This window comes from Bos mutus, chromosome 24, assembly GCF_027580195.1.
Source record: "Bos mutus isolate GX-2022 chromosome 24, NWIPB_WYAK_1.1, whole genome shotgun sequence".
NCBI classification, from domain to species: Eukaryota; Metazoa; Chordata; class Mammalia; order Artiodactyla; family Bovidae; genus Bos; species Bos mutus.
The window spans coordinates 4,499,971-4,572,059 of record NC_091640.1 but is presented as its reverse complement, the minus strand read 5'-3'; the positions used below and the strand labels follow the sequence as shown (position 1 = coordinate 4,572,059).

The 72,089-nt window shown below is 44.8% G+C and overlaps 1 long non-coding RNA gene across 1 annotated transcript; it reads right to left on the bottom strand.

Moving 5' to 3' along the window:
- Nucleotides 1-35,647: 35,647 nt before the first annotated feature.
- LOC138985414 (uncharacterized) lies at nucleotides 35,648-41,866 on the bottom strand. Its single transcript, XR_011462473.1, has 3 exons — nucleotides 41,679-41,866; nucleotides 40,470-40,581; nucleotides 35,648-39,603 (listed from the first exon to the last, which is right to left on the bottom strand). It is a non-coding gene; the product is annotated as an uncharacterized lncRNA (long non-coding RNA).
- Between the last annotated feature and the right edge of the window lie 30,223 nt (nucleotides 41,867-72,089).

Here is a 72,089-nt window from a genome sequence, read left to right as displayed (position 1 = left end):
TTTCTTGAATGATTCAGGAGAGAACTTATATCTGTGATGTCTCTTAAAGGCCTCCTAACCACCTGCAGCAATGTCTAAGTTCTGTAGTTCATCTTCATAGCTTTAATGGTTTTCAGAACTTTATAGTTCTAAATATTTATCTACATCTTTGTAAGTTCTGCAATTTCTAGTCCTTACCCAAAATTGGCAATCCTCTAGATAAAACTTAAAGTGTGGGGGGTGGGAGAATCCTCACTTTGAAAATTAAAACTTGGCTAAAAAATCCTAATCAAGTGTGCTTCTGATTCTTTGTAGTTCAGATAATAGCAGTTGAAAGTCTCACCTTTGTATTCCAATTGTGGCAAATTGGGCATCAATTTAGTTTAAGGTACAAATAATAGTCTGGAAATAAAGCTAAACATTCCACTGTTGCTCACACACCCAGGGGTGCAGAAGAGGAAATTCAGACTCGTGTATAAACCAAAATAAGCAAGAGAAGCCTAAAGAGACAAGAGAGACAAGTCTGCTACTATACAATGCAGTTACTGCAATAGGTGGAAATAAAAACAACTGTAAAAAACATAAATAGAAAAATAGAAGGTTCAGCCTGACTTCATCTTTGGAAATGCTTCCCATAGGAAACAGTTCCTATCTTTCTAGACTTGTTATGTCAAAGAGGAGCTGATATTGTAAGAGAAATCTTCTGTTTTCATTCCAAGAAAAAAAAAAATCAGAATGCTATCAGGGTAATCCTTAACTTCTTAACTGGTGCCTGTCAAGGCAATTTCATTCATTCACTCACTCATTCATTCATTCATAGCATCCTGTAAATTGTCTGCAAAGAAAGGATAAACTACAGAGTAAAGCAGGGCATTTACTTTCATGCAGGGCTAATCCCAAGAAAAATAATCAAATACCAGAGGTTATCTTTGGCTCTGTCCCCCACCCCCACCTTGTTTTTCAAAATCAAGTTGTCCCTCACTCCACAGCCCACCCTGTGCTATTCACCTCTCTCTTATTAAAATGTGTTTTAGATGATCTGATAGGTTAATTCACCTTAAAGTCTTGCACATTAAGACTAGGTAAGGAGTAAAGTATTAGCATAGTCAGGGTATTTGCATTCTAAACAGAGGAAGAGCCTCAAGCAAAGTGACATTTCAAGAAGCAGGGAGAACAGCAGAGATTTGATTTCAAGAGGGAGACTCTCAGAAAACCTGAGTACACCGTTTATAGACACGTACTCAATCCTGATGACACAAAGAATATTTATTAATGAAGCCTTTGTCTGTTTAAACTGTACAGCATAATGTTGTTCAGCTGCAAAGTCATGTCCGACTCTTCGAGACCCCATGGACAGCAGTGTGCTGGGCTACCCTGTCGTTCACCATCTCCCGGAGTTTGCTCAAACTCACGTCCACTGATTCAGTAAAAAGGCTAAAGATCAAAAAAGAACTCTGGATCCAAAGGAACCAAAAGGTGCTGCTGTTCTCCATTAAGGACCTTTCTTGGGGAAACAGCACAACAAAACAATTTTCTGCCTAGTAGCCGCTGTAATTTATTCCTGGATAAGAAGAACATCTGCTGTAGATTACGTGCAGACATTTTTGTGATTTTAGTTTGATCAGAAATAACCAAATGCATATAAGAAGTTGAAGACTTGTTATTTCCATTTCAAACAGGGATATAATTCTATAAGAACCTCTAAACAACAACAAAAAGACTTGTACTTATGTGGACTCATTATAGAATCATTTGTAAAAATTGGGAAATGAAAAAGAGAATCCAGCAGATGAATTTGGATCCACAATTATAAAACCATTGGGGGGAATGACAGGGGAAGCAATTGGTATCAACTTTAAAATAACTATCTCCTCTCCCCTTTAAAGCTTTAAACCCAATGACATAACAGCCTCTTGAAACGCTGCCTCTCCATGCCAGTTTTTGAGTAATGTCCCTTTTAACCTTCGCAGGATTGATGGCTCACATGCTGATCTATGGGGATAAATGTTAGGAAGTCTTGAGAAATCGCTTCACCTTGCACACGATGGCAATCCCAAAAGATCCACTTGGGTGCCAGGCAGTCAATCATGGCATCCTTTCCCACCTGGCTGGATTTATAATGGCAGTTCTTGCACTCTCCCACCACCACCTGTTTTATTATTAATATTTGGGAGAATTGTATCAGAAGGATGTCAAGATTCACATTTTTCAGGTGATTTAAGAGTTTATGGAATAAGTCACTAGAAAGGAAAAGATGATTGAGGTCTAATGCAATATTTTTGATAAGTTGCTGCTCTAAAATCACACCCCAACCCAAACAACATTAAGGCAATGGAGTAGGAAGAGGAGTAGGATTTAAAATTCAATCCACTTCAGATTCTTTGAGACACCAGGTTTCCCAGACTCTCTTTCCATTCTGTAATGACAAGAATCAACAGATGTAAAAATTGCCTTTATTACTAGAGAACATTTAACTCAACCCATTAAATCATTTATATTATCTGTTTCAATTACTTGACTATTCCAGATTGGAGGAAAAAATCATCTCTCTGTTGATATGCTGGCCCCCTTTCCTTTCAGTTCAATAAATAAGAATCTCTGTGTCTTAAAAGTAACTATGAAAGTGAAAGTGTTAGTTTCTTAGTCATGTCTGACTCTTTGGGACTCCATGGACTGAAGCCCATCAGGCTCTTCTGTCCATGACATTTTCCAGGCAAGAATACTGGAGTGGATTGCCATTCCCTTCTCCTGGGGCTCTTTCTGACCCAGGGATTGAACCTAGGTCTCCTGCATTGCAAACAGATTCTTTAAAGTCTGAACCACCAGGGAAATCACCTCGTTTATATTGCATCAGATCAGTTCAGTTCAGTTCAGTCGCTCAGTCGTGTCCGACTCTTTGTGACCCCATGAATCGCAGCACGCCAGGCCTCCCTGTCCATCACCAACTCCCGGAGTTCACTCAGACTCATGTCCATTGAGTCAGTGATGCCATCCAGCCATCTCATCCTCTGTCGTCCCCTTCTCCTCCTGCCCCCAATCCCTCCCAGCATCAGAGTCTTTTCCAATGAGTCAACTCTTCGCATGAGGTGGCCAAAGTACTGGAGTTTCAGCTTTAGCATCATTCCTTCCAAAGAAATCCCAGGGCTGATCTCCTTTAGAATGGACTGGTTGGATCTCCTTGCAGTCCAAGGGACTCTCAAGAGTCTCCTCCAACACCACAGTTCAAAAGTATCAGTTCTTCAGTGCTCAGCTTTCTTCATAGTCCAACTCTCACATCCATACATGACCACAGGAAAAACCATAGCATTGACTAGATGGACCTTTGTTGGCAAAGTAATGTCTCTGCTTTTCAATATGCTGTCTAGGTTGGTCATAACTTTCCTTCCAAGGAGTAAGCGTCTTTTAATTTCATGGCTGCAGTCACCATCTGCAGTGATTTTGGAGCCCCAAAAATAAAGTCTGACACTGTTTCCACTGTTTCCCCATCTATTTGTCATGAAGTGATGTGACCAGATGCCATGATCTTAGTTTTCTGAATGTTGAGCTTTAAGCCAACATTTTCACTCTCCTCTTTCACTTTCCTCAAGAGGCTTTTTACTTCCTCTTCACTTTCTGCCATAAGGGTGGTGTCATCTGCATATCTGAGGTTATTGATATTTCTCCCAGCAATCTTGATTCCAGCTTGTGCTTCTTCCAGCATAAAGGTCATTAATTAATAAAGGTCATTCCAAGACTCCCTCTGAGCAAAAGGCTTGGGTACCCACACAGCATTCTATGCATAACACTCAATTTCAACAAGTTTTAATGTCAAATACCCATCAGTGAATTCTCTTCTTCTCATATGTTACTCCCTGCCCTTTGGAATGCATCCATGACCTGTCTTTCTGTAAATGGTCCTTCCTCTCATTCTAGGGTCCACCTCAGACACTGATCCTGGATGGGCCTTCGGTTTCTTCTGATGCACTCGATTTACCCGACATGGCAACATACACTTCATCATATGCACATTAGTTTCCAGTGCTGCAGTCATAAACTAGCACAAATTTACCAACAGATACTGAGTCTCTTGGCTTAGCAAAAAAGCGAATTTCACCTATATTTGTCCTATACATTGAAATCTGTCCATTTTTCAATCGACAGCCTTAGCTGCCAATTCTTTCAACTCCTTCCTGGATTCAGAGGTGACATGTCCATCATTTAAAATAATATGTTCCAAAATGACACATATGCTTCCTGCATCCAATAAAGTTCAACTCCTTATAAGCTTAGACTATGCCCTGTATTTTCTTAATTGCTGACATGGAAGAATGGTGATGACAAAGGCACAAATCTGGAGGAATATCTATATCTCACTGGCCGTGGTGGGGATTTGCCAGCTACAATGCAGACCTGAGAATCTGGGACAAACACTTAAAAGAAATTGCCTCAAGGTCTTGGCTCCTAGACAAGGTAGAAAAAATGAAAATGACCTCTTGGCCAATTACTTCTTCTGTATCTCCACCTGAAATGCTGATGACACAAGAGCTGAAACTGAATAGATATAGTTATCATCTAATTAAACAAGGAAAATGTACTGATTGTGAGCATCATTATGCTGTGCTCATGAGACTCAGTCTTAAACCTTGCCAAGTGTTTCTCCTTCCCACACACACTATTCAGGACAGGCACTGGGTAAAAAGAAGACTTCAGTTTTCATCTAGGAAACGCTACAAAATCCAGGAAATTCTTATCTCAGCCGCACCCACTGCTTTGTTGTTGTTCTTGTTGTTGTTCTTGTTGTTCGGTGGCTAAGTTGTGTCCGACTCTTTGTGACCCATGGACTGCAGCACGCCTGGCTTCCCTGTCCTTCACTATCTCCCAGGGTTTGTTCAAACTCATGGCCATTGACTCGGTGATGCTATCTAACCATCTTTTCCTCATCCTCCTGCCCTCAATCTTTCCCAGCATAAGGGTCTGTTCTGGTGAGTCAGCCCTTTGCATCAGATTGTGAAGTGGAATATCCCCTGCCATATCAGTTAACAAAGATGAAACAGCCTTCAGCAATTTCCAGCCTCCAAACGTGAATGAAGGCTCTGAAAAAAATAAACAATACAGATGCTGGCCACCCCCACATGGTGCTTGCTGAGGAGCTGGGTGGGGAGAGGGGGATGAGAGAGATAAAAAAAAAAAAAAAATAGGATTCTGGCCCCAGATAGCTGAGATGCATATGAAAGGAATGATGTCAATATTCCCAGACTCCTGCATCTTCCCATACATAGAAGAACACTAAATTCTTTAACTTGATGTCTGGTTTTCCTTATTAACAGTAATCTTTGATGTTCATACTGCCTGCCCTCTTTGTTGCAAACTTGTGTATAGCCTGACTCCCTCTCCCGCCTCCTCGCAGCAGTCTCTCAGGGCTCCCTGAGATGTTGTCTCCCAGGCTTTAAGTCCTAAGATTTTCTCACTGAATAAAACCCTCTCTGCTTTCAGCCTGTGACTAATTTTTAAGTCGACAAGGTGGCCAAAGGATTTGGAGCTTCAGTATCAGTCTTTCAATGAATATTCAGGGTTGATTTCCTTTAGGATGGACTGGTTTCATTCCTTGCTGTCCAAGGGACTCTCAAGAGTCTTCTCCAGCACCACAATTCGAAAGCTCCCACTGCTGCACTGATCATCTAAGGACCACAGTCTCAGGTCTCAATGCCCTTGCCCAACCATCACAGCTAAGCCAGTGGCATCCCAACTAAGATCCTTAAAGCTACACTTGGTCATTTTTGTGAGGCTTCAGGCCACAGAAGAGACAACATTCTGAGGCCAAACTTACCTTCCTGGAGTGGATCCAGTCCACTCACGTTACAGCCTGGTCCCCAGAGCACTATTAAGCAAGCCCAGCACAATCCTACTCAGGTGACCTTTGAAACCTGTCAAAAATCACCTCATCATTTCCATCGACAGAGCAAAAAGGCTCAGAACCCTGTCCCCTAGCATGGACTTCTGTTCCAAGAAGATATTAGATGTGCAGGGAAAATACAGTGGCCATAGTAAAGAGTGAAAGAAACTCACAAGAGGAAATGATGTGAGATCTGGTCATAGACTTCCAGCAAGCCAGCCCTACGCTATCCAAAACCAGCAGGATTTATGGATCCTAAGCTAAAAAAAACACATTAGAGCTATAAAAAGAAAGTAGCTCAGTTCTTGACATGACCAAAGACTGGAAGGTATGTGATTACGCCTTGCTTGTTTCTTAACCACAGAGTTGCTTTAACACCTTTCTAGCATCCACGGTCACCCGTCATGAACGATACTTCCAGTAAATAAAGATAAACATCTTATCTGAAAAGCATAGTAACACGGCTGATCGTTAAGGAGGAGCCACTCTGCACGCCGCCTCAGTGAACACATTTAACCCTCACAACAATTGTCATTCCCATTTTTCAGACTAAGCACTGGCATCACGGAGGGGTCAGAACGCTCTCAGAAGCACCCACTTGAGCAGGGCTTTGAACCCAAGCAGCCTGGCTCCAGACTAGATACACATGAGATGAGTTATTGATATTGCTGCTTATTTTCACCTGGGACCCAGTCACAGCCAGAAAGTCTGAAACCAGAGAAAGAGCTGTGGCTTAGAAGGGGATCTGGACGATGCAGAAGGGGCGGGGGCGGCCTCACAGACAGCTTCTCCCAGCTATGGGAGCCGTAGGAAGTGGTGTTCCCTACCCCAAAAAGCTGACAGTAAGAAACCTCTTCCATTTCCTTTCTTCTCACAAAGCAGCACCTGCTCTGCTACGTTAAAAGATTTATTGGAGGGATAACTTTTATTCTGAAACTGTTAGCACCAAACATGTCTAACCTGTTTCTCTCCCTCATTTGCATATGTAAAACAGCACTCACATTCACATAATTGTTCAATAATTCACATAATCGTTCAATACTACCTTTTAACAATCTGAACCTGATTGCTATTCAGCCAATTTTTTTTTAAACTAACTCTGAGAAATGGAGGCAATAAATACGTCCTGGTTTTTTTGTTTGTTTTTTTTTTAAACATTCCAAAGTGTATCTATCATGGTTTACCCAATACCTAGAGTCTCACAATGCTGTGAGACTGGACAAAATTCTGATCACAGGAAACCTGGTGTTAATAGTAAATTGTTTATTTACACACTAGGTATTTTATGAAACTTTTTTACACTATTATTGCTTCCCACCAAATTTTCTCTGTAATTTAACACTTCTGTGTATGAGTGTTAGTCACTCAGTCGGGTCCATCTCTTTGAGGCCCCATGGATTATAGCCCACCAGGCTCTTCTGATCATGGAATTCTCCAGGCAAGAATACTAGAATGGATAGTCATTCCCTTCTCCAGGGGATCTTCCTGACCCAGGTCGCCTGCATTGCAGGCAGATTCTTTATGATCTGAGCCACCAGGGAAGCCCTTAACATTTCTACTATGGGCAAATATTAACGGTACATTCAAATCAACCTCTCTCTTTCTCCACATACACACACTTCCAAGTTATGAGCTCTGCAGAACTAACATGATTATTTTTGTTTGTTGTACAAATAAAGGTAAAATACCTTCACCTCCCCTACAAATATTGACAGTGTTCTAAACTTTGATTCAGCTACATTCTCAACTTCACCTTATTTAAAATATCACTTTAGAAAATATTGCTTTAGACAGAATTTGTCTTAAATATTTACATTTTAAATTTATGTCATGTGTGGCTTTGAAAATACAAAGTTTTTGCAAACAGCACCTAGCCTGCTGCATCTTTCATATATATTTGTTTAACAAGGACAAACATGTGGGTTTTTAAACGTATTTCATTTGAGCATTTAGGCAAATTATTCATCCTCTAGTTTGTCAAAGCTCTTACCTCTCCCTATGACCCAATATTAGGTCACTACAGTATTGGAAAGACAGATGCCAAAGCGAAAGCTCCAATACTTTGGCCACCTGATGTGAAGGGCCGACTCATTGGAAGAGACCCCGATGCTAGGAAAGACTGATAGCAGACGGAGAAGGGGGTGACAGGATGGTTAGATAGCATGACCGAGTCAATGGACACGAGTGTGAGCAAACCCAGGAGATGGTGAAGGACGGGGAAACTGGTGTGCTGCAGTCCATGGGCTGTGGAGACTTGGACAGGACTTAATGCCTGAACAACAGCAATGATCCCATATTGGGTCACTCCAGCCAAGTATTTAGGTTCCAGTTTATGCTCTTGCCAAACCCCTGGAGACACATGAATCTGTGGCCTCCTTCTAGTTACAAGAGCATCTCTTTGACAAAACATAGACTCTGAGGAATGTTTCAGCTTATATCAAGTCATTTTTAAAGCAATATTCAAGCATATATGTCTTAATTATCAAAAATTGTAGTTCAATTCCAGAAATGATATTGAAAAATTGGTAAAAGTACATTATTACTTAGAAACATATATAATGAAGCTTAATGTCTGTATTAAAATCTTCAAATAGAAACCAGGCATTAGGTATTAGGTACTTTCTTTTAAGAACTATAATAAAAATATATTAGCTAATTTTAATTGTCTTCATTGTTTTGCCCATTTTAGATTTTCAGATTTATAGCCTTGTATCTTCTTTGTCTATATTTAAAGTCATCAACTCCACCAATTTCATGTACAGAGAATGTGTGAATTATAGAAGAATATGAAACATTTATTAACAGGATCTTAACGCTTTGGAAATGATATGTCTTTATATTCTAATTATTTAAAGTAGGCAGACTTCTTTTTCATTTTCACCTGACAGTGAAAAAGGCCTGGCAACCATCTGTATCTTCATCTCCAAAAAGGAAAACTGGATCCTCATCAGGAAGACTGAACTTCCAGCTGGAACCTGGATCCGCATTCTGGAAGAGCTCCCCGTTTCATTGTGAGCTTTAGGGACAAGGTGGCAGCAGGGTGTGACTGCAGCAGCCAGAGCTGCAGAAGTGAGACAGGATGGGGCAGAGGGGAGGAGAAACACCCACAGCGGAGCCCTGGCCAGAGGTGGGTAACAAGGCAGAGCCTGGAGTGGGGGACAGCTGAGCCACAGGAAGTGTAAGTGGGGAAAGAAAAAGCAGACAGCAACGAGTCTTGAAAAACACTGTGTGCCTTGGAGGTGCTGGGGGAACAATGCACCCTCTCCCACCTGGAGCCCAGCAGGTTGATATGAAGGAGGAACGCCTGAGCAAGGACTGGGCTGTGTAAGGCGGGAGAGGCGGGAATCACAGAAGCTAAGAGACAAGCATCCGGGACTTCCCTGGTGGTCCAGGGGCTGGGGCTCCACGCTCCCAACGCAGGGGGCCGGGCTTCAGTCCCTGGTCTGGGGAGCAGACCCAGCGTGCTGCAATTAAGACAAACAGCACAAACCAAATACACAAAGAAGTAAATATTTTTAAAAAGAGAAAGGAAAGCACCCCAGCATCCAAACTCCCACCCAACAGATACAATGTAGGTTCTAAGCAAGAGCCTGGACATGGAACAACAGCCTGGTTCCAAATCAGGAAAGGTATACATCAAGGCTGTGTATTGTCACCCTGCTTATTTAACTTGTATGCAGAGTACATCATGTGAAATGCTGGGCTGGAGGAAGCACAAGATTGGAATCAAGATTGGAATCAAGATTGCTAGGAAAAATATCAATAACCTCAGATATGCAGATGACACCACCCTTATGGCAGAAAGTGAAGAAGAATCAAAGAGACTCCTGATGAAAGTGAAAGAGGAAAGTGAAAAAGTTGGCTTAAAACTCAACATTCAGAAGGTTGACTTCAACTGAATGTTGAGAGCATGGCATCGGGTCCCATCACTCCGTGGCAAATAGATGGCAAAACAATGGAAACAGTGAGAGACTTTATTTTGGGGGGCTTCAAAATCACTGCAGATGGTGACTGCAGCCATGAAATTAAAAGATGCTCCTTAGAAGACAAGCTATGACCAACCTAGACAGCATACTCAAAAGCAGAGACATTACTTTGCTGACAAAGGTACATCTAGTCAAAGCTATGGTTTTTCCAGTCATCATGTGTGGATGTCAGAGTTGGACTATAAAGAAAGCAGAATGCTGAAGAATGGATGCTTTTGAACAATGGTGTTGGAGAAGACTCTTGAGAGTCCCTCGGACTGCAAGGAGATCAAACCAGTCAATCCTAAAAGAAATCAGTCCTGAATATTGACTGGAAAGACTGATGCTGAAGCTAAAACTCCAATACTTTGGCCACCTGATGCGAAGAGCTGACTCATTCGAAGAGCTGACTCATTTCAAAACACCCTGATGGTGGGAAAGATCGAAGGCAGGAGGAGAAGGGGACAACAGAGGATGAGATGGTTGGATGGCATCACCGACTCAATGGGCATGAGTTTGAGCAAGCTCCAGGAGTTGGTGATGGACAGAGAGGCCTGGCATGCTGCAGTCCACGGGGTCACAAAGAGTCGGACACAACTGAGCGACTGAACTGAACTGAACTGAAGCAAGAGCCTGATTTAATAGGAACACAGACCCATGATAAGTCACGGTGTGGGGGGTGAGAAAAGCCTGCCTAGGGTCCAGGGGTTTCACAGGGCCATGGTGCTGTAAGCCAGGGAGGCATCTCCACCCAGGGGTCCAGCTGACCTCAGTAGTTTAGTCGCTCAGTGGCATCCAACTCTTAGTGATGTCTATGGGAATCTGCCCATGGGGATTCTCCAGGAAAGAACACTGGAGTGGGTTGCCATTTCCTTCTTCAAGAGATCTTCCCGACCCAAGGATCAAACCCATGTCTCCTGCATTGGCAGGTGGATTCTTTACCACTGAGCCATCTGTGAAGCCCTTGAACCCAGCTGACCTCAGACCACGAAGTCAACTGTATGGGCAAAAATGTGCGGACAGGAGCTCTCTCAAAGGAAGATAAGACGTCCAAAGTGTAGGAACAGGGAAACTGCCACTGGGGGAGGGGAAGGTGCTCTCATTCGCCTGACCACTGGGGGAGGGGAAGGTGCTCTCATTCGCCTGAACGTACAACACATACAGATGTGAATGATCCAGATGCCAAAACTTTCCTACAGACGGCTGTCTTGGAAGGACACCGAACAACCGAGCTCCAACTGTGACTGAGTGAGGTTCCATGGTTTCTAATGGTGAGTTTTCATTTGTCCTGAAATCAAGGCTTCAGAGGAGTCTCATGGAAAAGTGATCTTTGACAGGATTTAGAACAAAGGAAGCCTCACCTTCTTGGAAGATATTAATTCTCTCTCTGGCTACTCCTCACTCCTGGGTCCTTGAGCATAGAAGGTTCCTCTGAGATGTGTCTTACGGCCTGCTATGCAGTCAAGTGTCCAGAGCACAGCAGACCTCATGACACACTCCAGGTTTTCACAAAACTCCCACGTTTAGGGTCTAAAACAACACCACTACCTGCACGTGGCCACAGAAGGAAATACGGCTTTGAGGGCAAACTTAGAGCTGATCTTAAATTAATATGCGAAACGCATTTGTAGTAATAACCAGTGGCACTTATATGATGATGGCACCATTTTTTCTACACGAAGATCTTGATGAAAAAAAAAAAATTTCTAAGAAATCTTTTTTTCCCTTTTCCTTTCTCAGAATAATATTTGTTTCCAGCCTGTCTTTTCATGTTTTCCTTTGAAACACAAATACTGGAATGCATTGAAGATGTGTGTTTGCACACTGTCTTTGCTTTCGACAACGCAACACAACTAGCAAATTAGATTTCTCCAGCTAGTCATTTCACGATTCCAGTCTTCAGGTGCAAAGCATTTAAGGTGGAATATGAGATGGTAACTGCACCTTCAGCCCCTAAATCATTACTTGAACAGTGCCCTAGACACCTTCCCTGATTTTAACAACTTTATCCACCTTTGATGATATGCTACAGCAATGTTGTATAAATGATATATCGTCTAACAAATAATAAAATTCCTCTCAGTTGGGTCTCAGAAGGGATTTGATTTTTACCTTCTTAAGTTTTATCCAGATTTTTCGAAGAAGCAGTATATTCACTTATTTAACAAATATCTGCTGATTACCTACTGTATGCCAGGCACTCTTCTAGGCAATAATGATTCAGCAGTGAATAAACACAGGTGAGATCTATTGATCACGATGCTAAATCCTGGTGGGAGGAAATACACTGTAAACAAGAAAGCCAAGAAGATAGGAGCTATGAGCAACACGTGAAACAGAAAAAGGTAAGCATGGTGAGATGGGTAAATTTAGCAAGGATGTTAAGAATGCCCCTCTTTTGAGGAAGCACTGGAGCTGAGACCTGAAAGTGAAAAGGGAAGAATCATGTGAAAATGTGCAGAACACGATCACAGACAGAGGAGTCAGCAGAAAAGGTGGGGAGGCAGGGAAACCTCTGTAAAAGTCAAGGAGCAGGAAGAAGAAAGTGTGGCTGGAACGCACTGAGCGCAGGGAGTTTGTACAGTTTGATACCAAATGTGGCAAAATCACAAAGATGTTGGATTCTTTTTGCTCTGGACTATAAGAAGTCATTGAAGAATTTAAGGAAAAGAGATTTCCATGTTATAATATCAGATGCTTATAGAGAAGCTGTTCTAGGAACCTTGGCGTGGTTTTATTTCCTTCAGAGTAACTGTCGCTCTCTGGATTATGGGCTATATTTATCTGTGTAATCTTTGGTTTCCTGCATCAGTAAACAAGCTCCACGAACACACAGGTTTATCTTGTGTCTTGGCACATAGTAGGTATTCAATACATATTTCAGGGTACAAATTGAATAAAGGGATGGATGATAGAGAACTGAGAAAGAACAGTTTAGGAGATGAAAATCCAGTGTCTGTTTTGCTTATGTTGTGCTTGAGACATATCAGAGGCTCAGTTACTAAAAAGGAAGCTCTCTTCCATTCACTTGGATGGGATCTCTTCTCACTTAGCTTTTTGTTCCTTAAGTCACACCTTGCAAGTCATAAGGGATCATCCTTTTAAAAATAATTTGAATGGAAAACTTCCAACATAATTAGCTTCACCCTAAAGGAAATGAAACCTCTGATTCCTTGAGAGCATAGAAGGAACTATACCTTTTAATGTCATAATAAATATAATAATGGGACTGAGTCTGCCTTTGGGAGCAGCAAAAATGGACATGCACAGAATGTATTCATAACTGCCCCATTCAGGGTCGGAGGCCACAATGATGCATTAAATGAAAATTTCACTGCAAGAGGATATTTAACACTGCCCGCCTCAGCTATCTTTCATCCATATATAAAGGTCTGGCTAAAAATCTCCTGTGAGTTGTACGTGTTATGTCTTTCCATTCAAAATTGTGTTGTTCAGTCTCTAAGTCATGTCTGACTCTTCACGACCCCATGGACTGCAACACACCAGGCTTCCCTGTCCTTCACCATTTCCCAGAGCCTGCTCAAACTTGTGTCCATTGAGTCAGTGATGCCTTGCAACCACCTCATCCTCTGTCTATTTCCCACATTTCTGAGGAAGAAGAACCAGGGACAATTCTGATGAACCTGATTGAAGTCCGAGGTCATTCAGTGAATAAAGGGAATTATGGGGATTAATAATCTGCTTTATATGGTCTTTGTAATTGTACTGCATCTTTTATAACAATCCAGGAAGCTCTGTAAACTTTATATAGCATCTATGACTACCCAACACTTTTCACAGACACCCAAAATTAAGTGACTCATCTAAAGAAAAAGAAATCACCAGAGAGGGAACTGGAAATATTGCATCCTGTTTATGTAGCTGCTTCTCCTTCAATTAAGTTCACAGTAGATCAGTGTATCCCAATGCCCGGACATGGTTCTGGAAGGTTCTGTCACCTGAAACTCATCTGGACTCAGTCTGGATATTTAACATGAAGTGGCATCTTGCCAAGTGTTTGCCAATCTGAATCTTTTCAAACATACAGAGCCCATCAGTCTGCACCATCACAGGTAAGAATACCATCACCATTACTATTATTAGTGCCCTTCATGCCACAGAAATGATGCTGAGTGCGTCATAAACCAGATGACCATGCTCCTCGGGTGGGGCACATTCCTGCTCACCCAGCAGCAGGAGCCTGTTTTATCCCTGCCAGGGAATTCCTCTCCTTTGCAGACCTCAAAACTTTGTCTTTCTATGATAGGGTTTTCTTTTCAGGATGGAAAAGATTTTAATTATCTGATAATGTGTCAAGTACATATTTCTCTTGACCCAATAGAACTTTTCATTTCAATTGCCTTCCTTGAGAGGTCATATATCCTACATACCCCCATAGACCATCTCTGCTTTAGATCACCACTCTGGTTTATGTATGCACGCATGCTCAGTCATGTCCCACTCTTTGTGACCCCACGAACTGTAGTCTGCCAGGCTCCTCTGTCCATAGAGTTTTCCAGGCAAGAATACTGGAGTGGGGTGCCATTTTCTTCTCTAGGGGATCTTCCCAACCCTGGGACTGAACCCATGTCTCTTACGTCTCCTGCATTGGCAGGTGGATTCTTTACCACTGCGCCACCTGGGAAGCCCATGTATCATCTGTATGTATTTGTAGTTTGCAGATGTGAGTCCTGTGGCCCATCATTTTTTCTCCCTTGAATGAATATTACACATACTCAGTTCTAATAAGATAGGGTTTGTTTTCCAAACCAGTGGTTAGCATCAACAGCCAAATAATTAATCTCGATGTTTAACTAGAATAGATCTAGTTAAATAGATCTAGATGTTTAACAGTCAATAAAGCCTCAGGATAAAACCTTCTGTCCAAGACAATTTCAATCTAATGTCCTGTTCGTCCTTGAAGAATGTGGTTGTTACAAGTTAGCTGTGGTACAACTGTTTCAATGAGATTCCCTGTCTGTAAGGAGTGGTCAGAAAGAAGAAAACCACCCTCCATACATTACACACTCCTTATGTGCTGTCAGTATTGGAAATGTTTATAATGACAACTTAGCGTTTCTTTTTTGTGTTAATTTTTTTAAGTTATTCGTCATTACCTCTCTTAGGTACAGTGATAACACAGTAGCAATGACTAACATTTACATAATGTTTCCTATGTGGCAGGCACTGCTCTGAATACTACAGAAGTATCAATACCAGCATTCATACTTCCTAGACCCTTGGGCAGTGGGGACCATTGTCATTAACAATCTACAGATGTGAGCAGAAGCTCACAGACGTCATGTGACCTGATGCAGCAAACAGGTGGCAGAAGTGGGACAAACCCAGGCCACAGAGCACCCGTCAGCCTCCAGCTTTAATCCCTTCCTTACTTTACCCTCATCTCCCTCCCCAGTTTTATTTTTCTTTTACAAAATAGCATTGAAAATGACAACAGCAATGACAAATGAAGCTGAGTGCCTGAATGTTGCCACCGTCCCTGGCAGATGACATGCTGGACTGCAGGCTGGCACCACCCAGTGGGCACGCAGACCGCTTACCCATATTCATCATGGGGGCCCCTTCCAGCTCCAAATTATATGTCTACGAAATGCACAAATCACAAATGAGTGATATTTGGGAAGCTGCCTTTGAGAAAAGTGTGAATACTCTAAAATGCGCACCAAGGTGTCTAGAAAATGGCATCATATTAGCTGTAAAAGCTTTAAAAAAATCACATCTTTCTGATATTATTGTGTACTTAGCTGACTTTCCTGGGAGAATCAATGAAATGAAAGACAGGAGATAGGATGGGTAAAATCCACTTATGACATTTTCCAAAGGACTCTGAAGAGCAAATATTATAAAGGGAGAGGAGACACAATATTATTGGATACATCGAATTTTGAAAGTGCTTTGGGTTAGGTCTTCAAAATCTGTGGGTAAAAATGGTTTAAATGAAATTGCTAACAGCTGACCTTGCTTTACAAAGTCCTAAAGATTAATTAATTTCAAAATCCACCCATCTAATTACAACATAAGTAGTATAATATATAGGATAAGTATGTATTATATATAAGTATATAATATATATTATGTATGGCTTTTGTATATTATGGTATTATAATACATATACATACAGTATAACTATACTATACTTAGACATATGTATATATGTTTATTGTGCATTATTATAGCATTTGTGTATATACAGATATATAATATATATTTATTACAACTGCACTGTTATACTACACGTACATAATATACACTATACTATACATAATATAGTATTGTTATTGCTGTTCAGTCACTAAGTTATGTCCAGCTCTTTGTGATCCTATGGACTATAATAGCACAGGGCTCCTCTGTCCATGGGATTTCACAAGCAAGAACACTGGAGTGGGTTCTTCTCCAGGGAATCTTCCTGGACCGGGGGTCAGATACACGTCCCCTGCACTAGCAGAATTCTTTACCATTGAGCCACCAGGGAAGCCCATAATATAGTATATAACATGCAATATACTATATATAATATACACATATATGTACATATGTCTATCATATATGTACATATATTACATTATATATAGTATAACTATACTATACCTTTTGTATACTTATACTAAAATATTTTTTTAAAGTGTTACTGTCTCAGTTGTGTCCAACTCTTTGTGACCCCATGGTATAGCCTGCCAGGCTCCTTTGCCCATGGCATTCCCCAGGCAAGAATACTGGAGTGGGCAGCCATTTCCTTCTCCAGGGGCTCTTCCTGATTCAGGGATCAAACCTGAGTCTCCCACATTGCAGGCAGTTTCTTAACCATCTGAGCCACCATGTATGTGTATATATATGTATATATATATATACTCACGAGTACAGGTACAGAGTAAAAGTCGTATGAGCGTATGAGACTCTTCACGAGCTGAAAGCTCTGAGTCTGTACACATGTATTAATACACACACGAGTGTGTGTGTGGTTGGCTGATGGAAGCATCTCTCTTCACCTCTTTGCTTCCTGTAAGAACAGCTATCATGTTCCTTTCCTCTCACTGCTGCTTATAGCGCCTTGGGACTCCAATAAAACACATTGGTAAACACAACACAGCTCGCTCTCTGATGGAAATGAAGATGTTTTTTGCACTCTGACAATGAAATACAAAGCTCCATGGGAAACAACTGAAAATTATCAGGGCTGGAAATGTACTTTCAGAGTGACTAACTCCTTGCTTCCATCGTGCTGGCTGATGTGTTATGTAACAGGCACGACTTGAAAATAGCTGTTTAAAAATGGTGAATTTATTGATGCCTAAACTGACATTCCTGGAGCTATAAAAATCAGGGTATTTATGTACAGATATAGTATAACAATAATGATAAGGTCACAATACAGAGGCTATATTAAAAATCCACAGAAAAAAATGATAATTCTAACACTGTAGCTGTTATGGGTTAAATTGTGTGCTAAGTGTCAGATGCTGTGAACATGACCTTACTTGAAATAGGGCCTTTAGATGTAATCAAGTTAAGATGAGTTCATAAAGGGTCCTGGAGGGCCCGACTTTAGTGACATGTCCTTATAAGAAAAGAGAAATCTGGACAGAGACACACAGAGGGAAAATGATTATATGCAGGTGGAAACATAAATTGGAATTATAATGCAACAAGCCAAGGAACAGCTAGGATTGCCAGAACCACTAGAGTCTAGAAAGAAGCAAGGAAGTATCATTCACTAGAAACTTGAGAGACAGCACGGCCCTGCTGACATCTTGATTTTGGACTTCTAGACTGCAGAACTCGCTTTGAGATAAAACAGAAAAGAAAATTCATACCATAAGCTTTAGTGATTTAATTTACCCAACAGATAGATGTGCCTTTTTAAAGGACTAATGAAAGAATTTTCTGTACCTCAAAAGTAAGGACCCAGTTGAGGACGGAGCTGGTGGGATGACTGGAGAAAGTGACATCCACACACACACCATCACGTGTAAAATGTATAGTTGGCAGGAAGCTGCATGGAAAAAGCAAGAGAGTCCCAGAAAAACATCTATTTCTGCTTTGTTGACTATGCCAGAGCCTTTGACTGTGTGGATCACAATAAACTGTGGAAAATTCTGAAAGAGATGGGAATACCAGACCACCTGACTTGCCTCTTGAGAAACCTATATGCAGGTCAGAAAGCAGCAGTTAGAACTGGACATGGAACAAAAGACTGGTTCCAAATAGGAAAAGGAGTACATCAAGGCTGTATATTGTCACCCCGCTTATTTAACTTATATGCAGAGTACATCATGAGAAACGCTGGACTGGAAGAAGCACAAGCTGGTATCAAGATAGCAGGGAAAAATATCAATAACCTCAGATATGCAGATGATACCACCCTTATGGCAGAAAGTGAAGAGGAACTTAAAAAGCCTCTTGATGAAAGTGAAAGAGGAGAGTGAAAAAGTTGGCTTAAAGCTCAACATTCAGAAAACAAAGATCATGGCATCCGGTCCCATCACTTCATGGGAAATAGATGGGGAAACAGTGGAAACAGTGTCAGACTTTATTTTTCTGGGCTCCAAAATCACTACAGTTGGTGACTGCAGCCATGAAATTAAAAGACGCTTACTCCTTGGAAGGAAAGTTATGACCAACCTAGATAGCATATTCAAAAGCAGAGACTTTACTTTGCCAACAAGGTCTGTCTAGTCAAGGCTATAGTTTTTCCTGTGGTCATGTATGGATGTGAAAGTTGGATTGTGAAGAAAGCTGAGTGCCAAAGAATTGATGCTTTTGAACTGTGGTGTTGGAGAAGACTCTTGAGAGTCCCTTGGACTGCAAGGAGATCCAACCAGTCCATTCTGAAGGAGATCAGCCCTGGGATTTCTTTGGAAGGACTGATGCTAAAGCTGAAACTCCAGTACTTTGGCCACCTCATGAGAAGAGTTGACTCATTGGAAAAGACTCTGATGCTGGGAGAGATTGGGGGCAGGAGGAGAAGGGGACGACAGAGGATGAGATGGCTGGATGGCATCACCGACTCGATGGACAAGAGTTTGGGTGAACTCCAGGAGTTGGTGATGGACAGGGAGGCCTGGTGTGCTGCAATTCATGGGGTCGCAAAAAGTCAGACACGACTGAGCGACTGAACTGAACTGCTGTATAGCAGAGGGAGTCCAGTCTGGCATTCTATAATGACCTGGAGAGGGGTATTGGGAAAAGAGAGGGAACCTCAAGAGGGAGGGGACACGTGTATAATTACAGCTGATGCACGTTGTTATATGGCAAAAACCAAAAAAAAAAAATTTTAAAAATTTAAAAACAAAGCAAAGACTTGTTTTTAAATGTATGGTATTTTTAAGTGCCTAATTTTCTTAGCAAATGAGTCAACATTCTTCCTCGTTCTAGCAAACATACAAATTCCTTAAAAAAAAAAATCCTATAAACATACTCAACTTCCACTACCGGTTATCTGAAAACCAGATCCAGTTTACCTTCAGAGAGGCTCGGACCAGCTGGAGCCACAGAGAACCACTAAGACTACACCATCAGAGCCTCCTGAATCCAAGATGGCCGCCAGAAGTCAGCCACAGGGTCCCAGATACCCTAGAGAAGAGCTTGGCATGTTCACGGATAAAACCAACCCAGGCAGGGGGCACTCACCAGTTATTTATAAGTTGAACTCCCATAGACTAGCCCTTTAGGAGCCTAATTTTTCAATCACACAAAATAGGGCTAAACATATAGTACTTTTCTTATGTTTCCAGATTTTAAGTGAGACTGAAGTGGGATAATACAGGTAAAGTGACGTCTTTAAATTACAAAACCCCAAATGCTAAGTATTTCTATAGAATCAACTGTTAGCATCAACACCAACAGGAAAAACTCACATCTTCTTTAATCTCCCCACCCCTTTGGTGTTTTTAGTCACTAAGTCATATCTTACTCTTCTGCGACCCTGTGGACTGTAGCCTGTCAGGCTCTCTGTCCATGGGATTCTCCAGGCAAGAATACTGGAGTAGGTTGCCATTTCCTTCACCAGGGGATCTTCCTGACTCAGGGATCAAACTTGTGTCTCCTGCATTGGCAGGTGGGTTCCTTATCACTGAGCCACCAGGGAAACCCTCCTATCCCTTTGGCATGAAGTCGCTCAGTCATGTCTGACTCTTTGCAACCCTGTGGACTGTAGCCTACCAGGCTCCTCTGTCCATGGGATTTTCCAAGCAAGAGTACTGGAATGGGTTGCCATTTCCTTCTCCAGGGGATCTTCCTGACCCAGGGATCAAATCCAGGTCTCCCACATTGTAGACAGACGCTTTACCATATGAGCCACTAAGGAAGTCCAAGCAGTAGATACCTAAGAACAAATGCATACCCCTTTAGTGAGTGTTTTTGATGAAGTTGGTTTTATACCATAATTTAATATAAAATAATAGCAACAGTAATAAAAATATTAAAGATGTAGAGTTTACAAGTACTTTCATGAAGTACATAATAACCATCATAACCCACAACCCATGAAAAAGTCCACTGTTACTATTATCAGCATTTGGTTGTACAGTCGAGAGCGCTGACATCCAACCCATTTCTAAAAAATTGCTTCAGATGGCTGAGTAAGAATTGGAACCAAATCTCCTTGTCTTTCATCTGTCCCACACAGTCTAAACGTGATGTGATAATTTTTAATTACATTTCACTGGTTCGATGGGGAGGAAAGAAACCCTTTCTCAGCAATATTTGGAGGAATCTGAACACAGCGTTCTGTGTTCAGTATTCCAAGGACATCCTGACAGTTTGTAAGTCTCAGCCATACAAGGGGCCAAGGCCAGATAGACTGGTGCAGCTAGAATTTCCCAGGACCACCCCAACCCGGCTGCCACTCCATGCATCACTTCACCTTCTTGTATCTAGTTCCTTCCAAGTCCACATATGAATTATCTCTGCTCAGAATTTAGTGCATACTCAGTAAATGCTTGTTGACTAAATCTGGCATTTTGAGGGTAAGGGTAATTGCAAACATTTTTTCCTATGTTTTTATTATACTTCAGAAGAAAGAGAAATCACTTAAAGGAAAACTGATGTGTGAGGCTCATTTGTGCCTTTAAGGATAATTTTTTCATCAGCAGAGCAAGGATAATAGCACATGATGGCAGGAGCTTTGAACGAGAGTGTGAAGGATGAGACACACATTAGCACCATTGTTCTCCTTGGTCTTGTGTCTCATTATCTCCGAGCTGTTAGGTGAGTTTTTCCTTAAGGAAGAAAAAAAGAGAGAAGTCTCCCAATTGCCAAGACAGAATGCATTCCTTTAAGCCTTGTTATTGCAGAATGCAATCCTGATTCGCATTATCAGGAGCAAAACAGTGCAAACAGAAACGGTTTTCTTTAATCATTCAATTCATCACAATGTTCCCTCAAAGGGAAAAAGTCAATAATAATGTTCAAATGCTACAACTGCACAGAAGGAAAATGTAAGAGTTCCTTTGCTTTTTATTCCTTTAAGTAGAGCATTCAGCTCCTGAAAATTGACCCTTCTTTTCCAACTTCTTACTTCGACAAGCACCCTCAAGATGGACGGAAGTAACCACATAAGACCCTGTTTTCAGTCTCTTTGTGCCTTTATTTTAAAGCAGACAGGGAGCTGGAAGACATGAAGTTTACATTCATTCAAAGGTGTAAGAAGGCAGATGTTTTATTTAGAGACCCATGGGAAAGACAGGGGTGTGATGTTTAGCAGAGTAGAGAAAAAGAGAACAAGTAATCCCAGGTCAGTAGTTCTCTGAGTGGTCAGATGGACACGATTCACACCAAAGCGCACGAGAATCCACCCTTAAAGGCAGATGCAGTGTCTTTGAGAGGAGAACCGTTGCTTTTTTAAGCTTTATTGAGGTATATGTGACAAATGGGAATTGTTTTGTACAACTTGATGTTTTCATATGCGTCACATATGTGATGCATTGTGAAATGATCACCACGGTCAAGCTGATGATGAACGTCACATTCTCTTTTTCTCTTCCTTTCTTTCTTTCTCTTTCTTTCTTTCTTTCCTCCTTCCCTTCCTTCCTTCCTCACTCCCTCCTATTTTTTCTTTCTATGGTGAGAACACTGAAGACCTACTTTCCTAACAGATTTCAAGTACCTAACACAGTATTGCTAACTACAGTCACCCTGCTGGACCTCAGCTTCCAGAATTCATTCATCCTGAATAACTGAATCTTTGTACCCTGTGACCAGCATCTCCCTGACCCCAGCCTCTGGCAGCCACCTCTTTCTCCCTGCTACCATGAGTTCAGCATTTTCAGATTCCACATATAACTGAGATCATGCAGTATTCATCTTTCTGGGTCTGATTTATCCCACCTAGAATTATGTTCTTCAGGATCATCCATGTTGCTGCAAAAAAGCAGGATTGCTTTCTTTTTTAAGGCTGACTTATTAATATAAATACCTCACGTTTTCTCCATCCATTCATCCTTCGAATGCACGACCTCTACTGACCTCTGCCCAGCTGTGACTCCAGCCTACCCACACTAGACAGACTACATTTCTTAAAGGGAAAACTCTACTCCCGACATAAAGTCTGAGTCCCAATCCTGCTCCTACTGATTACTGACTGTGTGGACTTGGCCATCAATGACTCCCTCATTGGAATGGGGTCAGTACCTTCCTAAGAAGGTTATTAAAATCACTATAAGAGAAATGCAGATGAAGTTCTTAGAACAGGACCCTGCAGATGGTGAGTTCGCGGCAGGGTTGGGGCTGGGTGAGGACAGTGGCTACTGTCTGTCTGATGGTGGGGCTTCCTGACTTCTTCACCTTTGTGCCACAGGGAGCTGCCTCATTATCTACATCCTAGAGCCAAGCCTGGTGCTTGCCAGTGTTAGTCATTACGGCGACGGTGAGGTTTCTCTCACACCTCTTTGCATCCCAGACCCACAGCAGGTGTTCACGATATGCTTAGCACTTTGGGAAGAAAGACAAGGATAGTAATACCCAGTCTCTTTATTCTTAAAAAAAATATGACATTTAGAGTGTTGACAGGTCCCAGATGTCAGGGTGCATAAGAACCAAGGGAGAAATGGTGAAAATGCAGGTTCTCAGGTCCCTTAGGGGTTTTTTCTCACTAAGTCAAGCTAAGTTGGGGCTCTGGGACATTCTGACAAGCTTCTGGGTGATTCTCACCCAGGTGTGCAGCAAGAAATGCTGATGTTTAAAAACAGATTTAGTGCTGAGCCCAGCGTGCAGTAAGTCCACAGGAGGCGACATCGCTGTGATTATTACTCAGTATCAGTTATCAATCGTAACGTGATGGAACATGACGACTGCTGCTGCTGCTGCTTCAGTCGTGTCCGACTCTTCGTGACCCCATGGACTGCAACCTTCCAGGCTCCTCTGTCCATGGGATTTTCCAGGCAAGAACACTGGAGCGGGGTGCCATTGCCTTCTCCAGGAACATGACGAACCATCCCCCAAATCCAGCTGCTCAAAACAATGAACATTTACTTAATCAATAGAATATATATATGTGACATTTATTTAATTGGTTTAAAAACCAGTTTAGGGACTTCCCTGGTGGTCCTGCACTTCCGTTGCAGGGTTTAGTCCCTGACTGGGGATCTAAGATTCTGCATGCCGTGTGGCCAAAAAATAAAAACACAAACAACAACAACAACAAAAGGGGGCTTTAAAATAAGTAAATAATTATCAGTGTAGCTGGTTTTCCCAATTCTAAGTGACCTTGAGGGAATAAGATTTTGTGCCATTCATTCATTAGTTCTATGGCTTACAAACTTTAAGAAAAAGATGAGTTTTAAAATTCCAAATTATATACAAATTAAATAATAATCAGATTTAGAATTTTTTTGGTTTGGGGATATATGTATCACCGATCATTCTCAGAATAGCATATACATTCCTCATTTGGCTAATTAATACAGGTTTGAAATGGCAGATAGAAAAAAGAAGAGACAGCCTATAAAAATTTTATAAACAGTATAATTTGTATATGATTATATGAAATGTTCAGAATTCTTGTTATTCCTTAACTGCATAATGAAGATCAGAATTTTATTTTTTTTATTTTATTTTTAAACTTTACATAATTGTATTAGTTTTGCCAAATATCAAAATGAATCCACCACAGGTATACATGCGAAGTAGGAAGATTTTTTATTAGAAGTATAAATTTCTCCAGAAAAAAAATACAATGTTTACTTTTTTAGCATCTATTTTAACTTTTGGCAAGGAAAGTGTTTTAGACCTAGAGAGGGCTTAGAAAAGAACCTGCCTAGCAGGTTGCAAGTTACTGCAGGCATAAAAAGTGTAAGGGAAAAGGTGCGTTCCTATTTTGGGGCCCTATGCCATCTGAACTGACTTTCTTCAGCAAAGATTCTTGATGCCTATTTAAATTTTAAATAAAATGAAGTTTCCTTTTGCCATTGTTTTCACTTCTCCCATGCCATTAAACCCTCAAGTAATAGTTAAAACTATCTCCTGATTGGAAGGATCTAATTTGTAATATAATCTGTGAGGAAGGCTATGCAGAGTAAAAACAGTGCAAAACAAAAATGAGACTTCTTAAAAAGACAATCATCTAAAGATTTTAAACCATTTAAACAATTCCATATAACATGGGCCGCAAAAATGCCATTAAACTTGATCTGTGACAAAGAGGCATGTCTTCAGAAAATGGAGATGCAAGTCTCATTACAAGTACAAATCAGACAGATCCCAGCCAGTACTTCCTATTGGAGCACTAGATGATTTTTGTGGTTCATTATTTATTCACAGCAAGCAGGGGATGGAGAGAGAGCTAGCCTCACCTTGGACCTCAAACAGCTTGGAATGTCAGGGAAGTGTTATGGTTTCATTAAGGAGGGATAAAGAATTACAGATTACTTCCGCTCTTAATACAGAGAAAGCAAAAGATCAATAGCATAGATGTATAAAAGAAAAAGGAGTTAAAACCCCATAGTTTATTTTCATGATGCTTAAGGCCAAGCTATTTAAATAAAAAAGCACTTCCTCTGGTCCCTTCCAATCTGTTTTACAGAATCTATTTTCCCACGTACATTCTGAGTGTGATATACTGGGTTCCCAGCTCGGAGAAGGCAATGGCAACCCACTCCAGTACTCTTGCCTGGAAAATCCCATGGATGGAGGAGCCTGATAGGCTGCAGTCCATGGGGTCGCTAAGAGTCGGACACGACTGAGCGACTTCATTTTCACTTTTCACTTTCATGCATTGGAGAAGGAAATGGCAACCCACTCCAGTGTTCTTGCCTGGAGAATCCCAGGGGCGGGGGAGCCTGGTGGGCTGCCATCTATGGGGTTGCACAGAGTTGGCACAACTGAAGCGACGCAGCAGCAGCAGCAGCAGCAGCTCTGGGCTTACGTAGGAGAAACGACTCTGGGCTGAGAACAGAGGAACTTCTCACATGAGAACATCCTTCACCATTACACCAACCATTCTAGCTCCTTCTCAGACCATCTTGGAACTTTCATGGAACATTTGATTTCAAATATGAGGAATTTTAACCATCCATTCTTTAAATATCTTTTTTAATAGAATATGATATTTAATCCAACTTTTTTAGATTTCTCATTTTACATATTTGTAGACAATTAAATTACTTTCCTTATTTTTAAAATGATACTTAGGTAAGCCAATGCTTTATCAAAAATGTGTTCAAGTTATACTACCGTTAACTTTGGAGAGCAATGCACTGTGCAAGAACATTAAGTACAACCCTCACCTCTAACCCAGAGCTGACATGCATATAACAGAAAATACTGAGATCAATGAAAGGTACAGACATTTCCCATGCACTCCTGCCCCAACACGAGCCTAACCTCCCCCACCGTCCACATAGCCCAGAGTGGACATTAATTGCAACTGACGAACCTACATCAACACATCATTTGCCTGAAGTCCGTCATTTACATTACAGTTCACTCTTGGCATAGTACAGTCTATATAACAGCATGTGTTCACCATTATGGGCTTCCAGGGGGTTCAGTGGTAAAGAATCTGCCTGCCAATGCAGGAGATGCAGGTTCGATCCCTGGGTTGGGACGATCCCCTGGAGTAGGAAATGGCAACCTGCTCCAGTATTCTTGCCTGGAGAACTCCATGGACAGAGGAGACTGGTGGGGTATAGTCCAAGGGGGCACAAAGAGTCAGACATGACTGAGCACACATGCATGTTTGCATTCACCATTATAGTATTATACAGTGTAGTTTTATTGCCTTAAAAATTCCCTATGCTCCACTCATCTATCCTAGCCTGGGCAACCTATTATCTCCATAGTTTTGCCTTTTCCAGGATGTCATATATTTTGAATCTATACAGTCTTCTAGGATGGGTTTCTTTCACTTAGTAATATGCATTTAAAGTCCCTCTGTGTCTTTTCATAGCTTGATGGCTCATTTCTTTTTAGTGATGAATCATATTACATTGTCTGGATGCACCACAGTTTATGTACCTATTCACCTACTGAAGGAGATCTTGGTTGCTTCCAAGTGTTGGCATTTATGAAGAAAGCTGCTGTAAACATCCACATGCAGGCTTAATTTATGCAGATATAAGTTTTCAGCTCCTTTGGGTAAATATCAAGAAGTGTGATTGCTGGATCCTATGGTAAGAGTGGAGAAGGAAATGGCAACCCACTCCAGTATTCTCGCCTGGAGAGTCCCATGGACCGAGGGGCCTGGTGGGCTACAGCCCATGGGGTGGCAGAGTCAGACACAACTGAGCACACATGCATAGCGTAACACAGTATTTTGTAGATATGAATAAAAGAAACAAAAGAGCATTTAATCTACGATTCCAGTTACACAAAATTTTAAATAGTGTAAAACTAACGTGTGATGACAGAGTTTGGTTTTGGTGATGGGTACTGATTGGGGTGGTATGAGAGCCATCCATGGTGCTGGGAACACTGTATTTTACCTGAGTGGGGGCTGTATGGGTGCAGACATATGCTGGGCAACCACTGAGCTTAGATTTGTGTGCTTAATTGTAGTTAGAACTGAATTAAAAAAAAATCTAAAATGGAAAATAAAGGAGTGAAAATGCAAGTCATACCCTTGATAGCATTTCTCACCTGTCGAAAGTTTACAGACTTGACCACCTGCTACTGACAAGCCTGTGAGGAAAGAGATGTACCCACGGATCCCAACAGAAGTGCAGAATGATTCGACAGCTGTGAAGGTGAACCGGCAATGTCCGTCATAATTACAACTACACGCACATTTCCCTTTCGCCCAGGCACCCCACTTCTGGGAGTTCATCACCTGTGAAATGGTGTGTGGATAAGGTCATTTATTGCTGCATTGTTAGTAATAACCAGAAAAGGCCTGGGGACGTCCCAAATGTCCATCTCAGAGGAAAATGGTTAAACACATCCTGAAGGTTCAGCAGAACAGAATAATATTCAGCTGAAAAAGAGGGTGAGGAGCTCCCTGTACAGTCCCTGCAGAAGAAATAGTCGAGTGAGAAGAACAAGGTCCCAAGCAGAATGTATGAGCATGCTACTTAACTCAAGAAAGAGAAAGTAAGAAGGTACACACCACTATATTTTAAATGGATAACCAACAAGGACCTGTTGCAGAGCACAGGGAACTCTGCTCAGTGTTATGTGGCAGCCTGGATGGGAGGGGAGTTTGGGGGAGAATGGATACATGTACATGTGTGGCTGAGTCCCTTCACTGTTCACCTGAAACTCTCAGAACATTGTTAACTGGCCATACTCCAATACAAAATAAACAGTTCAACTTAAAACAAGAATATATTTTCCTATTGCTTTATTTGCAGACAGAAACACAGAACAACATAAGAACGGGACTGCCTGCATGAAGAAAGGAGGGTAAAAGGGCAGAGGTGAGAACAAGACCGCTCAGTTTACATTTTATAACATTATTCTGATCTTCAAAGCACGTGTTTAGGTTTCCTATTCAAATAACTATGTGACATTTTTAAAAGACACTAGTTTAGATAGATCCCTGTCTTGTATCATACCCCTCAAAACTCAAACTTGTAGAAAGAGAACTTTAAACTTGAAAATGAAATATAGGAGAACATTTTTATAAATCAGAGCAAGGAAGGATTTCTTTAAGATACAGAGAAACAAATCAAATATGAAGGAAAATACTGCATTAAATTTAAAACATATACAGAAAAAAGACATCATAAATAAATTGAAAAGAAAACCACAGACTGTGGGATGATATTTGCCATGTGAATGGACTACAATGTATTTTTATAAAGAGTTCCTTAAAAGCTCCATCAAACCAACAAGAGGTAAATAATCTAATAGAAAAACATTCAAAAAATACGAGCAAGCAATTCAGAAGGAAAGAAACGCAGGGAGAAAGGACCAATAAACACAGGGAGGAAAAAGATAATAGTGCCCAATAACACAGGAAATGCAAGCTAAAACAAAAAATGAGACACAGAAGACATCTGTCAGAGGCAAACATTTTAAATATGATAAGCACAAATGTTGATTAGGATGTAGAAAATGGAGTTCTTGTACTTTGAGAAATGATACCTAGATTTGGGCAACTTGATACATCTGGCCAAGTTCAAGTTGCACGTAACTTCTGGTCCAGCAATTCCTCTTCTAAGGACCTAACTGGGAAGAATTCCCACACGTGGATACAGAGGCTTCTCCCTCTAAAAAGTAAAAATGACCCCCAAAAATGACTTAACTACAGCTCAGCATGGGAATGAATGAATAAACTATGGTTTATCCATTCAATGAAAACTTCACAATCATAAAAGCAATGTGCTATAACTACAGGTATCAACACGGGTTAGTCTTGAAGACATTTGGGGATCAGAAAAGCAAATGCAAGTTGTTAAGGGACACGTACAATAGGGTAGCATTTACATGAAAATTTCAAGCATACACATTTATAAGAAATCTATGGGGCACATAAATATGGGATAAATTTAGCAAATTATTTTAAGTAGGCTATTTCTGCTTTACTGACTATGCCAAAGCCTTTGACTGTGTGGATCACAATAAACTGTGGAAAATTCTTCAAGAGATGGGAATACCAGACCACCTGACCTGCCTCTTGAGAAACCTATATGCAGGTCAGGAAGCAACAGTTAGAACTGGACATAGAACAACAGACTGGTTCCAAATAGGAAAAAGAGTACGTCAAGGCTGTATATTGTCACCCTGCTTATTTAACTTCTATGCAGAGTACATCATGAGAAAGGCTGGGCTGGAAGAAGCACAAGCTGGAATCAAGATGGCCGGGAGAAATATCAATAACCTCAGATATGCAGATGACACCACCCTTATGGCAGAAAGTGAATAGGAACTCAAAAGCCTCTTGATGAAAGTGAAAGAGGAGAGTGCAAAAGCTGGCTTAAAACTCAACATTCAGAAAACGAAGATCATGGCATCTGGTCCCATCACTTCATGGGAAATAGATGGGGAAACAGTAGAAACAGTGTCAGACTTTATTTTTCTGGGCTCCAAAATCACTGCAGATGGTGACTGCAGCCATGAAATTAAAAGACGCTTACTCCTTGGAAGGAAAGTTATGACCAACCTAGATAGCAGATTCAAAAGCAGAGACATTACTTTGCCAACAAAGGTTCGTCTAGTCAAGACTATGGTTTTTCCTGTGGTCATGTATGGATGTGAGAGTTGGACTATGAAGAAAGCTGAGCGCCGAAGAATGGATGCTTTTGAATTGTGGTGTTGGAGAAGACTCTTGAGAGTCCCTTGGACTGCAAGGAGATCCAACCAGTCCATTCTGAAGGAGATCAGCCCTGGGATTTCTTTGGAAGGAATGATGCTAAAGCTGAAACTCCAGTACTTTGGCCACCTCATGCGAAGAGTTGACTCATTGGAAAAGACTCTGATGCTGGGAGGGATTGGGGGCAGGAGCAGAAGGGGACGCCAGAGGATGAGATGGTTGGATGGCATCACTGACTCAATGGATGTGAGTCTGAGTGAACTCCGGGAGTTGGTGATGGACAGGGAGGCCTGGCGTGCTGCAATTCATAGGGTTGCAAAGAGTCGGACACGACTGAGCGACTGAACTGAACTGACTGAACACAAAAGAGCTTAGAAATAGTAGCTGCTCTTGGAGGAAAGCAAGCTAATGCGATCTGGCCACCCATTCAACCATTACATATTAAGGGGGCTTCCCTGGCAGTCCAGTGGTTAAGACTTCAATCTTCTACTCCCCCTGTGCAGGGGGCACAGAGCGGATCCCTGGTCGGGGAACTAAAATTCCACATGCCATGCAGTGCAGTCAAAAGGCAATTTTTTTTAAATTATGTATTAAGGACTCACTCTATGCGAGACACACAGATATAAGTGAAGCCATGGTGAACAAGACACATTTTCAAAATTTATATTCCAGGCCAGGGGATATGAGTGAGACAGACAATAAACCAATAAACACCCAGTGATCTTGGTTGTTTAGGAGCACGGGGGAGGGGAACCACGGCTGACAGTGGCTGCTCTAACTGGCATCAGCAGTTGGGAGTGACGTGGTAAGTGGACTAGACTTCTACACGGTATGTCCTGCAGAGCTAATGAGTGACGCATCACCAACGAACCTTCTCTCACCCCAGTGCCAGCAATCACACCCTGTAGTCGTGCTCATGACCCCTGTAGACCCCGCACGGAAGCACCTGAAGCCTGTCTGTAAACCGCCTTTGCTTTATTCCAGCATTCACAAGGAGGGGGCGCGTAGCCAGCACAAGGTCTCACGTGCCGTGCAGCCTGGTTTCTAGTTCAGCATCCTTGGGTCAGATACATGACTTGGGTCGGATACAGAACAGGACTTGCTCGCTGGGCTGCTGTCAGAACGCTGGTGCTGGAAGCTCTCAGCACATCACAGAAATGCAGAAGAGGAAAAGGATGCTCCTATTTGGAAAGTTTGCCCTAATGAAATTGTCTCCATGTGGAAAGCGAAGCAGTTGGAGCTGAAGTGCCAGGAGTGGGCTCTGGAAAGCTTGGGTCTCTTCTGCGCTCCCTGACATGCGGTCCCGAGGTCAGGGAAGAGTGTAAAACCTCAGCTCAGTCTATGTCTTCCTGAGTTCTGGTCCTCAGACGTTTCTGGAGGTTGGCATTAAAGGCCTAGAGTGTTGCTGCTTAAAAGTCAGAGCACTTGTCAGAGATTCCCCACCAGCACCACCTGCCTCAAGCCACTACTTCAAATCTCTTAAAACCAGCCAGTTTAGCAACCCTGGGAGGCAGCCCCAGGTTAACCACTTGCTGTGGGTGGATGCATCAACAATGAATCCAGGGCAGCCTTCTCTGTTGTTCGTGGGACGCAAATGGAGAAATGTGACCACAGTGTGGGGTTGTGAGCAACACAACAGAGGGAAGAGACCCCTGAGACCACGGGGCCAAGGTGATCCTTCAAGGATGTAGTTCACAGCCAAGAATCTGGAGGAAATCTTTCTGGTCCCATTGTCAAGTCACAATGTGCATATTAAAATCTGCACTTCCCTTAAACCTGGCACAGCTGCACAGCAAATCCTGTCTTTACTGCATCCTGTCTGCAGACTTCCACATTCCTCAGAATTTCTGATTCTGCAAAATGCTGATTCAGTCCATTTTTTCTCAGGATATTGTCAGAGTTCCTTGAAAATAGTCATTTCCTGACTAACTAATGTAAAAATAAGACTTGGCAGAGGTAAAATATGGCAGCGAGGACACTGGAAATGAGTCTGCAACAGATTCTCGTCCTGGTCCAGCTCAGGCAGGTCAGGCCCAGTGCGCTCAGTGTTCTCTGTGTCCAGGGCGACACCTCCCGCTTCACTAGAATGGCCAGGTCACAGCGGGGCTGCTCCACAGAGACCCCTTGGATTAGAAGAAAGGTTTCCACGAGGGCTACTCTCAAGAGAAGAATGCAAGAAACTGCAGGGGGGGCTTGGGACTCAAACTTCCAGGTCTGAACCATCAGAAGTGAATCTCTGAAGCAAAGGAGGAGGGTGGCCTGGAAAAGACAACACGGAGGGGAGAGACAGAAGCCTCCTGGGGACAGCACGGGCTTGTGGGGAAGGCCAGAGTCGGTCACCGCATATGGCCCCTCACACCTGCCCTCATTCACCTGTCCTCACCCACCTGTCCTCACCAACCTGCCCTCACACACCTGTCCTCACTCACCTGTCCTCACACACCTGTTCTCACTCACCTGCCTCACTCATCTGTCCTCCCCTACCTGTCCTCACACACCTGTCCTAACCCACCTGTCCTCACACACCTGGCCTCACTCATCTGTCCTCACCCACCTGTCCTCACTCACCTGTCCTCACCCACCGGTCCTCACCCACCAATCCTCACTCACCTGTCCTCACCCACCTGTTCTAACTCACCTGTCTTCACCCACCGGTCCTCACGCATCTGTCCTCACTCACCTGTCCTCACCCACCTGTCTTCACTCACCTGTCCTCACACACCTGTCCTCACACACCTGTTATCACTCACCTGCCCTCACCCACCTGTCCTCACTCAAATTTTTCACTCACCTGTTCTCACCCACCTGTCCTCACTTACCTGCCCTCACACACCTGTCCTCACTCACCGGCCCTCACTCACCTGTCCTCACCCACCTGTCCTCACTCACCTGTCCTCACCATCTGTCCTCGCACACCTGTCCTCACTCACCTGCCCACACACACCTGTCCTCACTCACCTGTCCTCACCATCTGTCCTCGCACACCTGTCCTCACTCACCTGCCCACACACACCTGTCCTCACTCACCTGCCCTCACTCACCTGTCCTCACTCAGGTGTGTTCACACGCCTGTCCTCACTCTCCTGTCCTCACTCACCTGTCCTCACATGCCTGTCCTCACTCTCCTGTCCTCACTCACCTGTCCTCACTCACCTGTCCTCACACACCTGTCCTCACACACCTGTCCTCACTCTCCTGTCCTCACTCACCTGCCCTCACACACCTGTCCTCACTCACCTGCCCTCACTCACCTGCCCTCACTCAAATTTTTCACTCACCTGTCCTCACCCACCTGTCCTCACACACCTGTCCTCACACACCTGTCCTCACCATCTGTCCTCGCACACCTGTCCTCACTCACCTGTCCTCACACACCTGTCCTCACTCACCTGTCCTCACCATCTGTCCTCACACACCTGTCTTCACTCGACTGCCCTCACACACCTGTCTCACTCACGTGTCCTCACCCACCTGTCCTCACTCACCTGCCCTCACTCACCTGTCCTCACCCACCTGTCCTCACCCACCAGTCCTCACCCACCAGTCCTCACACACCTGTCCTCACACACCTGTCCTGACTCACCTGTTCTCACCCACCGTTCCTCTCTCACCTGTCCTCACTCACCTGTCCTCACCCACCTGCCCTCACTCACCTGTCCTCACACACCTGCCCTCACACACCTGTCCTCACACACCTGCCCTTACTCACCTGTCCTCACACACCTGCCCTCACACACCTGTCCTCACACACCTGTCCTCACACAGCTGTCCTGACTCACCTGTCCTCACCCACCATTCCTCACTCATCTGTCCTCACTCACCTGCCCTCACCCATCTGTCCTCACTCACCTGTCCTCACACAGCCCTGGTGAACTCACCTGAGCTCTCGATTGAGGGGGACAGCACAATAGGAAATGCAAGCTTAGCCTCCTTTGTGAGAACATGAAAACCAACATTAGGGAGTAGGGGGACCTGGGGAATGAGTTGCAGATAGACCCCCGGGGCTATTCAAATCGGCCATTTTGTCCCCAGTAGGTCCTAGGAGACGAGCTAACGCCAGCCTCTGAGCACCACAGAGTGGGGTGATTGTCATGTGGACTCAGTCCCCCTACCCCGCAAGAAGCTCACCCTTGGGAGCTCTTCCAAGCAGGATCTTAGTCTATTAAGCTGCGCCTGGAGCCTTAGAGGAAATCATTCTGTCTTTATTTCCAAAACAGAAGAGAAAGCACCTACATCACAGTCCTTCAGCCAATAGGAAATAGCTGCTCATTGATATCTTTTTCTTCAAGCAGCTTCTTTTTAAAAGAAGGCAGGTGAAGAAACATGTTCAGATCAACAGCAAGGGAGTAACACGGATCAAAAAACGAGTTCTCTGTGACAGTGGTGGGCATGGCTGCTTTGAGTCACCAGCATCTCAAGTGTTTACTTTACGTGGAGTGTTTACCAGGCACAGAAGATTTGAAATAGACCAGGAAATAGTTTACAACTACAAAAACGCCACTACTTACATAGAAGGAAGAATTCCATCAAATTATGCTTTTCTAAACTTGAAATGTCCTTGGAGACACGATAAACCAATGAGAAAGAAAACATATGAGAATATTCACTGGAGAAAAAGCAAAAACAAGCAAACTAATCTGCAGGAAGCCTCACTGACTTGGGTTAACTGAAAAGCTGGAACTAATTAGTGAAGGGCTGAAATAGAGAGCCTCGCCTAAGAATATTTTCATTAATGTTTCCTGGGAAGCACACGTGGACTTGCAGCTGCCAATAGCCAACACGCAGCCCAGGTGACAAAGATCCCCAGCGGTTCTTAATTTTGGATGAATGCGGACCCAAGTTTCTAGTCTAGAAACTGTGAATGAATTGGTCTGGACAGCGTCAGAACCTCAGATTATGTGAGTCTAGTGTGAAACCAAAGCTGAGAACAAACGGATGTATTAAAGGCTGCCTGGGAAGCCTCCGAGGTTCGCAGTGAGCTGGCTGTCACCTCACCCCTGTCCACCACTGGCACCGGGCATCTCCGTGGCCGTCGTCACAAGCCAGGCAGGTCCACCATCCTTCACGCCCCTGCCCTCGCATTGCCAAGCTTGCCTCCGCCTGTAGCTTAGCCTGGGTGCACTTTGAACCACTGGGACCCGCCTGCACAGCAGGGCTCCTACACCCCATCACACAGTCCTACCCATACGTGACCCGGCTCTAGAACACCATCCTGAAGACCACTTTCCCCTTGTCTTTTCCCAAAAAGCAGAGCTTAGAGATCAACTCCAGCCCAAGAACTGTTTGGAGACATGTGATCTCAACAGAAGTGGGGAACCAGAAAGAGAGAAAACTAACAGGCAGGTATGCATTGGACTGTTCACTGTTGTGGACAGGAGCTCAGTCCAGCAGGGACACCCAAACGAGTGGTATCTCAGAACTGTCAGAACAAGAGAAGGTTTCTGCACCAGCTCACGCTTCGGCTGTCAATTGTGATCCAACAGGTGTGAATGCCTCACACTGCTGGGTTTGTACCTAAGTCCAGCTGTGATCCAAGAAGCCATGAAGTTTTTCCCTGTGTTTTCTTAGGAATTGTATAGATTCAGGTCTTATATTGAAATCTTTAATCCACGTCTGAGTGGATTTTTGTGTATGATATTAGATGAGGGTTCAATTTCGGTTTTTTGGATACGGACATCCAGTTCTCCCAACACTGTTTGTTGAAGACTGATGAGAATTCTTGAAGGCGAGCAAGCTGACTTCTTCTGGCCTTCACATAAATCTGTTAATCAGCAATATTACACTCTGAGAATATACAAAATCAAACCAGGAAGTAGTCAGGGCTTATTACACACAAAATACTGCCCATGAAAGAACAGTAGAGACCAATTAGAAATAAATGTTTAAAAAAAATAAAGAACATAGAGAAACTCCAGGTCAAAGACTGAAGGACAAAACCACCCAATCAGATAAAGAGGTGACCATGAAGATTATGAAGATTATGATCAGCATAGCATCGGGCAGTCAGATAAAGACAATATCTGTCTTTATCGCAAATGTCGTGGGGCCACAGTGTGTCGGCCCAGAGTGCAGCCTGCAATTCACAAGGGGCCATGCAGTTTAGATCCTATCTTCCTTATTTCCTCCAATTTCCACTACAAAAGAGTAGCCACCTAGGGGCAAAAAAGACTGATTTCCCTGGTAAGTGATTTCAGGTTCTTTGGTAAATACAGATGCTCTGTCCCTGTTACAGAAAGTAGTTCCATTTGCCCCTCTGTCATTTCTAAATACCTTGCTCTTCTGCTCTTCAGGGTGTTCTGGCATAAAGGAGTATTTAAATAAACGCTTCTATTGCTATTAGGATGTGAACCAATAAACAACAGCTGTGGTTACTTAAAGCTGAAGTAGAACTGAATCAGTTTAATTAATCACTAAAGACATTTACTGCAAGTAGGCTGCAGAGGCGAAGCTATGGTTGTGATTATACAAAACAGGGGAAACCAGACAATACTGCTCTGAACTTCCTTGGGAGCACTTTGAAAATACAGAAACATCAGCCCTTCTCATTTGCCCTGGGAACTTACTATACATTTCCAGGATACATTTACTGAACTCAACAATGTTCACTGGGTATGAAAGTATACAAATCCTAAGACTTCAACAGAGTAGAGCTTTTCTGACTCCATAATTCAAAATGAAGAGGAGAAATGAGTCTTCATAGAAAAGATTTTGAGAAAAATTGTGATGGCTTGTTAAACTGATAGAAGATGAGGAAGAGAGGAAAGGGACTCTCGCTATCAAGATTTCTTTAGAGAAAGTGTCTTATAAAAAGAACCCGTTTTGAGTCTTGGCCTTAGAGATATGATTGCCAGATAAACTTGAATATCAATGAGGGGAAAGAGTTATTTGCTGTTTATCTGAAATTCAAACCTAACTGGGCATTCCATATTTTTTTTTTACCGTACCCAAGACCAAACCATCCAATCCTAAAGGAAATCAATCCTGAATATTCATTGGAAGGACTGATGCTGAAGTTGAAGCTCCAATACTTTGGCCATCTGATGCGAAGAGCTGACTCACTGGAAAAGACCCTAATTCTGGGAAAGATAGAAGGCGGGAGGAGAAGGGGATGCCAGAGGATGAGATAGCTGGATGGCATCACTGACTCGATGGATATGAGTTTGAGCAAGCTCCAGAAGATGGCAAAGGACAGGGAAGCCTGGCATACTGCAGTCCATGGGGTCACAGAGTGGGACACAACTAAACAACAGCCAATTTAAAGTCACTTATCTCAATGAATGGCATTTTCAAGAACGGAGCCAGTTTACTGAAAGAGCTTGTACAAAGCTGAAGTATTTTGACCAGTTCCAAAAATAACACCGACCGAAAACCACAAAAAGAGAAATATTCCTTGTCTGGGGGTGGAGTCAGAGCTTCCCCTTGAGCAGCAAGTGAAGAGATGCTGCTGGCACTCCCAGACCCGAGCGTCTCCCCTGGAGGGGCAGGGGGCCACTGATGGGCGGGGTCAGCAGGGTGGTCACCTCCTGATCGAGGGGGCAGGGGAGAGTTTTCTTCTTGTTCTTGGACCTCACCCTCTAAACTCCGCAAAACACAACCTAAAGGCAAAACATTAGACAGTGTGGCCACAGGCCCCACTGGAGAAACGTAGGGAAAGAGAAAAAGAACCTGAGCCTCGGAGGGAGCGCACACGAGCTGAGAAGGAGAAAGGAGGCGTGTGTCACAGGAGACACAGACCCCCTCCCCACCCTGTGACATTTCAAAGGAAGGAGACGACCTGCAGAGAGGAGTGGAGGGCAATGCCGTCCGCTGAGTCAGGACAAGTTTGCTGGGAAGAACGTGCCGAGGACGTCAACTCTCCCACTTCTCTGGCCTCCTAAGAGGCAAAAAGCTTGAGGGTTAAGTCTGGTCTCTTAACTGGTCTCTTGGTTTTGGCAAAGGTTTGCAGGGAGACCCAGGCACCTCCACCTCAGAATGAGAGGTAGTGATGGGGGTGATATGCCAATGTCATGTCTGGGAGAAGTTAAGCCAGGGAAAGTCCCTCCCCATCCCCACCCCCAACCACAGGGACTGAGAAGGGCTACGTGGAGACAAGGCAGCCGGAACCCACAGCGAAAGGCAGCCAGGGCCGATGGTTTTCTTTAATCAACTCCTGCTTGAGGCAACTGCTGAACAAACGTCTGAAATAGCCTCCTCAGCCTTCCCAGTATCTGGGAAGTAGTCCTGCAGCAGCTACCTCAAGCCAGTCCCGCCCCAACACAACCAGCCATAGTCTCCTTCAGACACACTCTGCAGCCCACTGAATCCAAACGTGGTCAGTCAGCCAGGGCTCGAGGACACCGCCACGGCAGCCCTCCACCCCTTCCCAGCGATGGGAGAGCCCGGCTCCAGGTACACAGAGTGGCTGAAACAAAGAGCCTTCCTAGGGAGTGGCGGGGAGTCCGGGGCAGAAGCCATGAAAAGAAACTAGCGTGGCTTTATTTATCTAATGGAGGAAAAAACCCAAGAAACCAGCATATAACAGAAAGTGTACCAAATGGTTGATTGAATATATCTTACATAGACAAACACAGTAAAAGTTGCAGCAGGCTTATTACCCTTGACTTGTAATTCATCAAAGGGGCCATCCTTGACAAGTCTGGGAGTCTCCAGGCCTGTCCACTCCATAAGAAGGCAGCCTCCAGCCCGGGCTGCTACCGAGAGAGACGGGGTCTCCACTCCTCCTCCACAGGACTGGGGAAGGGGAAGGACAGGCTGCCTGTCCCCCAGCAACCCAGAGCAAGCCCTCCGCAAAAGCTGCACTCACTCAGCCGGTCACTCAGTAGGTCACTGGCCGGGCTCCAACCTGCTCGGTGCAAACTGCTCACGAGGCACCACATCTGTGCTGTAGATTTGGGGAAAAAAATAGCAGAAGGAATTTTGAAAAGCAACAGCAGCCGTCGCTGCAGAGTGAAAAGGCCTGGTCTCTGCCCCTTCCCTTCCTTCCTTAATGCAGTCATTATGGGGTCACTGTCTCATGGGGGTAGTCGCATTGCCCAGTCCTGGGTGCTCCTGGCCTGGAGAACTCCGGGTTTGCAAAACCACAACTTCCCAGAGTCTAACTCCGCCTGAAAGGGAGAGGAGGAGCAGAAATTTGGCAGCAGCTGGCAAGTTAGCTGAGAGCATCATGCCCCTTCCAGGACCACCGCAGTCACCTTGGAGGGGTCAGCAAGTCCCCATGTCCTTCGAACCAGATTGCAGCCGGGCCAGAGTCAATAAGCAGCGGAGTCAGCGACGCGTCCTCGCTGGGAGGCAGCGGTCAAAGCATCCATCATGTCTCTCTTCCAGGCTGTGCCAAGGAGGAGCCTCCGAGAGCTGGAACCGGCCTGTCCAGGCCTGGGACCCCAGCCGCCACGCGGCGGACGCTGTCCCCCTCCTGCGTCTCCACGGAGCCTGGGCAGGCAGAGCGGGCAGACGCACCTGGAGGAGAAACGGGGAGCAGCCTGACGGAACAAAAGAAGACGAGCCATACAGAGGAATACAAATGGAGAAGAAACATGTATTTTCCCCCTTCTCCTCAGCTCCATTTTCTTCCGGTGTTTTTCCAGATTTTTATATGCTCTCTAAGCATACACACATACATGTACCTATATAATTAATGGATCCTTACTTTTTATATAAATGATGCCACATCATACATATCAGTTTGCACTTTTTTTCACTTAATTGTTCTTGGACACTGTTTGGGAATAATCAACATAAGGATGATACACTAGAAAATATGACTCAAGGTTGGGCTTCCCTGGTGGCTCAGTGATTAAGTATCTGCCTTCAGTGCAGGAGATGCAGGTTCCATCTCTGGGTGGGGAAGATCCCCTGGAGGAGAAGATGGCTACATATTCCAGTATTTTTGCCTGGGAAATCCCATGGACAGAGGAGCCCGGCAAGCTACAGTCCATGGACTCGCAGAGCCAACATGAGTCAATATAATGAATCCCCCTGTATTCCCTGATAAGGATACACCCTCATCCATTTAATCAGTTCCTTAGTCAGGAACTTTAATCAAGTGAACGTTTAGGTTGAGTCTTCTCTTCTTGCAAACAAGGCTGCAGTAAAAAAGAAGAAGAAGAAAGAAACTTCACACATATTCCTTTGAGTTTGTGTGCAAGCATGCAAATTAAATTCCTAGCTCTGGACTGGCTGGATCAAAGGATATACGTATTTTAAATGCTGCTGTATTTGCCAAATTGCTCTCCAAAGAGATCATAACTCTTCCTGTTTACCCATATAATAGCTTAGCTCACCATCTAAGGGACGCCTCTTCTGCTGCCAATGCAAAGAGTGTGTGTCAGTAAAATGTAAAATCGAAGCATCGAGAAAGCTCACGGTCAAAACGCTCGCCAATAGCACTTGGCTAGATTCCTGAATCGAAGCTGAGATCAGACAGGCTGCTTACAGAAGTAGTCTCAGACACAGTGTAACCTTTGGTAGGGAGCAGTGGGGCATGAGAGCACGGCATGTGGAGAACGGTCCTGGGGTTCAGTTTCAGAGCATGTCTGTCCCACCAGCTCCTGCAGAGACTTCGTGCTTTGTGTCTCTGTAGTTGCCGCCATGGGTGGGTGACCCAGTCACGCCGCCCCAATCAAGATGCTTGCTTAACGGGAGAACAATGTGATACATGGAATAGGTACTGAGCATCGCAAATACGCATAGCTGCTCACTGTTTCCATTACCAGGGAGATAATATCCTACGTGGAAAGGTTTTACAACCTGAAGTTTAAAGCCAAAAAGGATAGCCACCTCATGGGGAAGGTTGCATTGGTACATATAAATGAAGACAAGAAAGGATTTTTTTTAACTTTTCTTTTTTTGCCTTCAGAAAAGTGGGAACTACCTTAAATACTAAATAAAACAAAGAAAGAAAAATTAATAAATTCAATTTAATTCGATTTAATAATAAAACAATTCATACCTAAATTTGAGTCAAAAGTCTGTCTCCTCTTGATATGCTTAACTGGGAACATAATTGATTTTCTGCTGGGCAGATAGGAAGCTGTCAAGCCAATCTTTCATTCCCAAGATCTCTACCAAAGTTGTCAGAAAAAGCAAACAGTCATTACTTTATCCACAGACTGATCAAGAGTCCCATTATTTATTTCTTCAATCATTTGGGGAGTTGACTACAAATACTTTCTTACTTGCTCCATCTAGTGGATCATGTAGGCAGTTGCAGCTCTGATTGCCCCCTTGAGGCAAAGCCCCAATACAATTGAAAAAAATCTTTATCAGTGTGCTAATTAATGACATCATTTGTTTCATTCTGATAAATATTTCATAACAAAAGTTGCATGCTCAGGTTGAAATAATACCCACCATGAAGATGCATTTGTATTTCCCTTGGAGAGAAGAGAGATGTTGTTGTCAAGACAGCAAGGGGAAAAAAAAAGACTGCCTTCAGTTTGTGTGGTAACCAGAGCTCCCTAAAGAATCCATCAGGAGTGTCATCAGAAAATGAATACGTGATAGTTGGCATGGTAACCGGAGTATCAAGGCAGTTCTTTACTGTCCGTGTTCACATGCGTTTAGAACGCACATATCATCGTCCCAAGCAAGCAGGGAAACGCTAATTAATAAGGTGCCTTCTGAGTGTTATGTACTCCATGACTCCCACGGTTCATGCCAGCTCTAAAGACAAAGGTGACTGGATAATTGCCCTGGTTTCTAATCTAACGATGTTATTATACTCGCTGCGATTCCACGACTAGTTGTGTCTGCCATTGTCTCCAAGCATCGGAGAATGGGGGGAGCTGGATAAACTCAGGCAACATTCAAGAAGCAACAGGCTGCCTTCCACTCACAACTCCTGACACTGTGGATCACAAATGAGATGCAAGCTTTAAGCACCAAGCAATCAAGCCTGCACAGCAGGAGTCTAATGGTTCCCATAAATGGCAGTTTAATCAAATGCTTTATTCCTGCCTGGAGCCAGCTCAGTCGTGACTCACAAGCCACACTTCACTGGGTGGTATACCCTACCTGGTGCAGCAACATCTCTCTCCTGCCCACTCGAGGCAAGGTCCCCACCAACAGGGGCCTCCCCCCAGTCCCCCGCCCAGGTGCTATTCTAAACAGGAAGCTGGAGTCAGCCCCCAAATCACCACAGAAATGAACCAAAAGATACCTTCTGCAGCTCAGTTTCTGACCAAGGAATCATGGCATCCGTAACACAGTCAGGTAAACTCAGGATCAGTTCCAACAGAAAATAGTCCTCGTTTCAGACAGACACAGACTGAAAGCAAAAGGGCTCTAGGCGTCTCGTGGATCTCCTTAGTCGTGGATACTCACGGTTCTGTGATGCACCTTGGGGCCACTTACAGGACAGGACGGAGGAGGAGTTTTGTATGTTTGCTGAAACATTTCCGGATGTGCCTATATGAAACAGGAAAGAAGAAAAGTGGGCGTCAGAAGATTTTTTTTTAGACAAACACATGTAGGAAATGACCACATTGGTATTTTTTGTGTTATAAAAAAACTGGAAGTTCTGAGGCTTCATATAGCTAAGTGTACCCGTCCTTAAGTAAAATAATAAAATACAAGAGACCATCACTCAGAAATGCTCTTGGGTCATAGTATGGGTTTTCTGGGACTTCCAAGACAAAGCAGCACGGTCTGGGTGACTCAAGCAACAGACATTCATTTTATCACATATGGAGAATAGATCCAGGATCAAGGCTTCCGTGGGGTTGCTTTTTCCTAAGGTTTCTCCTTGGCTGCAGACAGGCACCTTCTCCCTGACTCCGCACATGGTTCTCCCTCCGTGTCTGTCTGTGTCCCAGTCCCCTTATAAGGACACCAGTCGCAATGGATTAGGGCTGAAGGGGCTCAGAACACGCCACCCCAAAATATATCACTTGCTGTATAGATTACTTTGAACTAAAGGCAATGGAGAACCAGCAGACACAGAGAAAAGCTCTTTAACTCCCCCTTACCTGCCTAAGATAAAGTACAAATTTCCCCTTTTTTAAAGGAGATTTCCATCAGTTATCTGTAACAGGTTGAAAGCTACTGGCAGAGACAATTTTCTCACTGGAGAGACTTTTCTCTCCATAAAAAGACAAGAAAGAAAGAAAGTGAAGTCATTCAGTCATGTCCGACTCTCTGCGACCACATGGACTGCAGGCCACCAGGCTCCTCTGTCCATGGGATTTTCCAGGCAAGAATACTGGAGTGGGTAGCCGTTCCCGTCTCCAGGGAATCTTCCTAACCCAGGGATCGAACTCCCTTCTCCTGCGTTGTAGGCAGATGCTTTACTGTCTATACCACCAGGGAAGCCCTAACTTTATCATAATTCCCTTCCCTCCTCTCCCCATCAGTTGCCTCCCCCCATAAGCCCCCAGCCCCACTTCCTATCCAGAGCTCAGAGACAGAACTTGGAGCTTATGTCTCAGTCATCTGGTCACCTACCTCCTCAAGGCACATACATATTTTTGTGAACCTCTCATTCGCCCGCAAATATATAATTATATTGCCTGTTTATCAACCTTCTGTCAGTTTAATTTGTAGACTGAACACAGAACCTAGAAGGGTGGAAGGAAGCTTTATCCCTCCATTAGACCAGGGGCCCCCAGCCCCTGGGATCTAATGCATGATGATTGGAGAGGAGCTAACGCAATAATGATAGAAATAAAGTGCACAACAGATGTAATACGCTTGCATCAGCTCCAAAGCATCTCCCACCCCATCCGTGGAAAAATTGTCTTCCACGAAGACAGTTCTTGATTCTACAAGTGTTGGGAACTTCTGCCCTAAAGGGCCTTCCCTAATGACCTTGTTTTGCCTTGAAAGTGAAAGTGTGCGTCACTCAGTCATGTCTGACTCTTTGTGCCCCCTTGAACTGTAGCACACCAGGCTCCTCTGCCCATGGGATTCTCCAGGAAAGAATACTGGAGTGGGAATCTTCTCCAGGGAATCTTCCCCACCCAGCAATCAAACTGGGTCTCCTGCATTGCAGGCGGGGTTCTTTACCATCTGAGCCACCAGGTTTGCCTTAATTACCCTTTAAAAGACCCTCTCTCCAAATACTGGTGCCTTCTGAGGCTCTGTGGGTTAGGACTTAAACATACAGATTTGGGAAGGGCACAATCTGCCCATCAGTTGATGATTTATTTGCCCTGGGACATGGGGGAAGCTGGCAGAAGAAACGGTGGGGAGAGGATTCTTCTCCAGTTACTGAGGGTACAGACACAGACCACCCTTCTCAAAGAGGGCCCCAGCAAGAAGCCTTGGGGGTCTGGTTGGAGGGTGGCGGCCTCGGGGTGATCGGACGAGGAGGATCAGAGCACGGTGTGGTGGGCAGGATGGGGCTGGGAAGAGCAGGGCTCCAGAGACAGACGGGGCTGAGGACCTACTAAGACCCCAGGGGAGGGTGGTCCCTCTCTGCCAACAGGACTGGACACCTCCAGCTATACCTCCGTCCCTTTCTGGGAAGACGTAAGTAAGAACCAAATGTCCTCCCAACCCAGAAAGCCACTCCACAAAGGGAGAAATGAATGAAAACACTCTTATCATTGAATAAACCTTAAACCAGAGTGAGATATGTGTGACAGGCAATCAGCCAAGAGGTTGTAAAGACAGAAAGAAATCTCACCTTCATGTAGCCAAGCATCTACAGCCCTTTACAAACAAGTTCTCAAGGCAAACGGTGACTAGTCCTCAAGTAGAGGACTTCACAGTCCGTTGTCCCATACGGTTCATCCCAGGTTTGCCTGGTAATTAGGGTGACTATCTGTGTTACCTAAGTGTTTTATTCAGGGGAAAAGCAAACCTCTCATATCCTTAGGACAGGAGATGGTTTAGCAACTCGGAGCAAGGCCCCTACTACCGTTCTGCAGAGACTGGGAAATAGAGTATGCTGTCTTCCTTGGTAACTGCATTTTCAAGAGATGGCTCCCAGTCCTTAAGAAACAGACTCCTGGGTCCTAAAGCTGTCTAAGAACTATCTCATCAAAAGGATTTGTACACATTTCAGAGCGAGGAGAAAGTACTTACAGTTGCACATTTTCTAAGGTGACTGATCTAAAAAGAGCATTAAGTCTCTTATTTCTAATTTGTACTTGTCCTTATGCTTCCCTGGTGGCTCAGTGGTAAAGAATCCGCCTGCAATGCAGAAGACTTCGTTCAATCCCTGGGTTGGGAAGATCCCCAGGAGGAGGGCAACACACTCCAGTATTTTTGCCTGGAGAATCCCATGGATGGAGGATAGGATCCTAGTCCATAGGATAGCACAGAGTCAGACACAACTGAAGCGACTTAGCGTGCACACATCATGCTGTTAAACAAGGCTCTGCCAAGTCCCTCCAGGAGAGAGTGTTGACAGAGCCTTCAGGGTTCAGCCACGGCATGGATACTGCACCCCAGGGCTGGAGGAGATAGGACAGATCAGCTTTGTCCCACTGGGGGTCAGCGACACCCCCACACAGAGCTCTAGTGCATGAAGATGACAACACCTGTCTGCCACAGAAACTGGAGTGGGAATGGGAGACTTGAACTGGTCAGTAATGGTTCTGCTGATCAGAGAATGGCTGCAGTGGTTAAAGACCCAAGCCTTAGGCTGGTCCATCTCGGGATGCCAGATAAAATGAAATGAAGGGCGATGGTCTGGGGTTTGTGAATCCTGGAGTCAAACTGGGGTCAACCTGGAGTCACAGGGCAAAGCTGGGCCTTCAGCCAGTCTGTGCAGGGCTCCTCTCGGGGTCTGCAGGGCGCTCTCCACCATCATGTGCCTATGCAGTTCCTTCCTGTCCAGGGGGAGCCAGAGCGAAAAGAAGAGACATCAGAGGTGGATAAATGAGCTGTGCTGAATCAGAGATATGCCAGGAAATTTGGAAAACTCAGCAGTGGCCACAGGACTGGAAAAGGTCAGTTTTCATTCCAATTCCAAAGAAAGGCAATGCCAAAGAGTGCTCAAACTACCGCTCAACTGCACTCATCTCACACGCTAGTAAAGTGATGCTTAAAAGTCTCCAAGCCAGGCTTCAGCAATACGTGAACCGTGACCTTCCAGATGTTCCCAGCTGGTTTTAGAAAAGGCAGAGGAACCAGAGATCAAATTGCCAACATCTGCTGGATCATAGAAAAAGCAAGAGAGTTCCAGAAAAACACCTATTTCTGCTTTATTGACTAAGCCAAAGCCTTTGACTGTGTGGATCACAATAAACTGTGGAAAATTCTTCAAGAGATGCAGATACCAGACCACCTGACCTGCTTCTTGAGAAACCTGTATGCAGGTCAAGAAGCAACAGTTAGAACTGGACTTGGAAAAACAGACTGGTTCCAAATAGGAAAAGGAATACGTCAAGGCTACATTATGTCACCCTGCTTACATCATGAGAAACACTGGGCTGGATGAAGCACAAGCTGGAATCAAGATTTCTGGGAGAAATATCAATAACCTCAGATATGCAGATGACACCACCCTTATGGCAGAAAGTGAAGAACTAAAGAGCCTCTTGATGAAATTGAAACAGGAGAGTTGAAAAAGTTGGCTTAAAGCTCAACATTCAGAAAAACTAAGATCATGGCATCTGGTCCCATCACTTCATGGCAAATAGATGGGGAAACAGTGGAAACAGTGGTTGACTTCATTTTTCTGGGCTCCAAAATCACTGTAGATGGTGACTGCAGCCATGAAATTAAAAGACGCTTACTCCTTGGAGGAAAAGTTATGACCAACCTAGACAGCATATTAAAAAGCAGAGACATTACTTTGCCAACAAAGGTCCGTCTAGTCAAGGCTATGGTTTTTCCAGTAGTCATGTATGGATGTGAGAGTTGGACTATAAAGAAAGCTGAGCACTGAAGAATTGATGCTTTTGAACTGTGGTGTTGGAGAAGACTCTTGAGAGTCCCTTGGACTGCAAGGAGATCCAACCACTCTATCCTAAAGGAGATCAGTCTTAGGTGTTCATTGGAAGGACTGATGCTGAAGCTGAAACTCCAATACTTTGGCCACTTCAGGTGAAGAGCTGACTCACTGGAAAAGACCCTGATGCTAGGAAAGATTGAGAGCAGAAGGAGAAGAGGATGACAGAGGATAAGATTGTTGGATGGCATCACCAACTTAATGGACATGGGTTTGAGTGGACTCCAGGAGTTGGTGATGGACAGGGAGGCCTGTCGTGCTGCAGTTCATGGGGTCACAAAGAGTCAGATACAACTGAGCGGCTGAACTAAACTGAACTGCATCAGAGATACTGGGTGGAGGGGGGGATGAACAGGGAGTTGGTATTGACTCCCAATTCATATTGATATTGACATATATACCCTACTGTGTATAAAATAGATGACTAATGAGACCCTAATGTAGAGCCCAGGGAACTCTACTCAATGCTCTGTGGTGACCTAAATGGGAAGGAAATCCAAAAATGAGAGGATGTACATTTAGCTGATTCACTTCGCCACAGAGTAGAATCTAATACAACAGTGTAAAGCAACTATATTCAAATAAAAATTAACTTTAAAATATTGGCTGAGAATTATGTATTGTTTTCAGATTGAAGAGGAACCTTCAGATGATTACAAACACAGCTTTCAACATAAGCTTGTTAAATATACACATTGGTGCTTAACGCATGTCTTATTCTCCACACAGGAGCCTAGATCCCAAATACCTCTTTTAAAATGGTAATTGCCACTTCTCAAGGGTGTTTTGAATAGGAATCACAACTTTCAATTTATCTGGTGAAAGGCATGAAAAATGTTTGGAAAAGGTCAGGTTGTAAGTTTCTAAGAACACAGACAGAGCATGCTGTTTGCTCGGGTTCCCCACATCTCCATGTGCTTGTCTTAGAACCTACTTGGTGTGCTGAGGCTAAGCCTTTGCAGAAGACCTTCCACAATGCCAGCTGGGGGTCCGCTGACGTGCAGCCTCATCAGTGGACGGGGGCTCAGATCCCAGCTCTCCAGGCACAGATCGCATGGCCAGGGTTCTAGTGAATCAGGGCTTCCCTGGTGGCTCAGCTGGTAAAGAGTCCGCCTGCAATGCAGAAGACCTGGGTTTGATCCCTGAGTTGGGAAGATCCCCTGGAGAAGGGAAAGGCTACCCTCTCCAGTATTCTTGGGCTTTCCTTGTGACTCAGCCGGTAAAGAGTCTGCCTGCAATGCAGGAGACCTGGGTTCAATCCCTGCGTTGGAAAGATCCCCTGGAGAAGGGAAAGGCTACCCACTCCAGTGTTCTGGCCTGAAGAATCCCATGGACTGTATAGACCATGGGATCGCGAAGAGTCCGACACGACTGAGTGAATCAGGATGACGGCACAAATCACGAGGTTCTTGGAAGGACTGAGTGAAAGTACATGAATTACTGTCTATTCTAGAAACTATGTGTGCTCAGCCGTGTCCGACTCTTTGTGACCCTATGGACTGTAGCCTACCAGGCTCCTCCATCCATGGGATTCTCCAGGCAAGAATACTGGAGTGGGTTGCCCTTTCCTTCTCCAGGGGATCTTCTCAACCCAGGGATTGAACTTGTGGTTCCTGTGTCTCCTGCATTGCAGGCGGATTCTTTACCTGCTGAGCCAGCCTCTACAAATTATAGATGATATGAAAGAAGAATGCTTGGCAGGAAGTAAGTGCCTAATTGGTAAAGGGTGGGCATTATTGAAATTGTACATTTCCTACCATGTGGTCAGAGGTCTAGTGTAGTCACATTACACACAGACATGAATGCTTTTGGAAGATCTGTTTAGTCACCACAATCCTACGACGTGGCAGTCTGCTCAGACACTGAGCTTCCTTTCTGTAACAATCCTAACTGAAACACCTTGACAATGCACTTGCTTTCATCTTTTCATAAAGCACATTTTTTTTCCTGCTTTTGTTAATGGGGTTTCAGTTTCCTTCTGCTCTTCCTCTGACCTTCACTGCATCTCTGTGTTCAAATAGCCTCTGTAGGTATGTATGTGTCTTTCTTTGAAAATCCCACAAGTTTGTCAATGTCAAAATACCCTCATCTTCACAGGATTTCATGTTAAAATTGAATCGGATAAACATGGACACCTAAAATACAGGTTAGAAAGAGAAGTGCGTAGGATAAAAGGAAAATTCCATTTATTCTAAATCCATAATGTGGATTCTCTGCACCTCAATGGAAGTGCTCAGCCCCGGGGACAGAGCCAGGCTGTGGAGAATTCTAAGAAGTATGCCAGGCGCCTCACGCCTCATCCTTCCCTCCCGCAGACTGACGGAAACTGGGGTCATGGGAACTGACAGAAACCCCGACAGGCGGATGCTCTCAGAACACAGGGACTCTCCCCTCACCTCCTGTAGACAGGCTCCAGTTCCTGGAGGACCAGACTTCACACCAATGGCCAGACAAGCCATTTCTCCAGCTTCTCTGACAGGCACCCATGCAAATCCCTTTTCCATCACCAAAGGCAAAATACACGGAACACCCCCTTCCACATCACCTCCAGGTGACTGCTATTCTCATCTGAATCTCAGCTTAGGCTCTAATAAAACCCTCTTCTAATAAAGCCTTGTCCACCTGAATTGTCATAAGATAACCACATCTGTGGGCCACCCTCAGCTCTGGCTTAGAAGAGAGTGAATAATAGAACCAGCCTCCTGCTCTCAGAATTCTAGTTTGGAGGGCCAATCATCTAAGAAAATGGGACAAATCAGGCCAAAGAACCAGTGATGAAAGCAATTAAAGTTATGGGTAAAAAAGAACTTCTTTATCAAGGGACATGGGTCAGTAGTAAGCTGAAACAAACAACAACAAAAAAAAAAGTCTGCCTGGAGCATTACTAGAATTCTTGCTTACTTTAGGAAAGATCTCTTTTCAAAGAACATCTTGAACGTAAAAATTCAAGCAAAAGGGAAACACAATAAAGAGAGAGTTTTGCAGGTCTCTCTGCTTTGGAGAGCATCAGCAATCCTAGCTTCAGAAGAAAGTCAAACTGGGAATGAAAAGGTGGGGAAAAAATGGAAACAGTGACTTTATGTTTTAGACTCCAAAATCACTGCAGATGGTGACTGCAGCCATGAAATTAAAAGACGCTTGCTCCCTGGAAGAAAAGCTATGACAAACCTAGACAGCATTTTAAAAAGCAGAAACATTACTTTACCCACAAAGGTCTGTATAGTTAACACTCTGGTTTTTACAATAGTCATGTATGGATGTGAGAGGTGACATAAAGAAGGCTGAGTGCTGAAGAACTGACGTTTTTGAACTGTGGTGCTGGAGAAGGCTCTTGAGAGTCTCTTGGACTGCAAGAAGATCAAGCCAGTCCATCCTAAAGGAAATCAGTCCTGAATATTCATTGGAAGGACTGATGCTGAAGCTGAAGCTCCGATAATTTGGCCATCTGATGCAAAGAACTGACTCCTTGGAAAAGACCATGAGGCTGGGAAAGACTGAAGGCAGGAGGAGAAGGGGACGACAGAGGATGAGATGAGACAGTTGGATGACGTCACTGACTCGATGAACATGAGTTTGAGCAAGCTCTGGGAGTTGGTGATGGACAGGGAAGCCTGGCATGCTGCAGTCCATGGGGTCACAAAGAGTCAGACACGACAGAGCAACTGAACTGAGCCTCATGAAAAGCACATTACAATTCTGGACCTCATTTTTCTCGGCTGTCAAGAAAACAATGTCAAGATCATAACACACTGCAGAGTTTATCCTCCATAGTAAATAATTCTCAGTATCTTTTGGATCTGTCCCCAAATCTCTGACTAGCTGACGTGATCGGCGGTGCAGCTCACTTAAGATCAAACAGGTAAATGTCGCAAAGAATTAATCAGAGCAAGTCAAGCGAGTAAAACGTGTATGCATGTTTCCTCTGATAACCAGATTCAACTTGACAGCCACTTGAGATGCCCTATATATTTGAGTTGCTCTAATATGAAGGATGTTCTCAATGTATTTGCGATACATAGTACAAACAGGGGCGGGGAGCAAAGATCCAGCTGTAGAATCTGCGTCCACGCCTCATACCCCAGAACCCAGCACTCCAGGCCCCTGCAGGCCCCTTTGAAGTGTTTGGAGCTCTGCTTCATCAGGATCTATTCCAGCCACGTATAAGCCATATTTTGGCCCTTGCTCCAAACTGACAGATTTCACTGTCTTGTAAAAGTATATGGTTCAGATGGTAGAGAATCTGCCTTCAATGCAGGAAACCCAGGTTCGATTCCTGGAATGGAAAGATCCCCTGGAGAAGGAAACAGCAACCCACTCCAGCATTCTTGCCTGGAGAATTCCATGGACAGAGGAGCCTGGAGGCCTGCAGTCCATGGGGTTGCAAAAGAGTCAGACATGACTGAGCGACTACCACAGACAAACAACCAGACAGGTTTTTGAACATGCCTTTGATTTGGAGGCATTTTTCTTCTTTGCAAAGAATAAATATGGCACGAAAGACTCAGTCCTACTTGGCTTTGATGTTTTTCAATATAGTCAACACTTATCAATATTGGGCCATCTCTGCCGGTCATAGAGTCACAATCTTACTAGGATTCTTCCATCATTCAGGGAAAAGCCAAATTTCCCCAGATAGAATTTTAAGGGGCTCTTTGTGCAAATTTAATTTTAAAAATAGAAATTCAATGATAATAAACGGTCTATATATTCAAAACCCCTTCCCCACACCCAGCATAACCTTGCTGGGTGAGTATGCCACCCCACAGGCATAACCTTGAATGCTAATTACCATGTCTTGGGGTCTGTTTCATTCAGTGACCCTCCCTTCTTCCACTGACTCAAGGTCAGGTGTCCTTAGCTGCCTCCCTCCTGTCTCCCTGCTCCTGCAAGGGGCCTGCTCCTACCTGGGGCTAATCTGGAATAACTAGTTATGGCTGCACAAGCTGCAGGCTTTGACGATCCTCCGGTTGGAAAAGAGTTCTTGAAATACGTTTTGGGAGGAACCTCGGGGAAAGTGGTCTTAATAAAGTTACCCCGAAGCAGATCCTGCAGGAAACGCCTCTTTGCGATAATTTCTCCAAGAAGGTGGGGCAGGGTGACAGAGAGAGAAAATGAGTCTGTCTCCGTGAACTGAGCCCAACTAAATGGAGGTGAAAACTCAAAGCTTGTCAGAACTTCTGACGTGCAATTTCTGCTGATAAGTCTTGGAGATTCATAATGGGCTGAGAGGCTGTGCAATTTAGTTTTTTTCAAAGGGAAATTTTTTTGAAGTTTGAGTGACTGCAAACTGATTAATATAACCCCTTCCACATTTTTCTTACCATCAATTCTCCTTAGATCTTCCCCCTGAAGTTAGGTTTTGAAAGACTGATAACTGTCCCAGATCAGAGGCCTCTCCCATACTGAATAGAGTGCCAGCCAGAGACCCCAAGTTCTAGAAGAAGGACTTCATCTTGCATCCTGATTAGAAGACAGGCAGCCCAGCTCTTGGAAAAGCTTCCAGCAGAAGATACCAACTTGAACATCGAGTTGAATGCCAGCTCCTGAGCACTATCACGGATTTGGTCGTCTCACTTCCATGGACCAGACCAAAGTCAGACATGGAAACACTGATCGATCACACATTTCCACGGTGGACAGAACTGAGGCTGTGTGACAAGCTCTCAAGCATGAGCTTCCCAGATTTCTTTAAATGTTAAAAAAAAAATGGTGCAACTTTTGAAAAAAAAGCATACTGGGCTCCAGAAGTTCCCCTAAGAGTATGATATTAATCGGAAATTAAATGCCATCCCAGGTTCCCCAGGGACATTCAGAGTGATGCAAGCAGGTTGACATTTAATTTCATACACAAAGGCCTCAGTTCAAATGTCTTAGTGCTCATCACAGTGTCGGGCATGCTGGGAGCAGAGAAGATGCCCAAAGATGCAGGAGAGCAAGATGTCTGCAGAAAGTCTGCCATGGGCTCACAAGGGAGTCTCCATAACAACTCCTGTCCTGAAAACAGCAAGGGGCTGGTACACATTTTATCATAAAGTCCCACCAGCACCGCTTTCTCAGAATGTGTAATTTGGGAGGAAATTTGTAGAATGTCTCACCCATTCTAAGGAGCTTCCCTGGTGGCTCAGTGGTAAAGAATCTGCCTGCAACGCAGGAGACCTGAGTTCAATCCCTGGGTCGTCAGGAAGATCCTCTGGAGCAGGAAATGGCAACGCACTCCAGTGTTCTTGCCTGGAGAATTCCATGGAGAGAGGAGTCTGGCGGGCTACAGTCCACGGGGTCGAAAAGACTTGGACACAACTGACCAACTAAATAATAACAACCTGTCTAAGGAAATTGAGGCTCAGAAAGTTGAAAGGGCTGCCCCCAACCATGGAACCGAAATACTCTGCTCTCTTCCGTGGCCCATTTACACAAGGACTCTAGAGCACTCGCTGTTACTGTAGTTCAGTTGCTAAGTCATGTCCAACTCTTTGTGGCCCCATGGCCTGCAGTATGTCAGGCTTTCCTGTCCTCTGCTAACCTGGAGTTTGCCAAAACTCATGCCCATTGATTTGGTGATGCCATCCAACCATCTTCTGCTGTCCCTTTCTCCTATTGTCCTCAATCTTTCTCAGCATCAGGGTCTTTTCCAGTGAGTCACTCTTTGCATCAGGTAGCCAAAGCATTGGAGCTTCAGCTTCAGCATCAGTCCTTTCAATGAATATTCAGGGTTGATTTCCTTTGGGATGGACTGGTTTGATCTCCTTGCTGTCCAAGGGACTCTCAAGGGTCTTCTCCAACACCACATTTCGAAAGCATCATTTTCAGCCTTCTTTATTGTCCGGCTCTCACATCCATACACTTGTACATTAACTGCAATTGCCAAAGGGGTTGTCAGGGGCAGTGACAACTTGTAGAGCTTGTAAAATTGCTGGTAACCAATCATGTTGACACACAAAAAGACATTTTCATAAAGTTCAACTTGACTGAGGCTCTTTTTGATTTGATTTTTGCCCAGTACACTGGCGCCAGATTCCAGGCTCCAGGCCCCTGTCCTGAACCCAAGAGTCATGAGGTGTCTGCATTTCCCAACACACCCCAGGTCTGCATGGAACCCTCCCAATTTGGCCTCCCCCCCAAACTCCTGTTCCTGCTCGGGAACTATCCATGACCAGGAAGAGAGCTTTGCCGATGCCAGTTTTAGAGAAAAGCAATTTCCTATCCACACACTTAAAAAAAAAAAAAAGGCAATTCATTTCATTTGAGGTATAGATATCTGTTATCTCCAAGCTCTGTCAGAAAATCCAAAGCCATTTATACAGCAGAGCTTTGCAGAAACGTCTGGTGGCAATGCGAGCTGGTAAAAGTGTGTCTCATAACTGTTGCATGTTCCTCTTCCTTCAACCCCAGATTCACTGTGGGCTGTACCCAGAGCTCCTGCCTCGGGGATGCCCATGGGCAGCCCCATCAACCTTGGCTTCGGTGGGCCACACACCCTCACCCATCCTCAGGTGTTTGACTGATTCAGTTATTTTGGTATCCATCTCTTCAAGTGTCATGATATCCAACAAAAATCTATGCTGTCCCATAGGTTTTCAAGGAGGGGACAGATGTATACCTAATACTTATTCACGTTGGTGTATAGCAAAAACCATCACAATATTGTAAAGTAATTATCTGCTAATTAAAAACATACAATGTAAAAAGAAAACTCTACAATCTATGGCTAGTAGAAATCTATGCAGAAAGAAATCCTCTCCACACTTGCAACCTTAGAATTTTCCCTGTTGACAGACACATCAGTCCAGTGCCCTGAAGATGCTGTCTGGGGATCCATTTGGTCTCCGGCCACCTGCGGGGGACAGACACTAGCAGTCCTAGCAGCAGACAGAACGGCTCGCCTGGTCCTGCCTTGCCAGTGAATAACCCCCAGGCCTAAACATGACATTGGTATTGATCCAGTACCGTTGAACTTGGTTGTGTCTGCCATTTACGCAGGAGGAACAGTTGATCTATGGACAGTGTCTGACCCACTCTAATGAGAGAGCAGAACTTAGCAGGAGCAGTGGAAGATTTTATTTCCTATTTTCTACATGAAAATAGCATAGGGATCTGAATTCCTTCCAGAATCATTTCTAATAGAGAAGAGATGGATCTTGTACCTGTGCCCGTAGGGGAGGTACAGCCCAGGGGGTCATTTGAACAGGATCAATGTCACAGGCTGACCATTTACCATAGTAAGACCCCACCTATATTTCAAGGAGGGGTCCACTTTGTTTATTCTACAAGTGGGAATGAAGGTAGTGTTAGTGATCCTTTCACCAATCTTCTTGTCTTTCCCTATCGTATTTTTTTGGGGGGGAGGGGCTGTCGGGGATTACCAATGCCCATATTTGTATATATCACACAAATTCACAAAATTGTAGAAAACAAAATTAAAATAAGAAGAATGATGCCTGTGATAGATTGAATTGTGCTACCCTCACCCTCCAATAAAAGTTATATTGGGTCTTCATCCAACACATAGCAGAGAGTGTTTGCAGATGGAATCAAGTTAAAATGAGGCTGTGTGTGCTCAGTCATGTCCGACTATTTGCGACCCTATGGACTGCAGCCCACCAGGCCTCTCTGTCCATAGATTGCCCAGGCAAGGATACTGGAGTGGGTTGTCACTTCCTTCTCCAGGGAGAATGAGGCTGTGGTTGGGCCCTAATCTGATATGACTGGTGTCCTTATGAACAAGGGAAATTAGGACACAGACACACGCGGGGAGAGCCCCATCTGAAGATGAGAGTGATGCTTCTGACAACCAGGAACGCCAACATTGCAAGCCACCACCAGAAACTGGGAGAGAGTCACAGGACAGATTTTCTTCACCTCTTTCACACAGAACCAGCCCTGCAGATACTTTGATCTTGGACTTCCCACCTCTATGACTATATCACCCAATACCACCTGGTGTGGGGCACTGTATCCTATTCATACATTCATTCATCTGTCAAGAATGTGCTTGTCATGAAAGATGAATATGGGTTCATTCAGTCGCTCAGTCGTGTCTGACTCTTTGCAACCCCATGAACTACAGAACGACAGGCCTCCCTGTCCATCACAAACTCCCGGAGTCCACCCAAACCCATGTCCATTGAGTCAGTGATGCCATCCAACCATCTTATCCTCTGTCGTCCCCTTCTCCTCCTGCCCCCAATCCTTCCCAGCATCAGGGTCTTTTGCAGTAAGTCAGCTCTTCGCATCAGGTGGTCTAAGTATTAGAGTTTCAGCTTCAGCATCAGTCCTTCCAATGAACACCTAAGACTGATCTCCTTTAGGATAGAGTGGTTGGATCTCCTTGCAGTCCAAGGGACTCTCAAGAGTCTTCTCCAACACCACAGTTCAAAAGCATCAATTCTTCAGCACTCAGCTTTCTTTATCGTCCAACTCTCATATCCATACATGACCACTGGAAAAACCATAGCCTTGACTAGATGGACCTTTGTTGACAAAGTAATGTCTATGCTTTTTAATATGCTATCTAGGTTGGTCATAACCTTCCTTCCAAGGAGTAAGTGTCTTTTAATTTCATGGCTGCAATCACCATCTGCAGTGATTTTGGAGCCCAGAAAAATAAAGTCAGCCACTGTTTCCACTGTTTCCCCATCTATTTCCCATGAAGTGATGGGACTGGATGCCATGATCTTAGTTTCCTGAATGCTGAGCTTTAAACCAACTTTTTCACTGTCCTCTTTCACTTTCATCAAGAGGCTCTTTAGTTCTTCTTCACTTTCTGCCATAAGGGTGGTGTCATCTGCATATCTGAGGTGATTGATATTTCTCCCAGCAGTCTCGATTCCAGCTTGTGCTTCCACAGCCCAGCTGAATACGGGATATGCAGCTACAATTTGTGAAGGAAAAATGCAGGATAAGATGGACATACACAACAGGATCTGGGTAGTCAAGGTGAAAGGCACTACCTGTTCTAAAGTGCACAGTCAAGAGGAAGAGACAGCCAAGCACCACAGTGATGTGCTTGGTGCACCATGAGGTCCAATTTCCTGAAGGAAACCTTTGTCATGATGGCCGCCCAGCACCTGTACAGCTCTCCTCTCTGGAGGTAATGCCAGGATTGGTGGGGAGTGAAGAGAGAAAGATGCTTGCCATCCCTGCCACCTCATGGTTTAAAAGTGGGCAGGGGACCACCCTGCTGGGCTCAGCCTCTGGGCCAGGGGTCACTGGAGGTGATGCGCTCCAGCTGCACTGAGATGAGGGGCCAGTGATGGGGCAGCCAAGCCCGGCGGGACCACACCAGAGGGACCCGACAGCCCATGGCAGGAGCTTGTCTATGCATCACCTCGCTGAGTCCTTTCCAGGTCCAACTCCCGAAGCTTTTCTTTAAGTATGGGAGCTGCCAGCCAGCCTTCTGATAACTCACTTTTATTCTTGCAGTAATGGTTGGTACTTAATTATTAGACACTGGTTCAGTTGTACCAGTTGTTAAAACATTCAACTAATTCCAGCAATATGCACGTGTGCTCAGCTGTGTCTGACTCTTTGCGACTCCAAGGATTGTAGCCTGCCAGGCTCCTCTGTCCATGGAATTTTCTAGGCAAGGATCCTGGAGTGGATTGCCATTTCCTCCTCCAGGGGATCTTCCCGACCCAGAAATCGAACCCAAGTCTCTTGCATCTCCAGCATTGGCAGGCAAAGTCTTTTACCACTGTGCCAACTGAGAAGGCCTCAACTAGTTCTTCCAAAGGCTAATTAAATACCCTGAATCACGGTAATGTGCATCCACTCCCACCAGAACCATCCCACTGACTAAGTCCTCACTTCTGCCCAGAAACTGACGTGGACAGACCTTCCCCCAGAGATGCGCCAGGGCACGGAACCCCTTCTTCGTGGCCAGCATCCATGTGCTTCCAGCTGGTAAATATTTTTAATATCATCCCCAGCTGCAATCAACAATGTGGACTCATACAATCCCTGAGCTGACGTATGAGCACTCTAGAACTATAGAAAAGAATGTCCTCTTTCTTTAGTACAAGATGGAGATGCTTTCTTATTGGACATCTACTGAATGCACTGTTTCCCTTCTTGAAACTCAAGAATCCACAAGTGAAGCCGACTGTGACCTTGGCCAGAGTGGAATCCCTGAACCAGGGGAATCCTGGGCATCACTGGGGTGCAGTTTACCATCCCCCCAGACACAGTGGAAGCCGTGCCACCTGCTGTCTGGGAGCCCCTGGAGGTCATACTTGCCTCCAGATCCACAGCATGGGGAGCACACTGCCTGTCCTAACAATGTAAACACCAGATTCAGCAGGACAGCAACAGGAAAGCGCTTCTTTAAGAATTGAAAAACACAAAACATTCTGTTAAGACGAGGTGTGTTTGTGTTTTACTTTGATTGCAGCTCAGTTTTTAAGTGGGTCTTTAGAAATTACTCAGCTCTAAATTGTACCAGCTCTGCCCGACCCCTCAGATGCTTAGGACATATGGTCTATTTTCGCTCCAAGGTTGATTCGCTGCTTGTGCTACGTGCACCCTTCGGGTCCACCAGCTCTGCTCCAGGGCGCAGCTCTGCAGCACGCGGCCCCTCAGCCCAGGGAGCAACCTGCAAAGTGGCCATGCCCGTCCTCCTGCCAAGAGCAATTGCCTTTAAAGTTTCTGCCCTTACCCAGCATATGTTAATTGATTCATAGGTCATCAGCCAAAGATGTCCCAAGGTCAAACCTGAGGAAGAGACAGGAGGTCTATTCTACCTACAGGATGACAGTGACAGTCACATGGTCACAGGTGGGACATGCAACCCTCCTACAGGGAGCAGCATGAAGAGCTGGAGGCTATAACCTAACCTGAAATGAGATCAAACCATTCCATCCTAAAGGAAATCAACCCTGAATATTCACTGGAAGCACTGATGCCGAAGCTGAAACTCCAATACTCTGGCCACCTCATGCGAAGAGCTGACTCCCTGGATAAGACCTTGATGCTGGGAAAGATTGAAGGTGGGAGGAGAAGGGGATGATAGAGGATGAGATGGTTGGATGGCATCACTGACTCAATAGACATGAGTTTGAGCAGACTCCAGGAGACAGTGAAGGACAGGGAAGCCTGGCAAGCTAAGTTAGAGACAACTTAGAGCTACTGAACAACAACAACCATGGTTGGACAACAATGGCTGAAATACTATCCTCGGTGGTCCTCTCTGGCTTTGTCAGTATTCAGCTTCCCTGACCTCCCCACGCATACCCACCCACACTCCCACCTCCATCACATCACCAGCTCCTGGTCCACCAGCCTACTCTGAGTTCAGAACACCCAACAAATGATCAGAGTTTTACTACTTAGTCTTTGCCATCCTCGTTCACAGGCCTCTCTGATTTTTCTGGATTTAAAAAAAGAAAAACAAACAGAATATAGATATCCTTCACTTCAATTCCTGTATGACTCCAAAGGGAATCAGAAAAAAGGAAGATAGGTCATATCTTCTATCCAAACATCAAAGTTGTCTGAATGATTTCAGAACATCCCCAGGGGGTTCTGAATCTTGAGGTGATCCTGCATTTGTTTATTCAAACATTTAGTGAGTTCTAAGCCAGGCAGGTGTTTGGCAACAGTGAGACAAAGAAGAATGACACGGAAGCTTCCCTCAGGAAGCCCACAGCCTGGTGGACAAAGCAGCTGCTCAAATGAGCATTTGTCTGCTCCGCTACGGGTGAAGTAATGAAGGACTGCCTGCCCGCACCAGGTGGCCCAGGAAGTCACGCCTCCACGGAAACTGGGAGGACAGGGAGAGCGCAGGATCAGGAAGAGAGGCCCCACCTCTCAGGGCTTCTGTCCCAACACCCTCCGCTCCAGCCAGACCAGCATGTTCGGCACAAATGCTCGCACGTGAGGGGCTCTACTTGTGTTATTTGCGCCATTGTTCCCTCTAAGATCCCGTTCAGTTGCACAGCCTTGTCCAACTCCTTGTGACCCCATGGACTGTAGCCCACCAGGCTCCTCTGTCCATGGGATTTCCCAGGCAAGAATACTGGAGTGGGGTGCCATTTCCCCCTCTAGGGGATCTTCTTGGACCTAGGAATGGAGCCAGTGTCTTCTGCATTGGCAGGTGGATTCTTTACCGCCAAACCACCAGGGAAGCCCAATCCCTCCCCCAAGTGCAGCCACCAGCATGAGGTTACATCCCACTGTTACCAGCAGCCATAGGCAAGGACCCCAAAATCTTCCTAATGATCTGTGGGTGGCAGCAGGTAAAACCTAGCTCGTTGCATGGAGAAGTATGCTGTAACAATCCACCCTCTACATTGGTAAGAGTTACTTCCAAAACCTGCAAGTTATCCTAGGAAATACTGTGAGTTTATAACAAATGGTGCCAGAGTCTCTGTGCTCATCTTGAACATGGGAAAAAATGGAGATGATTATTTCAGGGTTTAGAATATGATTTTTCTCAGAAACACGTGCCAGTAAGTCTGTAGTCCTATAATTTCAAGCAATCGAAAGTGATTATTAAGTGTTTGCATTTCCAATTCCAAGGGAGAAAAGTACATAGAGTTCTGGCTGAGAGGCAGAAGCCAGTGAAATGAGTCTTTGGTCTGCACTAAGCAGAATCTGAATGGTGTGTTGGTGAGAGTGCTGGTCTAGAAACTAGGAGAACAGATAATTGTGCTTCCACCTTCAGGGCTCCTGGATCATGACCAAGGCGATTCATCTCCTGGAGTCTCAACTTCCTTATGGATTAAAATGATTATTTTGAGGATTACCTTTTAAAAGTGCAGGCGAATGTTTTTTTGTAATAACAAAGCACATGCTTTGATTTTCCTCTTTTCCTAAAGCAAGAGTTTACAAAGCATTTTCCAAATCGTTAGCTCATCTCGTCTTCTCAGCAACCACATCAGGACAGCCTCATTAATTACATTTTGTATGAGAAAAGTAAAGCTCAGATAAATGTCATCGTTCACCCAAAGTCAAACAGTAAATGGGAGAGAAGAAATAACATTTGCATGCTCCGACTTCTCATTTCAAGTTTTTCAGTCCCCAGGCTGCTTCTCATCCAGGCAGGTGTTTGTTTTTTCCTGGTTGTCCTTATTGCTAAGGACAAAACAGGGTCCATCTGCAAGTGAGAGGGCAGGAGCTCATCCTCTGTGGTCATTGTTCCCACAGCAACCTGCCCAAGGAAACAAAATCTGAGTGTGTCGCTAATGATCGGAGACAACGGGCTTACTGGGAAAAAGTCTATCTAACAAGAAAGCGATGTGAAATAAGCATGAAGCCTGGGAGCAGGAATGCAGTGACGCACAGGCCTGGGAGGTGGAGACTGTTCTTGGTGACTGAGAAGGACTGTGCACGACTGGGTCAGCTCTTCAGACCAACTATCCCCGGACCATGCATGGACTGTGTACTGATTGTGCAGACGATCCCCAGATGGTGGGGGTACCCATCCTCCAGTGAACCGACTTGGCTGGGAGCATTTCTTCAGATTATTCAGCTCCTTTGCTTCAATTTTCTGTTCATCAAGCAATCTTTAGATCTGTAATTTGGCCTCTTGAGTGAATTCTGGAGGAAAGCCTTGCAAATGTCTGCTCACTTTATCCCTGATTAAAAACTCTTCAATGTGTCCCCACCACCCACAGGACCAAACACTCCCATCTAACTTTTAAAGCCATAATGACAAAACCCTTCCTCTTTTTCCAGGAGCCTGTATTTCACCAATGCCCGTGGCTTGAGGTCCGTGCTCCAGACACACTGAACTCTGTACAATGTCTCCAAACACAGCAACTTCTCCAGGTCTCTGGACACACTCTTTCCTCTCTGGAATTCTTCACCCTGCTGCTCTCATGCAGAACTCAGCTCAGCCTCTAAGCCTGTCTGGGTACCCATTCCCCAGACAGACTGGAACAAGACCTCATACAGGCTCCCACAGCATCCTGACCTTGCTCCATCACTGCCTTTAGTTTATCCCTCTCTGCTCAACCAGGATGTAGATGCACCATTCAAGGGAAGGAAGAAGATCTGACTTATTATTGCCCCCTCCCCCACATAGTTTAGCACCCGACGTACAACAGAGACAACCTAAGAAGCTGACAATGAGTGCGGATAAAGTCTGAGGTCCTGAGCCTGACCTCTCTCCTGCTTTATCCAACAACTGATCTTAACCTCTCAGGTCACTTTTTCAGTTGCCAGCGGGTTTCCAACATGGGGTAACTTGAGAGCCTTTGGTGGCCTGGCAAAGATCCAGAGGCTTGAAAGTGAGGTCTGTTCCCCTGGCTGAGCTTCAAAGCAAAACGACTGAGGCAAGAGGAAAGTAAAAGCACTGAAGCTACAACTGTCAGCAGCCTCTGAGACCACAGCAGCAGGATCACACGGAATGTGAAATGCCTCCCCAAAATGGTCCTGGGAGAGAACCCCGAAGCTCGAGAGAATGTAAGGGGCCTTTCTGCTTTACAGCAGGTGCTTCCCGGTGTGGTGTGAGGAGACAAACTGGGAGACAAACTGGGCCTCTGCTCCATCCGGTGGGGTGGGGGTGGGTCTGGACTGGCTCAGAAGGAAGCCTTGGGGCCCCTGCCAAGCACTTCCTCTTCAGAAAAATCGATACTATTGAGAGCAGCATGGTGCTTTCAATGTAGCTCACTTTCCAGACTCACAATACACCTGGATTTGTTCGCAGGATCTTCTCCCGAAAAGATTCTAGGATTTGATTGATTTTTTTTTTGCTAAGTTTCCTTTTTAGCTTGAAGTACTGGTGTAACTTAAAAATCAAAACAGACATCTCTAGAACTTTTTACTCATTAAGAAATCCTTTAGCCCTTAGAATGGTCAGAAGCAACATTGGAAATAGGAAAATAGTACTAATAACTGCTGCTGCTGCTAAGTCGCTTCAGTCATGTCCGACTCTGTGTGACCCCATAGACAGCAGCCCACCAGGCTCCCCTGTCCCTGGGATTCTCCAGGCAAGAATACTGGAGTGGGTTGCCATTTCCTTCTCCAGTGCATGAAAGTGAAAAGTGAAAGTGAAGTCCCTCAGTTGTATCCGACTCTTAGTGACCCCATGGAGTGCAGCCTACCAGGCTCCTCCCTCCATGGGATTTTCCAGGCAAGAGTACTGGAGTGGGGTGCCATTGCCTTCTCCGACTAATCGCTACCCCTTCCTAACAATGACTAACATTTTTCCTGTGCTGAATTGGCACTTGGCAGAGCCCGCTGCAGGCGCTGCTCTGTTGCAATGGAAGCACGTGGTCACCCCAGTCTACAGATGGGCAAACACGTGGCAGGGAGGTGGCCTCCTGTGGTTGTGGCTGCTAAGGGCTCTCACACCAGGACGCGTCACTCCAAGCCACCAGCTCTCGGCCACCACGTGACAGGGCGCTCCCCTGGGGGCCGGGTGATGTGCCCAGTGGCTCTGTCACCCTCACAGCCATGCTTCACAGTGGACGCTGTCCCTTTGGCCAGTGAGGGGACTGAGAGTCAGGGCCTGGGGTGGCCCACGACACCAGGTGGCTGAGGTGAACTTGACCTGGGCTTCCTCCCACTAAGCCTCTGCCTTAGCTCTGGGCTCCTCAGCTCCACACTCACTCTCTGCCATGCCTGCAGCCTCCCTCCCCCCTGCTGAGCTCCCCCTCCCTCTCTGGGCACCCGATGTTCACACAGCGCATGTGGGTGACCAGGACCCCAGGGTGGGCCCTAGGCAGCACGGCCCTCCCGTCAAAACTCCTGCCTTCCTGTCCTCCATCACCCAGAGCAAAACATCCCAGTGCCCTGCTTGCCAGGACCTGCTGTCTGCCACACACACACACACACACACACACACACACACACACACGCACGCACGCATGCACACACACATACATACACACACATACACATACACACATACACATGTACACACATACACACATGCACATACATACACACATATACACACACACGTGTGGGTGCTGGAGTATGCTACTTTATTTCTGCTGATTCTATATTTACTATTTTTATTATTTATATTTAATATAATGCATGTGTTAAATATATCATATGTAAATATTAGGTATAATTTAATATAATACATTATGTATATGTATGTCTGTCTTTGTCACTCATTTGTGCCCAAGTCTTTGCGACCACATGGACTGTAGCTCACCAGGCTCCTCTGTCCATGGGATCCTCCAGGCAAGAATACTGGAGTGGGGTGCCATTCCCTTCTCCAGGGGACCTTCCTGACCCAGGGATCAAACTCAGGTCTCCTGCATTGCGGGCAGATTCTTTACTGTCTCAGCCACCAGGGAAACCTGTCTGTTTATATTATTACGTCTTATATTTTGTTATGCTATTTTTATAAACCACAAGCTAAACCATGCACCAAGTCTACAGGTAAGTGTAAAGTTCAGCTCCTGGAATAAGAATTCATTGGAGAAGATGTGAATCAGAAGCAACATATATGACAAGGTTCTGTGGTTCTGGTCATGTTCAAGCTCAAGGTGAGTCAACAATGCAAAGATGAGATGGACAAACAGCACACATCAGAGTCCAAGAGCAGAAACGTAATGCTCACAAAGCAAGAAGGGAGTCCAGACTGGCCTGAGTTGGCCAGCTCCATCCTGGGCATCACCCGACTGTGGGAGCCAGGGCCCCTGAGAGGAGGAGGGGCACCCACAAAGAGGCTGTGTCCAGGGCCACCCATAAGGAGGGTGACGTGTCTGGTGATCATTTGCTAAAAAGTGATTGACAATGGTTCTATGTCAATAAGTCAATGGAGATCTTGTTGAAATACAGCACTGTGAGCACATCGTATGTACAGGTTTGTGGGGAAGAAACAATATGTTAATGGAAATAGAGCAACATCTCGAGGCTTTACCCAGCTGAAAATAATTTCAATTGAACTCCCTATTTTGAAGGCTATCCTTCCAAAAAGGACTGATCTGATGTCAGACCTTTTAAAAACAATAACTTTATAAGACATTCTGTACCCAAAGTTCTTGGAGCCTGGAACAGCAAAATCACTGTTGTAAACAGCAGACCTACAAAATTACTCATCCCCACAAAAATGCCAAAGCCACAGAGAGCATCTCCACGTGCAAGGAAGTATGTGGGCATCCAGATGGTCTACAGAAGAGCCATTAAAAACACACACAACTACTTGTCTCCAGGACCTGTCATTGAAACTATAACTAAATCTGATCGTTTCCTCTCAAGCAAGTGTGTGTGTGTGTTTATGTGTGTGTGTGTAAGATGGGGGACAGAGAGAGACAGAGATGGAGACAGAGACAGATTATGCTTGTAGAATTCTTTTTTGTTTCACAGGTAAGAATTATGTTCCATCAGGGATCTTCCTTATACTATCCTTATCCTATTTCTTATGAGATTCCTTCCAAGACATCACACTAGAGAGAGAGTGAGAGAGAGTGAGTGTCACTGAGGAGGAGCTGTACTTATCATCTCTTCCTCAGTATCCACTTCCATATTTTCTTTTTCTTGATGAGAAGTATAACCATCTTCTCAATTTCCCGAATCTGAATTCTAATGGTCACACTAGATCTTTCCATCTCGCTTGCCATCCACTTGATGATAAACTCCTTCCAGTTCACTTTCCTAAACACCACTCCAAACTGCTACCTTTAACCTATTCTGCCAGCATCTCAGCTTGGGCTTTTCAGCATCGCATACCTGGATCCCAAGGTGCCTTCTAACTGGTTCCAATGAACCCATTTCAGTTCATTCTCCTCTCTGTCACCAAAGTAATTCTTCTAAAAGGCAAACCTACATACATCATAACGTTCATTAAAATTCTGCAACAGTTCAATTCCCTACAATCTCATGACAAAACCACAGTCCCTTACAGGTTCACAGGATCATGTCAGCAAGTCTCCACTGACCTCTAGACGGTGCCCCCTTTCTGCCTGCAGAGCCCCCCCACATACAACATGCTCCAGACACTATGCAGGGCCCCAGCTCTAGCCTCCAAGCTTCCAGGTGTGTGTCCTTCTACCAGCTTAGCTGTCCCCACACGTCTTTGCTTAACCAGCTCCTTCTTACACTCCAAACACAGCACCTCTCTGAGCACTTTCTCTGGATGGTCAGGTGTGCAACAAGTCCATGCTAATGAGTGACTGAAGACTTGGTCAAATCTAAGCATGAAGAGCAGAACTAGAAGTATAGATATCTGGTGTAGAGACATAAAGTTGGAAAAAATGATGTCTTCAAAGGGACTCAGGCACCAAGGGAGAGTGAGAAGAGAATCAAAGGCTAAATAATAAGGATTCCTGTATTTAATATGCAACAATACCCAACACCTCTCAGATGCTGGGTAGAATATGGACTAACAAGGGACTTCTGAATTTAGCAATTGGAGTTTGTGAGTAGCCTCTCAAAAATTTCAACTGTATTAGAGGTGGTTGTTGTAAATATTTTCCCACTCTTGTTTTGTGTCTCTGAGCTGTTCATTGAGATCATTTCTCATATGCTATCAAAACCTACTACCAAATGAATCTGGAAAAGTAAATGGCAACCCACTCCAGTATTCTTGCCTAGAAAATCTCATGGGCAGAGGGGCCTGGCGGGCTACAGTTCATGGGGTTGCAAAGAGTCAGACATGACTGAGCGAATGAGCACCAAAAAAATTCCTAAACACCCATACAACTTTTTGCAAACTCATCAGAAGAGACAAATTGACAACTTGAACTCTACAAGTCATGGTTTGGGATAATTTACTAAAATATGCCTTGTTTTGTTTTATTTCCAAATAAGTGGGATCACCATTGGGTTGTTCTGGGAGGGCTGGCCCCTTCTCCAGCTGGTTCTTCAAGAAGTAAGTTGAAGTAGAGCACAAATGTCTTGTTTTTGCAAATCTGAAGTGCCAAAAGTCTGTGTCTCAGATTTATACCGTTGGCTTGTTGAGTGTGCGAGCACACGTGGTCTCGCTGGACCGCTCCTCGCTCATGCTCTGAACTGGATGGAGCTGGACAGCTTCTCCCCTCTGCTTTGAAATGGAGACCCTTCCTTCTCTTCTCATGCCTTGGTTCGATCATTCTCGGTCTACTCTGTGACTTTTCTCATAGTCATGGAAGTTCACACCCCAGGTGTCATGTGTTAGAAACCCAAGTCTTGCCATTCCTGCTTCTCTCTGGTCTCTGCTTCTCCCTTGACTCTTCATTGCCCTCCTCCACACCCCATGATGTGATAGGCTGCCCCTCATGCTCCCCCAGGTTTTCCGCCTCCCTTCTAGGGTCTGTGGGTGGACAAGACTGACTCCCCTGTGCTCCACTGAGAAGTTTCAGCTCCACCCCAGGATGGCTGCTATTCAGTACTTACATCTCCACCCTTAAGATCAACTATCCCCACTGGCTGAATTCAGGAATTTGGAACCCAGCATGCCTTTGTAAATTTTAAATTGAACTCTTGGGGGTTCTTCCAAGATGCTGCGAAACTTGCCTGTGGAAAGTAGTCTCTTTAAAACCTGCTTTAAATTCAGAGTTTTGTCTATATTGTTGTTTATTGCCTCAAACTATCTTTAAGCAAAGGCATTTTTCTTACATAAATAAAAATTTCAAACACTTTAATGGGACATTAAATTTGGCTTCACTTGGTTCTCCCAACTGCCACAGGTTTTTGCCGAAAGCCCTGACAGAAGCGTGTCTCTCTATTTTTTTTGCATTTTTATGAGCAAAATGCATTTTTTATGCATTTATAAATAGAAAGCTATGAGATAAAAGGCTTCCCCTTTCTTGGGTCATGTGGCCAAGGGTGATTTAGACTTAACTATTAGCATATTCAAAAGCAGAGGCATTACTTTGCCAACAAAGGTTCATCTAGTCGAGGCTATGGTTTTTCCTATGGTCAGGTATGGATGTGAGAGTTGGACTGTGAAGAAGGCTGAGCGCTGAAGAATTGATGCTTTTGAAGTGTGCTGTTGGAGAAGACTCTTGAGAGTCCCTTGGACTGCAAGGAGATCCAACCAGTCCATTCTGAAGATCAGCCCTGGGATTTCTTTGGAAGGACTGATGCTAAAGCTGAAACTCCAGTACTTTGGCCACCTCATGCGAAGAGTTGACTCATTGGAAAAGACTCTGATGCTGGGAGGGATTGGGGGCAGGAGGAGAAGGGGACGACAGAGGATGAGATGGCTGGATGGCATCACTGACTCGATGGACGTGAGTCTGAGTGAACTCTGGGAGTTGGTGATGGACAGGGAGGCCTGGCGTGCTGCGATTCATGGGGTCGCAAAGAGTCGGACACGACTGAATGACTGATCTGATCTGATTTTGATGCAGGTTGAAAGACTGGGATTCAGGAATAATTCAAGTTTCACTAATTCCTGTCAATATGAACAGCAGCTGTGAATTCTATAGTGAGTGGTTATGTGGGGTATGAGGAATAAGGTGTGTCAAGCATCCAGTGGGTTTAATATTCTTTTGTTCCTTTTGGTTGCGCTTGTAGAAAATAATATCATTCTCACTTTTTTTTTTACAGTAGGCAGCTAGCTCATCATGTTCCTTTTGGAATTTATACTTATGACCATTAAAAATTCCTATAATTCCAAAATATTAATAATGGCAGGTCCATTCAGTATTAAGTGAAAAGTCACCATTACTGGGGAGAAAAATAAAACCTGTTGGACCTCTCGTGAGAAGAGCAATGGCTGAAGAATTTTCCAAAAGAACACTTTTGAGAGCAAGTAACCATTCTTAGGGCTTCTCTGGTGGCTCAGAGGAGATCCAGGTTTGATCCCTGAGTTGGAAATATCCCCTGGAGAAGGGAATGCCAACCCACTCTAGTATTCTTGCCAGGAGAATTCCATGGACAGAGGAGCCTGGCTGATTACAGTCCATGGGGTTGCAAAGGGTTGGACACAATCAAGCAAGTAATTGCTCCTCATAGGCCCCAAATTAAAAGATTCCAAAACCCCACAGGGCACTTTGCATGCCACCCACAGGGAACAACTTAAGCCCTGAAGTGTCTCATCAAAAGGAAATGCTTGCTCGGGGCTTCCCCAGGCAGACAGTAGCCTCTGGCTTTTCAGAGACCGACAATGCCAAATCCACAACCACTCCCTTTCGCTAAAGCCTGGAGTCCCTCCACCCTGGAGCTAAATTCTCTGGTGTCAAACCCCACTGAGAGTTGACTGACAATATTGCCGAGGGAGAAATACCTTGAATACACATCCCTTGAGAGCTGTAGCTCCTGGAGCAAGGATCCTAGCAGGCCTCAGGCATCAGCCCCAAGAGGAAAAGAGCCACTCGTGGCATCACCATGACAACATGAGTAAACTTGAGATGCTGCTTTTTCCACGGACCGTGTAAAACGTAAGTGGGATTCACGCATCTCTTAAGCCACTGCCTTTCAAGATATAAGAGTAGGGAGCATGTTTTCCTTTTTTTCTCCTTTCTTACTTTATCATCTCAACATGACGGCTGCAGTAAACCTGTCCACTAAATCTTGATGTGAGGCAAGAATAAATGTGTGTGACTTTTGCAGCTGTCAGAATTTAATGCTGTTCGGAAAACAGTCTGTTTTTTCAGGCGTAGTGGTGATTACAGATAGCCTTGAAAGAATGTTCTTATTTTCTCTTAGAATTGCTACCTCCATGAGATCAGATCTCCATTCACTGCAGCTTGTCTTAGGGTCAGCTCCGCAAATGCACAGAAATAAAGGAAACTTTCTCTGGTTTCCTATCAAAGATGGCAATGCAGAAAAGTTACTCAACCAAACATTAGATTCATGCAACCTTAGTCAGAGGACACAAGAACTACTAATGTCTCTGAAAATAAATCAGAATGCATGAGAATGGTCTACTCCAAGCAGACAGATGGCAATCATCCACGTGAGGAGCACTCTCAGGGAGTCATTAATTGCCTAGAAAAAGACACAGGAAGATCATGTCATAATTGGACTAGAATCCTATGTGAAATAGAGTTGAGAATATATCCAAACCAGACCTTGTTGCTGCTGTTGTTCAGACTGACTCTTTGCGACCCTGTGGACTGCAGCACACCAGGCTTCCCTGTCCTTCACTATCTCCCACAGCCTGCTCAAACTCATGTCCATTGCATTGGTGATTCCATCCAACTATCTCATCCTCTGTCTCCCCTTCTCCTCCTGCCCTCAGTCTTTCCCAACATCAGGGTCTTTTCCACAGAGTCAGCTCTTCGCATCAGACAGACCTATCAATACCATAGGTGAGGGTATTGACTCCCAGGACTTACAGAATGAACTGTCTCACCTGTTCTAATTGTTCTACTCCATTCTAACTGAGCCCCTGTGGTTCAACACTGAGGCACATTCGCGTGTTACTTGAGAGCTACCGTTTCACAACTCACTCTAGAACACCATGGTTTGCTGGCCGGTGTAAAGCCCCAAAGCCCGCCCGCCTCTCTGCGGACTCTGACTGTGATGTGCAGCAGCAGGCCATTCTTGAAAAATTCACCAGGTGCCACAGACAAGCCCATCGCAACAGGTGGGGAGCCAGAAGCTACAAATTCAGACCCCACTGGCTCGCTCAGAAGCTGTACCACCTCGGGCAAGTCACAGTCTCCCCCGGTCTCTACTGTACCCTCGTGTAAAGCAATGGCCATTATCCCAGCTCAGGGCAGAGGAGTGTTGAGAGCATCACTGAGAAACCTTGGAATGTGAGTGCTCTGCGGGCCGCAAAGGCTGTGTGCCATGTAGTACTATACCGTGAAGCTTGCTCTGCACAGGTGTGCACATCCCCAGACACACACAGGCACACACACTTACTCTGCACAGTGATGACAGCAAGTCCACAGGGGCCCCCATGGAGGTGGCGGTTGGGGGGGGGGGGGTGCCAGCACCATGAGGGAGGGGCGGACTGCAGCCTCAACCCTGCCCAGCAGGCTGCCCTGAGGCCTGGTCACCTCCCCCAGGGCAGACGGAACCCCTGAGCTGATCCTCTCCCTCTGCTAAGGCCAGGAGGAGCGGGCAGTTAGCGCTGAGATGGCAACCCCTACGCCTGCCACAGAACACTTCTCCACAGCCTGTGTGTGTGTGTGTGTGTGTGTGTGTGTGTGTGCAGGCATGGCAGGCGGGTGGTCACGAGCAGCTAATTACACGAGCTCAGGGACCCGCTACAGTCCTGAAGACTTCTGCAGGCACGTCCCCAGCGAGGTAACAACAGGCCGTCTCCTGGAGAAAAGCCCTCAGACCAAATCCACCAGAGACAAAGCCAGTCGTGGGCTCCCCGAGCACCCAGCACCCTCATGTGACCCGGGACCCCACACCCTGACTGGTTCCTCTGTCATCCCCAAAGCTCGCTGCATCGTGAGGAGGGCTCAGTCCTGGGACACGGAGCCTCTCACCCTGAGAACACATCCAGGCTCCCACCCTGTGCTGGACCCTGAGGAAGCAGTACACAGCACACGCCCCTGTGTCAAGGGCACCCCACCAGATGTACACGCAGGCCAGCAGGTGATGCACTCAGAGGTGTGAGCAGCTGAGCAGGGTGGGGAGGGAACACGGTCGGGAGGGGCAGGAATCACAGGTTCCCAAGTCTGGAGGCTCAAGTGAGGTCTTCCTGGAGGGACTCGCAGAGTTGATCCCTACAGAACAGGTGAGACTTATTCAAGGACAACTTACAGGCAAATGAAACTTATTCAAGAGCAAGGATTTCTCTAAACAGAGAGAACACCATATAAGGCAAATGGCAAAGCATGTTCTGGAAACACTGAGTGTAAGGTGGGGAGGGGGGCAAAAAATGAGACTGGGGATGTATCAGGGACCAGGAGAGGAAGCCCCTCCAGTCCCTGGTGAGGTGCTGGAGGGGGACACTCTTTGGGGGACGTCTATATAAAAATTACAAACCTCTAACAATGAAAGTGGGCGATGCCAAAGAACGCTCAAACTACCGCACAATTGCAAGCATCTCACACGCTAGTAAAGTGATCCTTAAAATTCTCCAAGCCAGGCTTCAGCAATACATGAACCGTGAACTTCCAGGTGTTCAAACTGGTTTTACAAAAGGTGGAGGAACAAGAGGTCAAATTGCCAACATCCTCTGGATCATTGAAAAAGCAAGAGAGTTCCAGAAAAACATCTATTTCTGTTTTATTGACTATGCCAAAGCCTCTGACTGTATGGATCACAATAAACTGCGGAGAATTCTGAAAGAGATGGGAATACCAGACCACCTGACCTGCCTCTTGAGAAACCTGTATGCAGGTCCAGAAACAACAGTTAGAACTGGACATGAAACAACAGACTGGTTCCAAATAGGAAAAGGAGTACGTCAAGGCTGTATATTGTCACCCCGCTTATTTAACTTATATGCAGTGTACATCATGAGAAACACTGGGCTGGAAGAAGCACAAGCTGGAATCAAGATTGCCTCAGATATGCAGATGACACCACCCTTATGGCAGAAAGTGAAGAAGAACTAAAGAGCCTCTTGATGAAAGTGGAAGAGGAGAGTGAAAAAGTTGGTTTATAGCTCAACATTCAGAAAACTAAGATCATGGCATCCAGTCCCATCACTTCACAGGAAATATATGGGGAAACAGTGGAAACAGTGGCTGACTTTATTTTTCTGGGCTCCAAAATCATTGCAGATGGTGATTGCAGCCATAAAATTAAAAGACCCTTACTCCTTGGAAGGAAAGTTATGACCAACCTAGACAGCATATTAAAAAGCAGAGATGTTACTTTGCCAACAAAGGTCCATTTGGTCAAGGCTATGGTTTTTCCAGTGGTCATGTATGGATG